Below are 72,089 nucleotides of genomic sequence, written 5' to 3'. Positions count from 1 at the left end.
ATGTCTGAAACAAGGCTATTACTGAATATGGTGGCCTAGTGGGGAGACATGTCATTCAGAGGTTTGTGGACATCACAGCCTGGGACGTTGGAAGGTGACATGGGGCCAGTGTCCCAGGACATATAGAGTGCAGGTTAGTACTGTGTAGGTGTGACCACAGGGACACCACAATGTTCCTGTATGGATTGTGGCCCTGTAGTGATTGAGAGGGTATAATGTTAGCATTGAATCCATCCTCCAGCATGTTGCCAACATCACCTGGGTCTGTAATGTTCCTGAGTGACTGTTGTATGTGACAGCAGATGTGGGTGTTGCCATCAACTACTGACATACCACCATAATGCCTGGTGTTACACCCCGGAATGTGTAGCAGTAATGTTTGCGTAGCTAGTCTTGGAGTATGTGATGAGGGATCCTGTGGCCCTACCAAGGCTGACCAGTGAGCTACCCCACCCATGGGAATGTACACCACTGTGCAACAGCCTACACCTGCTGTTGTACATCATATATCCATGGAACATGACCACCAGAGTGGCGTCTGTTATCTGGTGTGTACCATCATGGCTCTGTGTGGAATAGCATGATCCATGCAGTTGTGTACATGCTAATGAAGTGCACTGGGGTATGTTTCAGCATTTGTATGTGCATCGTCCATCTGCACGGGTGTCATGACGTTAACAACCACTGTCAAAAGACGTCTGTAGTAGGTGTTGTAGTACTCATGTACTGTGTATGCTGTAATGGGTGTAGTGCCGGGATGTGGCTAACAATGTTGATTAGCATATATTCGGAATCCACCAATGAGGGGATAACCCCAGGTGTGTAACACCAGTCACATGGTGGTAGTGTTCATGTCAAGGTTAATTTTGGTCTTGGAGGTGGTGTGTATTGGTTGATCCAGCAGAGCGGAGGTTATGACTCATGGATGTGTCGGTACATGAGTGGCTATCCCAGTTAAGTGGGGAGTAGTGTCAGTCACACATCAGTAGTGGCTGTCTGAGCCCCACTGTCCAATATACCAACAAATGAGGTATGTTAACCGTGGGGTATGATGTTGACTCTGTAGCTTGTTACAATGTGTATAGTGGTCCCGGACACAGTTAGTTGCACATGGAGCACCTCTGATGCATTGTGCTAAGTAACTAGCCAGGATGTGTGCACAACATAGTAGGATATGGGAACCCCTCAGCTGTGGGTGTGCCGGTCCAGGTATGTGCCTGAAAGGTATGGTCTGTCTATAACCTGTCATTGCAGGTGTGCTCTGCAGAGCCTAGAGGCAGGTCCCATTCACTGCAGAGATATTGGAGTGGTGCATTATAAGGTGTGCCTTGCCTGCGTGCGTCACAGAGGAAGATGCAAGCAGTGTGTCACATGACCCCATGTCGTGCTCGCCAGTTCCCGTTCTGCTGGTGACTGTTATTGGAAACTGTGCAAGACAGGCAGTATAGAAGCAGCAAGAGCCTTACATGTGAGCTGTACTCCCAGGGCTGACAGGTGCAAGTCATCTGTGCCACAGCATTGTGTTTGACCAGGTCAGTCAAAGCGGACAGATACCAGATGCCTGTGGAATGACAATAGGAGCATAGGCAACTGTTGAAGTGACACAGTCGGTCATTGTACAGTGGTATCGTGTCCGGATGAATGCATAATGCTCCCCAGGGCTTGGCCCACACCCTCAGGGCTATAAGACTGGTGAGCTATTTCATGTCCTTGCACTCGTAGTCTGTGAAGTGGCATCTCAGGGCAGTCACACTAACATGGAGAATGACAGTCACATCGTACCTGGTGAGGTGTGGCATGGGTGCATAGGTTATGTTGCAGAACCAGTTACCCGACAGCAAGATGTAAGCGACTATCGCCTTGTGTAGCCTGCTGTGTGGAACTGCAATGTGACTCCCTACAGAGTCACCTATGACTGGTGTGTTGTGAATGTTATAACTCCCTATTGGCTGTATGTGATGGGCACACATGAGTCTGTGGGCTATAAGTTGGTGATGTTGTTTTCCATGATGGGGGCTACCTCTGGTGCCTATACAGAGTATGGAGACATACTGCACAAGTTGTCCTCGTAGGTGTGGCCTGTGGTGGAGATCATGTGAGACTATGTGATGGGTGGGGTGTGTTGCGAATGTTACACATCCCCACATGACTGTTAGGTGCAGTCAGGGTTGGTGACAGCATTACCCCCAGCCATAGCTTACAACCTCCTGTCGCCAAAATGAGTAACATTAGCCCTCATAATGTGTGACAAATGGGCAAAACGTGGAACACTTACAACTGGCTTACTAACAGCTTCAACTAGGAAGGGCATATGATGGCTAAAATAGGCTGGTTTTATGTATAAAAAAAGATATTCTAATGAATTAATATGATTCCCATCTATTTAGCCATGGCTAGCAGTTAAACAATTTCCAACAATGAATGTGTGACAGACGCTTTCAATGTGGAACCTTGAGGAACATGCACTTTTTAAGACCCCAAATGAGGTACGTTCCTCGTAATGAGGTACACTTGAGAGCTATGCCCCCAGCACGGCTGCAGAAGTGCATCCCCCACTGGCTGTAGTGTCGTATGTTGGGAGGTGAGCATTGAATGTGTACATGAGACAATTGCTCTATTGCCACATGTACGACATATCCATCATATAGACAGGCAGTAGCATTGGTACGTGACAGTTGGACATGCCTGTATATACAACAATGTCCCACAGGATATGTGCGTTACGTGTGTACAACAGCTGTTGTACCATAAGCAAGCTGGGAAGTGTAGAACAGCCAGTGTACATGTGGGAAATGGTGTGGAATGGGTACTATATTAATCAGTAGCTCATGACATGCTCACAAGTTCTGAACAAGTGCCTAGCATGACCATACAATACAGATAGAGTGTTGGATAATATCAGCCCACAAATGGTGATGACAGTCATTATGGGTGGCACCGCACTATAACTCTGCTGAGTATGGTGTCCATGTCCATGAACCATTATCACTGTAGATGTTAGCAGTACAGATGTACAAGACAGCACGGATGTTTGATTACAAATACCTTTGTATGTCACAGGAGTGTTCCACCAGTGGCCTGTTGACAGACTCACAACTACAAAAGGTGCAAGAGTGACATGGGCACATCACACCAGTGCCAGCTACAGTAGAACAGGGTTAATGTGTTGTACTCCACCCTCACTGTAGCCCATACCACGCAGACAAATGTTAGGCATCTGTGTATGTAAGGCTGTGAATGGCCATGACTAATGAGTACAGCTGGGTCAGTGTTGTGAACAACATACAGAATGGGCTGTGTGGGTGAGGTGTGTGACATATGTGCACAGTCTGATGGATGATACCAGCATTGTCATCGCTAGGTGAACATCCCTGTACCCATTAGCAACTACCTAGGCTGTGGTCAACATTATGGACACTGTGTAAGGGATGATGCTGTGCAGTGCACCCCCTGACTTGGTGACATCTCCAGGCCACTTAGGAAGTCATATGAGGTACCCATGTCATGTCAGGGTGCCATCCATGAGCATGGAGATCACTGGACAGGCATATACAGCACTGTGGTGACCAATATTGGATCACATACCACCTTTAAGGGGTAATGGCCATGCATAGATGGGCGATACCAGCCTTCACAATCCTCACCTCCACTATGCAGCATGCTGTCTACCTTGCAGAAAGACATTTGCTACACCATGATGATGGACACACTACATGTCCATATCCTGATCTGTAAGACATATGTCATGGACAGCCACCATCCTAATACTAGGATCACCACAGGCTGGACAGATCCCTGTGCCATATATGTGACATACTCCCACCATACCATGCAACCCTGTCCATCAAAGCTGCACATGTCATCCCAGTCATACATGGTGTGATGGCCGCATGGTAAATGTACTATCAACTGACTGGATCACTAATGTGGCACTGATGCACCTTGCGGTGGCATAATGGCTGTCTGTTACAGCTTGGAAACCATGCCCACACATGCTATGGTTGATAACTAACTATGGATACTAACTCTTTTTCCCCTCCTACTTGTCCCTTACCTAGCTACCCTATATGAAACCTGGTCTTACATAGGCTTCCACCACCCAGGCTACCAAACCAACCCCTCCCCCATAATTAACAACAGAGGCCATGACTCAACTCCCTACTCACCCATCTTGTTAGAACTTGAACACTATGTAATTATCAAACCTACCAATATTAGGCCAAATGATAAACATTACTACAAACTACTACTCAAAGCCCTCAAATTCATTACCACTCTGAATCACAGACTAGCCACAGATGGTGATTTCCACCCCAACCCTGGCCCTTCCCCTCCACTCAATTCTAATTCCACCCTATCCTCCCATCCACTTCTCAATCTAAACTCTAGACCCTTTAACTCTCTTCTGACCTGTCATCTAAACATCAGAAGTGTAAACAATAAGATTCACAACCTACATGCCCTTTTAGCTACTTGTTCCCCAGACCTACTATGTCTCACAGAAACCTGGCTTAAACCAAGTATGAAAGACACACAGATAATCCCACCAGGGTATGATATACTAAGAGCAGACCGAATAACTCAGAAGGTGGTGTGTAGCCATACTCTACAAAAATACATTACAAATCTCCCTTGCCTCTCCACAACCCCTCCTAACAAACAATGCCGAAATTCTACTTGTAAAACTTCAACCAAACAAACATAAAAGCATAAATATAGCATGTATTTACATCCCCCCAGGCAACAATAATAACAAAACCTTAGAGGACTTTCTCCACTGGTTAACTCAAACTCACCCCCAGGAATCCATAGTGTTAGGTGACTTCAACATCGATTGGAATTCCTTCTCATCTAGCTCCTCATCTAGCAGCACAAATCTACATGGCTTTTCTCAGCTCATATCCACTCCTACCAGACTAGGTAAACCCCAAAACAAAGACAACATCCTGGACTGGAGCCTTACTAATAAAGATCCTGACCAGTACTCAGCAGGTACTCACCCAGAGGACATGAGTGATCACTTACTCACCTATGTTATCAAATTCAAGAAAATCACCCCCTTCTTACAACCATAAAAAATCAGGAACAATAATAAATTCAACTCCATTTTTCAAACTGAACTTAAAGCCCACAACTGGACAATACTCAAGTCTCTTCCTCTTGAAGAGGCAGTTATCTACTTCAACACCACCTTCCTCAAGATTCTAGATTCCCATGCTCCAATACGGTCCATTAGAACTAAAACCAAAACCGCACCATGGCTGTCTAAGGAAACAAAATCCAAAATCCTATCTAGAAACAAGATGTGGGTCACATGGCGTACCTCTAAAGACCCACACTCCCACCAAACCTTCCGGCAACTTAGAAATGAAACTAAAAGAATGATCTTAAATGATAAAAAAAAACTTCTTCCTCCACCTCCAACACAAACACCTTTAATAATCCACAAAAATTCTGGGCAGGCTTAAACAAGCTCCTGCACCCAGGCCAGGCAACCACCCCCACTCCAACAACTTGCAAACAACAGTGCCCTGTAAACATTGCTAACACATTCAATAGTTTCTTCACAGAAACTATACAATCCCTGGCCACACAATTCAAACAAACAACCAGCCCACTCCACTACCCATTCCAGCAGAATACTACAACTACATCAGATCATCTATTTACCTTCGATCCAGTACCCATATCCTCTATAACATCTCTTCTTAAAAAACTAAAACCCACTAAGCTAGCAGCTGACCTTCTCCCAGCTGAGTTTCTGCAAAAGCAGCTGAGGCCATTTCCTATCCGTCTCCATAATCATAAACCGCCTTGTCAGAAGCCTTCATCCCTCCATATGGAAAATGTCCCACATTATTCCTCTCCATAAAGGTGGTAGCTCACTAGAGCTAACCAACTACAGACCTATAGCTATACTCTCACCCCTGGCCAAAATTATGGAAAAGTGTGTCCACAAACAACTGATGGAACACCTCACCAAAAATAAAATTCTAGCCAACTCCCAACATGGCTTCAGGCCAAATCACAGTACCACATCAGCCCTACTATCCTTTTCTAATACCATCAATAACTTCAGAAACAATAATAAACTATCACCTGCTCTTTTCTTAGACCTCTCCAAGGCCTTTGATATGGTGAGCCACATTCAACTCCTCCATACATTAAAAAAACTATCACTCAGCAATTCCACGCTGAAATGGTTCCAATCCTACCTGTCCAATAGGCAACAGGCTGTTCTATGGCAGGACAAATTATCCACATGCCTACCTGTTACACTTGGAGTTCCTCAAGGATCTATTCTTGGCCCTCTTCTCTTCACCATCTTTGTTAATGACCTGCCCACATTCACCCCCCATGCCACATGCATTCAATATGCAGATGATTTGACTATCATCAGCACTGCCTCCAACCTGGCAGACCTCACTGCTTCAACCCAAGACACCTTCAACCTAATAGAAAAATGGTTCTCAAGTCATCAACTAGTTCTCAACCCCAACAAAACAAAACTACTTACTTTCTCACCCACTAACAAGACTCTTCTCCTCACCTTCTCTATTACATCCTCCAATGGAATCACTATATCTCCAGAAGCTCACACAAAGCTATTAGGTGTTACCATTGATAACTCCCTTAAATTTGACACCCATTTCAATCTTACCATCAAAACCGTGAATAAAAAGCTTGTCTCTCTCTATAAAGTAAAACACTTTCTCACTCCTCACGCTAAAATTACAATTGCCAGCACACACCTACTATCAACTCTTTTCTATGCCTCCCCCCTCTTTACAAACCTAAACAAGACAACCCTTAACAAACTTGCTTCTTGTTACAATCACATAGCTAGATTTGCCACAAATTCCACCTTTAGAACGCACCACTGCACTAACTTGAAGCAACTAGGGTGGTTAGAGTTTTCCAGCCAACTCCATTTCAACCAACTCAAAACGGCTCACCGGATACTGTATCACCCAGAGAAAACACCAGCTCTGAAAAACATCATTAACCCCTATATTAACCTGCAATCTTTACGCTCCTCCAATAAGATCTTAGCTCAAACTACCAAAGCCAATAATTCTGCTGGGGATTCTCTATTCTCAAACTTTGTAGGTAAAATGTGGAACTCCCTACCAACCATGCTCACCTCAGAACCTTCACTCCTACAATTCAAAAAAAAAGCTTAAACCCCATCTCAATACTCTCTGGCAATGTCCCTGTTCCAAACCTGATTAACCACTATCATTTGCCCTTCTCTTACCTCACTATCCTTAACCGCTTTTTAACAAAGCGCCTCGTCTTTGTAACTGACCTATGTTTTTTTTTTATATGCTGCTGTTATTTTTTTCCCAAGATGTGATGTATCTTTATATTGTATTTAGAACTCAACTATCTTCCTTTTTTGCATTAACAATGTTCATATGTCTGTTATGTACCTGGAGCTTTTCTCCCCGGGCCTCCGCTGAAAATGGACATGTATCCAGTCGGACTCTCCCGGTTAACAAATGTAAAATAAATAAAATAAATAAATAACCATCCCTGCGAATGACGTCTGACTAGCCATTGTCCCATGTCTATCACATGTGCAACACAGGCGATCCGTGGCAGGATGTTGAACAGTTGTACAGTGCTGTGTAGATGTATATGGCAAAACACATGCATGTACAGGTGTCCATGCGCATGTGTGCATTGTCACTGCTCAAGTCCATTACGGCTGTGTCTGTGTTGATATGTGACATATACACAGCATCAAGGTCAACAGCATTACCGTGGACACATCCAGGCATGTGCAGATAGGTAAGAACACAAGTGAAGGCAAATAGACATGCCCACAGCAAGACAGCATTCCCATGGAGTATGAACACTGTAATGAGGTGACACACATATATGGTGATGATATACAATGCATAATGGGTGTGACATGTGTGTGACACAAACACGTCAGTCATGTCAGTGTCATGATGCTTTGCAAAGATAACTGTGCAGATGTAGTAGATGTCATAGAAATGTATGTGCAGCAGTATCTCTGTACATCTCTAAAACTGTGACCTGTCACCATCATTATATTTTACAGATAATGCCCCATACACGCCTTCCAGCATACAGCCGTCAGGAGGATGATGTCCTCATCCCACAGCTCCATGAGAACTATGACTTGTTGTTCAGCCATGTGCCCAGGGGCGGCCTGTGCTATCGGACTGCCGGACTGCAGCCCCCTCAACTTCAGAGTACTGATAAAATAAAAAATAAAACGAAAAAAAAAATTTAAATTTCGCGGACTTCACGCATGCTCACTGCTGCTGAGACAGTCTAGTGCATGGAGCATGCGCACAGCAGTCCTGATTGAGAATCATGGACAGGAGCGCTCCCACAAGTCTATGCAGTTTTAAACTGCATAGACTGCCTGGGAACTTGCTGGGGAAACGAGTCGGGGTCGGACTGCAACGTCAGCAGTCAGGGGAAGGATCGGATTGGAGTTTGCTGCAGGGGAAGATCTCGCGACGGGCAGTTTAAGGATCTGGATTGGATTTCACGACGGGCAGGGTCGGATTTGCGTGGGATTTACTTACTGGATGTATGGTGGCTGCAGTCTCGTCGGGATTTATGTACTGGATGTATGGTGGTTTTGCAGACAGGGATTTGGATTTACTACAGGACCAGGTAAGTGGAGTGTGTGTGTGTGTGGTTTTGCGGACAGGGATTTGGATTTACTACAGGACCAGGTGTGTGTGTGTGTGTGTGTGTGTGTGTGTGTGTGTGTGTGTGTGTGTGTGTGTGTGTGTGTGTGTCTGAAAATGCCTCAGGTGGGATGTACTACTGATTAGACTCATGGTGGTGTGGTAGGGAATACCTCAGGCTTGAACCCTGTACCTTGTATGCAGGTGTTAAAGACTTGAATTCCCTACCCACCACCATTTGTAAAATAATTGCAGATTTTTGCCTCATATTTGATCTGATCTATTCCTCATAATATCTGTGTTTTTTAAATATTGCAATGCTTGAAATTTGATGGTGCAGTGGTGGCATTGATGCCTCACAGCTGTAGGTTCTTGGGTTTGGTTCTTGACTGGGGTGCCTTCTTTGTGGGGGGGGTCTGTATCTTCTCCCTGTGTTTGTGTGGGTTTGCTTTTGTGTCCTCCCATGTTACAAAGACATGTCAGCATTATTTCTTATTGGGCCTCTGCTAAGAATTTTTTTTTTGTTCCAAGTCAGAATGTCCTGATTAACAAATGTTAAATAAAATTGACAGGCATTTGAATTTCAGACTTCAGGTTTCTGAATGTTTAATTCCTTGCATATTTGATGGTGCAGTGGTAGTATTGTTGCCTCACAGCTATAGGTTTTCTGGTTTGATTCTTGGCTGGGGTGCCTTCTGTGTGGAGTCTGCATCTCCTCCCTGTGTTTGTGTGGATTTGATCTGGTGCCCTGTCATTTTACAAAGACGTGTCTGCAGTATTAATCCCTGGGTCTCTGCTGAAAATTGTTTTTGTTCTGTCAGCAGTAAAATTGACAGGCATTTGAATTTCAGACTTCATGTTCTTCAGAATACATAGTAACGCAACCTTTTTTTCTAGCAATTTTCTAAGTTTATAAGATGAATATTTGAAATTTGTCCCTATTTTTGGGACTGTATTCCCCCATTACTGGCTTAGTCCAGGTTTTTGTGCTAAGGTTGACAGCTATGGCAAGAACTGAATTCACTGAATATGTTTGAGGGCTGTATTCCCTCATTACTGGGTTTGTCCAGGTGTTTTGTACTAAGAGGTTGACAGCTATGGTGAGAACTGAATTCACTAAATGATAGCCATTTAAGTTTCAGTCTTCCTCTCTTTTACAAAGCAGCTGATGTGGCGTAGTGGTATGTTACTCTGACTGTTTTGCTCAGGGACCTTGGCAGTAAAATGTATGGTGGTAACACAGCATTTTATTCTAGCAACTTTCCAAGATTATACAAGCAATGTTTACTGTGTCCCTGGTTTTTGGGCTTTTGACCTCCCCCCCCCCCACCAATACATTTTGGCTTTTTCCAGTTTTCTTGTGCTGTGAAGTTGAGAAGCAGTTGAGTATTGAGTAGATTTTACAAGGAGCTGAGAGCTGCAGGGGAACATAAGTTTAGTGTTTTGCCTTGTTAATAGCACAACAGGTTGTGTACTTGCTTTTGATGCAGAAGGCTGTGGGTTCTACTCCCACAAGGGGTGGAAGCTGCCGTACTGAGAATGTTCTCCTTGGTGAAGATACTAACTATGAGTCTGTTATCAGTTTGTCAGCCATTTCCTCTTGCAATATTATTACTAGCTTATCATTTTTTAATGTAATATAGGCAATTTATTCCTGAGGGGCAACAGACACTTTATTTTTTGATGAAACCATGAAATATAAAGGTGATTGCTAGCAGCAACCTCTTCATTCGTTACAGATTTCTTTAATGTGGAATTATTTAGATGACTTTTACTTCAGAGATTGTGCATATTTACTGATAATGGACTGTAGAATTGTGCATATTTACTGATAAAGGTGGACTGTAGAATTGTGCATATTTACTGATAATGGTGGACTGTAGAATTATACATATTTACTAATAATGGTGGACTGTAGAATTGTGCATATTTACTAATAATGGTGGACTGTGGAAGTCTGAGTAGACGTTTTATGATAAATGTTCTGAACTGGGCAGTTTTGCCATTATGGGTGCATACGTTTTGTTTCATTGCTTACTGAAAAAAATGTTCAAAACAAATTTAAAACACCCTCTAACAACTGTACTGTATTGTACAAGGAATATATTTTTAGTACAATGAGGAAGGTGTATCAAGGAGCACATGTATGTTTCATATGCAAGGGGCCTATGATTTGAAAACAGCCCAAAATTAATCTTTATCTGCCACTGGCAAAATGTATTTTCTTTGAATGTGGGTTTCAATGCTGTTTCAATTAATGTGAGTTTCAAGGGCAGAGAAGTTTTAATGCTAAGTTTTCATTGTGAGACTGCATTGCTTTGTTTAGCAGATGACAGTGTTTGTGCTGTAAAATACAAAATAAAACTTTCAAATGAAGTCCAACTCATCATAGAAGTAAAGCAGTATGCACATTAGTGTTTATGGTAAATGGAGTGAAATAGCCAAGTAATGGTTCATTGGAATGGCTGCAGAGGCTCCATTCAACCATGATTTTGTCAGGGGGGAAGGGCAGCAAACTCAGACAGGCCCAGCTGAACTATACCTCCCAACTGTCCAGATTTTCAAAGAATGAATAGATTTTTGCTTCTTATTTTTGGTTTGTTCTTCATAATATTTGTAGTTTTCTGGCAAATCATTTAGGAATTAAGTCACTAAATAATGATACACTGAGTTTCAGACTTCATAACCTTCAGAAAAATGCATGTTAAAGTAAGAGCTGTTCTATCAACTGTCTCAATTTATACAAGAGCATTTTTTAGTACTGTTTATATGTGCCCCCAATATATTTGGCCTTGTTCAGATTTACTGCATTAACAGGTTGAGAGGTACATGCAAATAAATTGCTTTATAGAATTAGGCATAGCCAACCTCTTAACTGTCCCTGATTTTGGCTAAAAATGTTGCTCTTCCCCCTAATAATCCCTCCGCAAAATAGCAATTTTGGAAGAAAACATGGAGAGTTTACAATTAAGAAATAACTGTAATAATCAAAGTTATAGATTACTTGAAATGCATGTAGATTATTTTATTTTGTTAGCTGCTCAAGGTAGCAGTACTAATATTAAAGTGTCCCTTCTTTGACAGGTTCCCAGCTGTATTGTGTGTCTATTTTTTTTGCATCACATTTTTGGTCCATTTTTCATAAAATTGTGTTTTTTGGCAAATTAGTGACAAATCACTAAAGACTGAAGTTAGAAAATGACAGACATTTGAGTTTCAGATTTTATACCCTTCAGATTTTATACCCTTCAGAAAATTCATACTAATACAATACCTATTCTATTATCTTTCTAAGTTTATTAGAGCAATATTTAAAAAATTGTCCTTATTTTTGGGCCTTTGTCCCACTTCTGTGTATGGCTTTGTCCAGATTTCTTGCTCTTGAGGTTGAGAGGTATGACAAATGTGTCAGGGCCATCGCAATCAGCCAGAGACATTTCAAATTGTGACATACTTGTTGCACCCCACTCCCCCATGTAGTGACTCTGGATGTGTCCAAGCAAGGCAAGGAGTAGTTATGCAGTGTGTCCTCCCCATCCAAGGTAGACACAAGTACTACAGTGGCTTTTCATCTGTCCTTGATTTTGCAGAATGGTCTGGTTTCTGTCATATTTTTGTACTGTTGATTTATGCTTATTACTCAGATTTATGCTTATTACTCAAAGTACCTGTTGCTCTGTGTTTCAGTAGCAATGCATTAATGACCATAAGGTAAGCTTGTCTGAGATCGTAAGATGCAAGTAAGCTTTAATAAGCATACTGTTAAAGAATTGCCAACATTGAAAGCCATGCAGAGAATACTTGACTAGATAATGTATAAGCCTTGGGTATTAAAGGACAGGATTCCATTATTTTAAAAAGCTCATTACACTTGTTGGAGACTTCCAGTCATCTCTATAGACTTACTTTACCCGTAAAGTAAACAGAATGCCAATCATGTGTGGTCCATGACCTGTACAGTAATCCTTTAAGCAATGTATCTTGAGCTTGTTTCTTGTTTGCTTTTCATTTTTTACTTTGATCATGAAACAAGTTGTCAGGCAGCAGGTCTTTTTTGGATAAGAAACATTTTTACAAGTGGGGGCATCACAGAGATTTCTACTTCCAGCATGTTACTTGGTACTTTAATAAAGCTGAATATATTATAATTTGAGCTGCAGTGTAAGGAGAAGTGGTTTGAGTTCAGTGCTTCTGGTTTTTCTTATACTTGGTTTTGACTGGTTTTTCTTATACATGATTTTGACTGGCATTCCAGTAATGTATTTAAAAAGTAATTTATTTTTTCATGCCTTACAACCTTTTGTTTCCATCTAGATATTAAGTAAGCTGTCATGCAGCCACTGCATTGAAATATTTTTATTCTTCTACACTAATTTTTGTCTTGATTGGACTTTCATAATGATGGTTTGCCACCCAGGGCAGCGTATTTAATTAAAGTTAGTTTTTGTAGTTTTGAGCATAGCTCTTCCCCTTTCTAGTTGACCACACCCCTTCCCATTGACCCCACCCATTCAGCTGTCTCCTGCAGCCCCCCTGTGATTTGAAGTCATCAGCCGCCACTGCATGTGCCACAGCATGCCCAGCAGTGGGATGACCTGTGGCAGGATCTACGCAGGAGGGTGAATGATGTGGATGGCCATAACCACACCTACCAGCAGGTGCGCAGACACTGCACAGACTTGATACGACATGCAAAACAGCGTGCCACTGCAATTGTCAGGGAACAAGGTGGAACAGGTGGTGGGCCACCAACCCAGCCCCCACTCACACACACCGAGGAGCTACTGGCCAGTCTGGGGACACCCAGGGAACAGCATCCACAAACACTAGCTGCCATCGTGGAGGTGGGTGTCTCCCAACCAATGAGCTTGGAGTTGCCTGGTAAGTCAGTACTGCACATATGGCTATTATATCCCATTTAGTTGCATGTGTCACTGTACATTATGTAAAGTAACAACATATGCAAGGTATGTGGACACACATGCTGCATACTACAGTATGCTATTCTGTGTATGCACACATGTGAATACTATATGCTATTACACAGGTGAATGTGTTAACATGCACAGTGCAACCTGTGGCTGTCATACAGTCATGGATAATGTTCATACTGCTGTGTCACCCCTATACAGGTACCTCTGGCGTGCCGCACAGACATGAGTCCATTGCAGGTGAGACTGTCATCAGTATCAGGCATGTTACAGTGTAGATCTATTTGCCATGTGGCCAGTTAGCATTTGCACACTTGATGTTTGTTCCAGTCACGATATACAGGTGGCATCACCCATCATTCACACAGGCCACCCATGTGCAATATATACAAACAAAATGATACACTGACTTGAAACCACAGTACTTGTCATTGTGACATGTGTGGTCAGCTGTGCATACAATGGTGGAGGTGTTCTACAATGGAGGCATAAGTAGTATGCATTGGAACAACATGTGTGGTATGCACACAGTACCACACAGTGAGCTGTGATATGGGCAGCCCACAGGTGTCACCATTGTGTCATATGCCCCTGCATTGGGTGCACACATTGTGATGTGCCACTTGACATGTCCCAGACACGTAGTGTTCTGTCTGCAATAATGTCACACTATCGTATGACCTATACCCCACATACCAAACATACAACCCGTTGTCTGCATAACCCTGTGGATTGTGACATATCTGACATCTATGGGTGTATGTCATATGGGACAACACAGACATGTGAGATAGATGGCCATCACACACATTTGGCCAACACATGTGCACACATGGCCATGGGGGATGGCCAGGGACATGTAGCCACACAGTACATGGGATGTGTATACACCCTGTTGCACATTGTCCATGCATGGTCCAATTATAGCCATAGTTGACCGATTATACAGTTGATGTGGTACACTGGACATCCTAAAAGCCTGTGCACAGCTACTGGAGGTGTCACTGAAGTCTACCATATACGATCTGTTGAACATCATGACTGTGTCATAGCATGCAGTTATGGCTATGCAATGTGTACATATTATGCATTCTACAGCAATATAGATGCCTCATGATGCCATGCAATGGCACAGTGTCTGTACTTCACACTTTATAGCAATGTAGACGGCTCACACTACCCTCCCATGCTCATGCACATTTGCTAAACATGCATTCTATCTGTAGGGCATACAGACAACACTGCAATGTGAAGCCCATTATGATGCTGTACATGTGTCAGGACACCATTGTGTCAGACATGTATGCATGTTAATGCACATGTCAGCAGATTACATGTCAAGGTCACGTCAGCCATGTGTACTGTTATCCTGTTCTGGGCCACATGGTGTATCACAGGGATGCATGCATACTACCATGATTGTGTGAACTGCATGGCTACTGATATGACACCTACTTGCTGTAGTGTGCACCCCAGGGAGGTATGCTTACTAACACTATTAATGTCTGAGATGCATGCCCTCTGCTGTAACACAGGCATGCTGCATGCCATCTGTCAAATCACATGCATGGTGTGTCTGTGTGTGTGTGTGTGTGTGTGTGTGTGTGTGTGTGTGTGTGTGTGTGTGTGTGTGTGTGTGTGTGTGTGTGTGTGTGTGTGTGTGTGTGTGTGTGTGTGTGTGTGTGTGTGTCTGTGTGTCTGTGTGTGTGTCTGTGCCTGTGTCTGTGTCTGTGTGTGTCTGTGTGTGTATGTGTGTGTCTGTGTGAGTCTGTGTGTGTGTCTGTGTCAGTGTGTGTCTGTCTGTGTCTGTGTGTGTCTGTGTATGTGTGTGTCTGTGTCTGTGTGTCTGTGTCTACTGTACTTTACAGTATTTCTTTGCATTCACAGGTGATGTAGGTGCGTTACCCTCCTGCGGTCCATCTGATGTTAGTGTCCCCACAGATACTAGCGGTGATGAACATATGCATGAGGTACAGGCAGGGTTGTCAGGGGCTGAATCTGTGCCAATGGTTACCATCCCAGCTATGTCCCCCTCTTCCCCGCACACAGTTCTGCTGCCAACACATACCGCATCACCAGTGGCCATAGAGGAAGGACAGTCAGCGTCTGTTAACGTGGAACAGGAACATGTGGTGGCTACAGAAGGTGTGTCTACACACCATGGTGTCAGTGTAATGACTGCAGATGTGCCACACAGGCATGTGGCCAGTGCTGCTCGTAGGAGGACCTCTGGCAGACATGCATCCGCAGGACAGAGCGCAGCAGCTGGTATCACCAGATGCATGTTCCGGACTGTAATGGCGGCACAGGCACTTGCTGAACGGCAGAACAGAGAAGGGCAGAGGCTGCAGAGGGCTGCTATCTATACCCTAAATGACAACATCCAGGCATTGGCAAATGCTCAACAGCATATTGCTGATGTTCTGGATAGGTGATTGGGTGACATGGTTGGAATCCTTGACCGTGGCATGGCAATCCGCAAGCGTGAGCTGTCTGTGCTGGAACATCTGGTAGGAGTGAGCTGTAGGCCACGTGGACGTAGGCCAGCAACACCACCTAGTGTAGATCAACATGAGCATGCCACCTCACATGCCCGCTCCCATAGTGCTGGTAGCAGTAGCAGTGCAGCTGGTGCTGTGCTGTCCACACCAGGACACAGCAGGCCACGTGGACGTGGCCCTGGATGTTCTCAGCGGGGACACGGTTCCAGCGGACATGTGCCGTCGGACAGTAGCCACTCTGTACCTCCACCTGGTAGTGCCCGTGCAACCCCAGGCAGGCACAAGTCACGTGGCCGTGGATGGACACAGTGAGCTGTACAACCTGGTCTGTACAATCTGGGGCTGTCAATTATACCCCGTGTAGGCCTCACAAATGGAAGAACTGTGTACACACATACACGCACACAGCAAACACAACTGTAGGGCTCCACAACATCCACATGCATTCTGAACAGACATGTCCAATCAAATCACCGGCCCTTACACACACACATGATGTCATCCATTGGTGCAGCCTATGCCCCTGGCAAACATATCACCCTGTGCATATGATGAAGCCTGTGCTGCATCCCTGTCATCCACACCATCGGTGCAGGGATATGCTCAAATATTCTGATGCACAGGGTGAACAGAATAGTGAGAGGTGTATGTAATATTACCTGTGTATGCATATTGAGGGATGTGTATGTTGCAGTGGTTGTGTTTGAATACTGAGAGATGTGTATGTGACTTAGGTTGTGTACTGTCGACATGCACTGGTCATACCATGTAGTTCAGGTGCAGCATGCAGTTTGATGTGTTCACGGTATGTGTCTCAGTTACATCTGTAGCACCATGTTGGTTGTGATACCCTGGTTCCCTCCTATGGTGTACTTGCATGTGCCTACAGGTAGCAGTGTTTGCAGTCCCCCACGTGTAACTGTGGATTACACACAGGCACATCTGGCAGTATCAGCATGCTACATGTACCCTCAACCTGACTGTTGGAAACATCAACATGACACAGATGTCCGCATATATACTGCACCTGATGCATGTGGTCAGTGCCACAGGCTACACTGGACAGATACATGACATACATAGCAGGACACATTATAGGTATGGTGACATGGTGCAGGGGTTGTACACAGCGGTCTGGCCAATGATGATGTGAGGGGTCACTTGGTATCTGGAGGCCAAACTGTGTAGCAGTAGGACCCTGTAACAGTACGGGAACATGGCCACATTCATGGGGTGTACACCACTATAACGCACACCCCATAGTGTTTAGGTGGTGACCCTTGCCTATGTGGTCATCACCCTCACAGTACTATGCACCCACACGACGTGTCACAGAGAAGGAACATGCACAGGTAGCCAGTATGGCTGGGACCTATGGCATCAACAGGGTAGTGCACTGCATCACCATTACGGGTTAGTCACCACGTGGGGTTAGTGATCATTTCTCACTGTATATTAGCATACACCCACACACCAAGCACCAGACATACATACATACACACACACACACTGTGGTGACCACACATGTGTATACGGTCAGCCGACGTGTGTGATGCACCACACCAGCCAACGTCATGCTTCCCACACTGACGTATGTACAGATCTCTACAACGGTGTACAGGGATATGTAACAACTGGGACATAATCCCCGCGATATGTGGCATCTCTGGTCATACATTCGGACACACATGGCAGTGCTGGGAATGATACACCTGCCATATGATGACACGTTTGATAGACATGCAGCGGTATTGATTGCATTATGTGTACACATGCTATGTCTGGCAATTGTGCTGCTATATGCACAGGGGAGGTTGTTGGTGTTACAGGTGCCATGTGACATATAGTTGGTAACACCTGACCGCTGTGTATGCGTTATGTCAGCACCATCACATAACAGTGAGATAGCGTACTGTTTGCACATGGCATGATAGGATGGTGTGTGACACAACTGTGAGCCACCCCCTGCACACATACATCTACACAGGTGGTTCACCACTTTATGTACACACATCCCTCCATACATGCTGTTTGTATGTCACCGCATACAGGTGTCAATGATGGGGCTGCATTGCGACTGCATGTCGTAGTTAGGTGCAATTATGTTACGGACATCGGCCACTGCACATGCATGGTTGCTGCATGCACAGTACAGATGTCACATGTGTCTCCTGTTGCCATGTTTGTATGCATTGCTATTGTTGGACATGTGTGTTGACATACATAACACATGGACTGTGGTATGATATCACGGGTGTCACAGGCGACCAGTACAAGGGTATGTGTCCCGGTCAACATTGCTACCCCTGTAGTGTGAGCATTCAACATACATGGACCCACCTTCCATTTGCGTGCGTAGCATTGCTTAGGCCACTGTTATGCACAAGGTACATCAAAGGCTATGCTATTTATGTATGTGTTGTGTGTGCAGTCCATGCACACATCCACACAATCACATGTATGACATATCCAGACGTGTGTTCATTGGTGTACAGCAACAGTCATGTGTCACAGCTGTGTAAGGGCCGTGGTATGTCTTGAGCTGACCTGTTCATGTATACTGGTATCGTTGCAATGCATAACCCCTGTTGGATCCCTGTCGGCACATGTGTACTCTGCACAGCTGGTGTACACCTCTGTACAGCCCAGTGGTCATGTGTCACATGGTGTTGTGGTACTGTAAGGCTGTGTATTGCTGCACCGATGACATGGTGATGACTTGACAGCTACAGTGTACACTGCAGTGTGTACGTGTGTGACCTGCACCTGTGACAGCTGTGATGGCAGCTGTGTGTGTACAGGTCACTGCATGTGTGTGACTGCCCTGTGCGTGAGGACAGTTATACCTTACTGTGCCCTTCTGTACTGTGCCCTTCTGTGTGTACACTCCATCTGCATGCACGACAGCCCTTTGCAACAGCTAAGTGTGTGAGCATGCCCAGTATGCTGTTGTGTAGATGGACATACAGTACATCCATGTACGCAGTTGTGTAGATAGACACACGGTACAGTCCAAACTGAGACCTTCCATGTTTACACTCCATCTGCATGCAAGACGGCACTTTGCAACAGCTAAGTGTGTGAGCATGCCCAGTATGCCGTTGGGTAGATCGACACACAGCACAGTCCAAACTGACATATATTACCAGGTGTGTGGCCATGGCCAGTGACACCTTGTGTCGGTGATGTCCCTCTGTGCATGGGCATGGCCATTGACATCCTGTATTGCCATGGTGGTCATCCAGGCAACAGATTTCCATCTTCAACGTCAGGATGGATGCCTACCGAGTACACACTGGGTGACTATCTTGATGGGTGTACTGTCTGTGGTGCATACTGTGTCTATGTATTGTTGTTGTAGTGCTCCATACATGTATAGTTGCCCCTAGTACACCACTGCCGTGTGTTTGTGTACATCTACCGTGGGAAATTACTATGTCTGATCGTACACTCTCTATACAATCCCTGCCGGTGTCCTGGCATTTGCGGATGATGACACATGCCTAGAAGAATGCCTGTGGGACTGCTGTGTTTAGTAATCTCAGTAGCGTGTTCTGTAAATTAGTCATGCTGTAGTGTGATAGGGTAGTTAGGTGTAAGTTCGATTCCCAGCCCTGCCAAGTGTGTGTTTGTGTGTGCATGCTCCCATCCGCCTGGGGACTCAGGTTATGCTTTTAGACGCTTCACACCACAGATATATCCTGCTGACGTCTTTGCCTTTGCAGATGTCGGCACGCACCTAGAAGAATGCCTGTGGGACTGCTGTGTTTAGTAATCTCGGTAGCGTGTTCTGTAAATGCATCATGCTGTAGTGTGATAGGGTAGTTAGGTGTATGTTCGACTCCCAGTTCTGCCAAGTGTGTGTGTTTCCAGCTGCTTGACAACAGTACATTGCTTTTACAGTATTCACTCACCATAACATCTGTGCGGTGTCTTTGCCTTTGATGCCGCTGTCTACAGGCTAAACGTATGCCTGTGTGATTTTCGTGATCCACTAATCACGGTTGCATGTTCTGTCACTGCGTAATGCTGTTGTGTGGTACAGTGGTTACGTTCGTGTTCTGCTCACAACCCTGCCATGTGTGTGTGTGTGTCTGTGTGTGTATGTCTGCATCTATATATATATATATATATATATATATATATATATATATATATATATATATATATAATTTCTGCACATAACTCTGCTCTTGCATGGACAGTTGACTGTTTCATGTATCGCATATTTGCATAGCTTTCACATACCAATGGGGTATGTTGCAAATCCCAACATTGTCCGTGCAATGTTCGTGTTACGGGCGGTGTTACACGCCCTTACAGGCATTTGCTGTATAGCTTGGCAGACATCTATCCTTGCTGTACTCTCACTCTACTCATACACGCCAGAGGCTTCATGTATCATGGCCTAGTTTTGCTGTGTGTATGTCTATTTGTGCTGTGTGCATGGCTGTGGGTATGTCCCACTATCATCATTTGTACAGGGGACAGCCCTATAGGTACTTCATGTAGACTGCTGTGTCATTTGACATGTCAGCACATACCTGCGGACAGTACTGAACGTCCTACTGCAGTACTTTTCATACCTTCTGAGTTATCTTGCAGTCGATAATGCTGTTTCCTCACACATGTATTTGTTTCTGATCATACCACTCCACCTCCTAGAGCAAACATTTGGACAAAGCCGTAACTGATAGTGGGACACATAGGGGCAGAATTTAAGTATTGCTCTTACAAACGTAAATAGTTGACACAATAATAGGTTTTGCATTAGTATGACTTTTCTGACAGATTTGGTGTCTTAAACTCACATGTTTGTCATTATTTAATGACTTCATTTCTCAGGAATTTGCCAGAATGGTACTGATTTTAAGAGGAACACACCAAACATATGAGGCAAAACTCTGCACATTCTGTGTAAATCTGTACTGTTGTGGAGTATATGTCTGATACAAGATATCAATTTTGTGACGCCAATACACACACTGTATGGCGGCATCACAGGCCAGATGCCATTACATTTATATTGCAGTACACACCCACCCAGAGGGTTGTATTCCTCACAAAGGCCAACAGCTGCTTATCCACACTAATTATTCTATCATGTACCTTATGTGTACGCCGGTATTTGCGCTTTCCATCAGTGGCAGAGCTCACGTACGAGTATGGGGGACTGGACATTGTAACAGTGACACTGCATGACACCCTGAGGGACACATTTCTTTTGAGTCAATTAACCTTCCACATTGACTTTCACAGGGCATACGTTGTCATTCACATTTGTCGGAGTACATGCTTATGACTTGTACATGTTTTGTCATTTGTCCTGAAGTCTTTCTTCTCACCTGTCCACCTAGTATCACTAGTTCTGTACATGTATTTTGGACAGGTTACCTTCATACCTCTCACCTGTACACATTATGGGTAAACGCCCTGATGTTTGACCTTTGCTCTTGTTACATTTGTCATAATAATGTGCCTTTCTGATAAATTACTGGCAAGGCATTACTAACTGTGTGGTTAGATAATAGTGACTGACATTTCTATGTCATGATTAGTAACACTCATAACATTCGTATTCCTGGCTATGCCAGTATTCTATCAACGTTCTGACTTTGTCTGGCGTATATCTAATATAGTCCCTATTTGTATTTCATGTACTATGCCTTAGTGCAGCTGTCTTATTCTGACAGTTTGCCAGGTATGGTTACCATCTTGGTCATACGCATGTCCATCCATGTTAATCGCCTACATGACACTGATATAGGGCCCCGCATATTCCCACAATGGTTTACGTAATATCCAGTGGATGGTTTGCCCCCATTATTGAGAATATAGGCGTGTGCTATACCCACATCACTCCCACGGGGACGGACCTAATAAATCTCTGCCAAACAACACCTTGGCCCATTTCTGCATACCCATGATTCCCATACCTGACACCCCTCCGCAGTACCCATTACACATGTTTAATGTGAGCGGTACTAAAGTGTGGAGACACTTATAAGCACTCCCAATCTCCGGATATCAGTTCGTACGTCATACATTCTATCAACACATGTGTTATTACCCTTGCACCTGCTACTGTTACATGTACAGCTATATCGTATTTGCTGAGGTCACTTATTTTGCGTCAGTGATGGTTGACACTACATATGGATCAATTTTTGAGGTCCTGCAATGGACACCTATATTCATGTTTAAAGTGTAGAACTTGCCGGACTGTCACTTTCTGGCAAATGGTTTGGAAAGCAGCGGTTTATTCACCTTTCGTGCATGTCTGTTTGTCTACCCATATTAGCTATGCCATGGCCTATTTATGTACATATGTCATATCTACGGGACATATGTTTGTTGTGTATACATATATACATGTACAGTCCTCATTTCATAATTTGCTTTGGTTTGCGTCTGTGGATTATGTGTATACACATATATCTATATCCATACCATACCTTTCCACTGTACAGATTGTCGCAGAATGTACAGCTGGTTGCCTCTTTATCTTCGGTGTGTTTTTCATAACCTTGTGTCTATCTGGCAATTTAGTGGCATTTCATTAAAGACTTACGTTGGGAAATACTGGCAAGCAGTTCAGGTTACGACTGCATACCCTTCAGAGAATCCATGCTACTGACACACCCATTATTCTATCCACTTTCTATGTTTGTTCTGGCACATATCTGGGGATTGTCCCTATTTGTACCAGTAGTCTGCATGGCTTTGTCTGGTTTCATACTTTAAGGGGTTAACAGGTTTGAGCCATGTATATATAATGTGGGGGAAACAGCATTCATTTACTATGCTGTGAGCGGATCACACACGCACAGGCGCACTTGCATTTACATGTTGTGGGTTACATCTGTTTAATAGATATGTGTGCTTGCACGGCCTTTCATACTTCTGACCGTAACACTTACTTATCTGTAGTCCAGTTTATGGACTGGTGTGAGACACACGGTTCACCTTTATGTATTTAACTGTGTGTACAGCACAAACGCATTCATTACACTTTACAGGGATATCTGCAGTGGTTGTAGGTCAACTGGGACTGCATTCATGTTGGACGGATGCCGGAAACAGTATTCTGTTGCTGTTCTGCCTCATTGATATGCATACCCATAGTACTTAGCTACATCAACATACACCTCACCGCTTCACTTACAACACAGTCATCCATTCCCCTGCTGTGGGAAACACGGTACTACATATTACACATTCCCTATTGCCTACTGCTGTGGACCCCAGCTGCATTGTTAATCACTCCGAGGATATGCAGAACACCAGGGCATATAGTCGTATCACATACACGTTTCTGATTGTCAGGGTGTTCATGTAGTGATCTGGGTATAGGCTTGTCCGCCTGGTGAAGGGAACTTCCCTGGCCAAGTTCAAATGTCAGATGAAGCATGTGGACAGGGAGCTTCTCCCTATTATGAACATTTTACCTGTATTTATAGACACATGTGTTTGGGCACCTATCAGGAGCTTATTCTGTTGGCTGTACATATTATGGGTGGGGTTGTTACGGACCATACTCCACGGTGAGGGGGGGGGGCTTCCCATTCACATTCACATTTGACTATTACCTGTATTCATTCATACGGGGATTATTTTCTTGGACATGTTGTGACTACAGGTATGCAGTTGTACATTACACAAATGTCATGGGTTGTTACTGTACATATGTACGGACCATACCTCTCGACCTCTTTGAGCAACAAATCTGCGCAAACCCTACATGATGGGGAGAGTAAGAGGGACACATTTTGACTAGTTTCCTTACAAGCTTATAACGTTAATAGAATACTAGGTTTTGCATTAATCATGGCTCTTCTGCGGGATGTGGAGTGTTATACTTAATCCTCATTATTTCGTGACGTCAATCCACACCTATTTACCAGACAGACGCAGATTGTCAGAGGCACACAACAATATGAGCCAACACTCTGGTCATTCTGCGAATATCTGGACAGTTGAGTGATATGGTACGAACCTCTGTAATATGCTGTTGTGTTCTAGCACAGCAGTAGCTCGGCATTAGGGACAGATGTCGGGACGTGCTGGCAGACATTTGAGTTTCAGACTTCATACTCCGGACATTAATGCCATTGTGCAAACTGTCATTTATCTATGTTTATCCATCCACATGGATCTATTCCTGCTTGCACCTGTTATACATTCTAGGGATCTCACTCCTCTGAGCTCTCCATACTCCTGCTCCTTTCTACCCTCCAGCTTAACCAGACTTAGCTGACACTCACTTGACTCCAAGTATGTCATTGTTGTAAATTTCTGTATTACCACTACAAAACTCTTATTATGCACATTTTGTGCATGTATATTTCCTGACTGTATGCCTTTTACTCTTGTATTTTACCTTTAACATTATGTAGCCTTTATTTCCTTGTACTGCTTGTGGAGCTTTTCTACCCGGGCCTCCGCTGTTACTGGGCACTTCTTCTCCCAGTGGACTTCCTGGGTACTCAGACTGCACATACATGAATAACTTCTAACAGCTATCTTTGGATATTGTACCTGCTGTTGTACCTTTGTCTCACTTGTATTCATGGCTCTGTCCAGATATCTAGTTCACACAGGTTGTCAGGTATGGTTGGTCACACCGGCACACACTAGGTATCCCTCACACTTCATTAGGGTTATCCTGTTAATGTCGGGTGTCTTCCTCACCCTTCTGCCATTTGCCACTATGCGAGTGTGCAATATATTCTCCCGCATATTTATGTGGGGTACTAGGTTATGCATGACCACTCAGGTCTGGACAGTTTCTTGGACCTGTACTTCACATTCTGACTTGTGTCCAGATATGTACAGGATTGGACATTTTGTCGTCATACCCATTCTACTATTTACACAGGTTAATTATCCCGTAAGGGATATTCCAGAAATTGGACCATTCCACACAGAAGTTATATTGAAATGTATTTTGGCTTTATGAAAATGTGCAGGGGGTTTAACATGCAGGGAATACATGGTTTGCTATCCTGACACTGTCTAGGGTGACAATACCTACTACATATGCGTAGGGGTTGGTATGTGTAGCTTTGTCTGCAACGAACCAGTGGGCCACGTACGGGTGGATTTGGTGGATGTTCTGTTACGGGGGTGGGTTGTGTGATGTGGAGGGTATGCTGGGTAGTCCATTATGCAGCCAGGTCTGTTGCATTTGTTATGGCCAGTTCCATCAGGACCAACATGTGGGTATGTGACGGTGACATATCTATACATTTTGATCGCACATTTACATGATACATATGTTTGTGGGATTGTGTTCTACACTATGGCCTGTCTGCTTGTCTTGCAGCTGTTTCTCCATGTGTTTGTGTTTATTTCCACTTCACCCGCTGCCCCTCCTATACCTCTGGTTCACATTTTCTGCATACGACACAGTATCGCCTTTGCGGGTTTTACCATAACCCATCCACCCCTCACATGCAAATTACTCACATCCGATAGCTCACTACTTTTGTTGTTGGGCCATGACACGGCCAGAGTAGCACATTGACTGCCCTACAGGTGTCGGGTACCTTTATGGTTGTGTGGACTACCCTGCCATGTTTGCTTCCCACGTGCTATACCTCACACACATAGGTACACGCCCATACTTCACTTTCATTACTTAGTTGGTATACCCGGGTACTACCCGTTCGGCTCTGTCACATACTAGTTTGGCTTCTACCGATGACTCCTGGGTTTTGCAGACCTGTTTTACTCATTGGGGGGATGGCACCTTTTCCTATGTCCATGCTATTCCTTCCACATATCCAACTGTTGTGGACAATGCCTCCCCACAGTCTATGGTATTGTTTCCACCTTTTCAATTGGCCACAATGTGACATTTGTGGTGGACACAACACATTTTACATGCTGACACATACCCACGGTCAGTTCGGCAGATAGAACTTACAACTCTTGCCTATATCTAAGCTTTAGTCTTGTAGCATTTCAGTGGCTTATTCTTTTTCTTATGACATTTATGTAATATGCGTGTGGAGAACAACTGTTTAATGCCACTATTACATGACGTCTGAGGGATAATTATGTCCTATAATCTCTGCACATTTGCCATGTTTACAAGCTTGTGTCAGGACACATCTGGCCGCAGCGGTACTATTGCTCGCAAAGTGGGACAGGTTGTATTCTTAATCGATGGTACGGGTCACACTGTTCCTTTCAGCCTACATGTGTCCTTATTGTTGTAGCAGTTTCTATGCTCCTGATTCATTTACATGTGTATTCTATTCCCTATCACATTTGTTATGTGGGATACAGACATACCTTTTGTATGTGACTATTACATCCCTTGTGGGATATGATTCGGACATACAGTCACTACATATATCTACATTTCTCCTTGTGTATTTTGTTATGGACACATCTGCACAGCTATATACCCTCCCTCACATTATGGGTCAGCTAGTGACCCTCTCCATTGGGCTGGACGTACCTCCTGGTGGCACCCTAGCATATGATATGTTTCACTTCCACATGGTATAGCTTTCAACACTACGTTGGACTACGGGCACACGGTTTTTCTGTCATTTGTTCAAGGGTAGGGACCTGTTATTCCCTATCGTGCATTTGTGTCTGCTTCTTTATTTTCTGTTTGCAGGGACTATCTTGCATGCTTTGTATACGTTTCAGTCTCCACGGACACTGATAGGTGCGAGTATTACTGCAGGCGGACTATAATATTCAGCAGTTTAGGTTGCTCATCGACAGCCGATATTGACATGCCTCCCTCCGCAACTTCGTTACGCCCCATGCACTCGTGCATGTTTCATATGCACGTGGCTGTGGCAGCTGCATGCCTTCATTAATATGCATATGGCGCTACTACTCCATATATACGCCGCACGGCCGGCGCAAGCCTTACACCGGCCTTGCGCCAAGCTTCATGAATCCGGGGGCTGGTCTTTGAACATTGCTAGTACTATTTGTAGGTATGACTTATGTCAAGATATAAGGTTAAGGCAGGCCGGTAGGAACAAATGATTAAACACCGGGGGAGAAGTGATATATGTTTTGGGTATACTGTGATGTATCAGAGCACTCATGAGGGGTTTGTACAAGAACATAGCCACTTATTTTTTAGATAAGCTTTAAGTGACGGTTTAAAGTGTTTAGTGGATGAGATTGAGAGAATGGAGTTAGGAAGGGAGTTCCATATATGAGATATATAGTTGGAAAATAAAGATTCTCCTGCAGTGTTGTTGGCCTTGGAGACTGTGAGTAAGTTTTTGTTGTTAGAGTGAAGTGGTCTGCTGGGACTGTAAGGAAGGATGAGATTTTGTAGTGCAGGGTTCTAGTTGGTTGTGTTACAATTTTGTGAGTTAGAGAGAGTTGGTTGTAAAGAATAATGTTGGCAAGCTCAAGCCAGTCTAGTATCCTTAAAGCTGTACAATGTTGTGTTCTATATGGTCAGTCAAATGTAAACTTAGCAGTTATAACATGCTTCTAGCTTAGATAAGTCTGTTTTCCTTAGATTAGTTAAAACTGGAGAGGCATATAGTTGAGTGGAGAGCAGATAGGTTTGTGCTAATGTCATTTTGGCCATTGTGGTCAGGAACATTTTGTGCCTATATAGACTTCCAAGTTTCTTATGGACTTTTTTATAGTTAGGGAGACATGCAAGTCAAATTTTAGGCTATTGTTTATTTCCACTCTAAGAAGCTTTGTATGGGTTGTCAGGGAGCTCACGGTATTGTCTTTGGCTATTATGTTAAATATTGGACATGAGATAGATGTCTTGTTAGGTTGGAAAAGTAATAATTTAGTTTTGTTTGGGTTTAGGATTAGATGGGCATTGGCTAACCATGTTTCAACAGAAGTGAAAGATTCCTGTGTTTGAGAATGAAGACTTGACAGGGAAAGTGTTGAATCATCTGCATACTGTAGTATAGAACCATGTGTAGTAGCTGTGTGTAGATTATTAATAAAGAGGAAGACGAGGAGAGGGCCCAATATAGATCCTTGGGGAACACCAATGGATAAAGGAAGGCATGGAGATAGGTCACCCTGCCATTGAACAGATAGTTGACAGCCAGATAAATAGTTATGAAACCATGCTGTGGCAGATGATGAGAAGGATAGTTCCATTAGTACATCTATTAGTTTGGAATCGGACCCATATCAAAAGCTTTTGATAGGTCTAGAAAGGAGGAAGATAAAAAGTTGTTGTTATTCCTGTGATGGTTTATGGTATTAGTGAAGGATAAGAGAGCTGTAGTGGTACTATGTGATGGGCCAAACCCATGCTGAGTGTTTGTGAGAAGGTTTTTTGTTAGTAAGAATTTTATGACCTGGAGATGAATACACCTTTCGAGTAGTTTAGAAAACGGTGAAAGAATAGCAATTGGCCGATAGTTTGTCAGTTCTGTGGAAGGTCCCCCTTTATGAAGTGAGATTACATGGGAAAACATCCACAGTTGAGTGACCTTGTTTTCGAGACTGGATTTATTTACAAGGATTGATACAGGGAAGGCTATAGATTCAGCTACACACACACACACACACACACACACACACACACACACACACACACACACACACACACACACACACACACACACATTCCCAGCTATTTATATATATCAACACAAAGATTGGTCTACAGTGAAAAAAAGGACCAAATCCCTGATTCCCACCATACTACGATTTCTGCACAAGAAAGCTGGAACAGTTTGATAAGCTATTTTTTGATCAGCTGTACCTGCTGTCCCACTATCGATGAAAACACATATTCAACGAGGTAGGCTACTCCCATTTATAAACAGATAAATATATATGGGTTCCATATACTAGATCGAATTTTCACTAATTCGAAATAGTGCATGGAATGCTCACTGCAGCGAAAGTGCACTTACGCAAAGTTCAGTACAATGAACGGGTATTGTACTGAACTTCCATGCAGTACTCATGGACCTTAAGGGTAGGGCACGGGTCATAGTAAGGGGACATCCCATAGGGCTATCCCCTTACCATGACCCGTGCCCTAATCCTAAGGTTCGTGATGACTGCAGCACAGTGAAGAACTTAGCAATGTCCTCCACTATGGTGCGATAGTCATGAACCTTAGGGTTAGGGCATGGGTTAGGGTAAGGGGATAGCTTTACTAACTATCCCCTTACCCTAACCCGTGCACTAACCCTAAGGTCTGTGACTATCGCACCATAGTGGAGGACATAGTTTGTTTTTTATGTCCTCCACTGTGCTGCAGTGATTTCAGTGAAGTGCACTTACGCAAAAGTAAGAAGTTTGCAGAAGTGAGGCTTCCTATTACAAGTTCGAAGTACTGAACTTTTGTTCTTGTAATAGGAATCCATATATGTATATATATATATATATATATATATATATATATATATATATATATATATATATATACACACACACACACACACACACACACACACACACACACACACACACACACACACACATATATATATATATATATCTGTGTATGTGTGTGTGTATGTGTACGTACATATATATATATATATATATATATATATATATATATATATATTTTTTTTTTTTTTTATATAGTTATATATACACACATTATGTATATGTATATATAAGGGGAGAGAGAGATACTTACAATAATCAAACATATTGGGGATCTTTCTCATGTCTGATGTCACAAAATTAGTACTTTTGTATGATTTTGATGGCATCACGTCAATGTTTTCTAAAAGTTTAACACTGACATGACATGACATGACATGACATGATGCATCATTAGCAATATAGCATAACATGAGATGTCAAATATGATCAGATATATAAATAATACTCAGAAAAAAGTAGCCCCACAAGGATCTCACCTTCTTTAAATGCTGCTCATAGGTCATCCTCAAACCAAATAGCTGCCTTATGCACACCACCCAAACGTGTTGTCAACGGATTAATAATGTAGACATTCCATTAAAATAAAGCTCTGCACCATCTTCAGAAGGAAGTTTGATTGAAATCTTGGTGGAGTCAGTTGTAGCAAGGACAGGAGGGAAATTGATTATGGAACTAAATTATTCCATGGCATCCTGATGCTCCCTTAGTGTTGCTGGGAAGTCATATGAACTCATCTGCAAGTGGTGTCAATCATGTGCTGCTGGAATGTCCTAGAGGCTGGTATACCAAGGCTCAGACACACCTTTGTTTCTAGTGGGACAGGGTTACTCACAGAATGTGTGAAGACATGCGGGGTCCACATATTCCACACACAGCCTGCAACAACTTTCGGTGTAACCTGTATCTATATAATATTTCTTAACCGCAGAGATGGCTTAACTGCAGTCTAGTTCATTGCTGTACTGGCTTTCTGTGGACATGATAAATTTTCAGATTATCTTCAGTATTTCCTGCAAAATCATGGCTTGCTGGACTGTATTGCCAGTTTATGTAAGCTGGATTTTCTAATGTTGCTTGTAATTTGTGGAATACAGATCAAACACACGTGGCCTCCAATGAATACTTGTCATAAAGTATCAGTGTTCTAGTTTGTTGCATTTTATTTTCATTGTGCGTACCTGTTGTGTTTTTGAATCAGGAACAAATGTGTGGGGGTCCATAATTATCCTTCATCATGCTCATTAGCAGATGCTCTTGATTTTGAGTTGTTCTTAGCATTGCATCCACCCATAGTTCGTCAAAGTCTTTCTTTGGCACACTACACTGTGACCAGCATTCTTTTGGAATCTGGCCCACAGACATGTAAAAAGTACTCACAGACACACAGAACTAGAAACACAGATACATGCACACTAGAGTTGCTCACACAGACACACCTACGTGCATCCAGTACCTCCATTACACAATCTTTTATACCAGAAAGAGATAATATGATCTGCTAATAATAATCAAAAGCCTGCTGTCATGATATTAGGGGCTCAGAAGACACATGACTAAGCTTAGCCTACAAACATTAATATCCAAAACCTGAACTGAACTATGAATGTATCTGTGGATTATGTTAGATAACAAGTTATGCTTAAGCAGAAGTGAATAACAAGAGGCTGGCAAAGCTCTAGAGCAACTGAATGTGTCCCGTAGACTGTCCCACCTACCTCCTATTGAGACTAAAGCCACAGTAGTGGAAAATGTCCTCACTCCATGTCTTGAGTGGTGTTTAGCATTAAATTGTCGAAATTCCTAACAAATATTGACTCCCTTCAAACAACTGAGAGAAAAGTATTAATAATCAGTTGGCACATAAAGAGAAAAGTGCTGTGATACTATACACAAAACTAAATGTTTAGCAGCTGAAGAAAGAGCACATTTTTGAGTATATAACCTAGCCTACAAGCTACTAAATGGAATCAAGTGCCCTCTTTTAAAAGACACACACGGACACATACACTTCTATTCAGAAGTCCCCAGTATGACCTAAGATGCTGAAACACCCTCAAGCTATAGCATGACAATAACAGAAAGATCCTTTATGAAACTCTCAATGTAACATTAAACACTCTACCAGACATAATGAAAAAGCAAGTAAGCTAAATCTCTTCTGAGTACTTTACAAAGTTGTTAACTAAACCACTGTACAAAAAATTATTTTATTCTCAATAATGTGCAATCATAATTATGCAAAGAAACAAACATACATTTAACGTAAGCATGCAAAGTAATAGTGTTATCATCCTTGTATATATTGCACGGTTCATGCAAAACCACAACTATTGAAGTTACTGAACTGCAAAATGGTTGTACTGTAACACATATGTGCTTGAAATGTAATTCAGAAGGCAATCTGTTTTGTAAAAGTTGCTTTAACACATGTTACTGGCCCTTGGACCAGTTTTGTCACTAAAATGCTGTTTGGATAAATTAAAAATAAATAAATAAAATAAATAAGCTTATTTAAGGCCAAACTGCAGTTAGAAGCAAGTCTTAAACATGGCAATCTTTTTCTTGGAGGAGTGATTTCATTATGTCAGTTCCCAGGAGATATATATATTTCTCATAGACTTAAAGTATTCCCACCTCAACAACTATGTTTTAGAATACAAATGCTAGCATTCAGTATATCATTTCAGTTAGTAATCATGTGCTAACTGTTCTCATTAAAGAAAAGGCTGGTATATGATTTTGTTCAGCTTAATCAGCTTAAAATAGCAGTAGAAAAATAATGAGTTGGATTTTGTCTGTGGTGCATTGCCATGTATATCTTTATATAAACTGTAAGTACAAGCTAATCTTTTTGACTGTCATCCTGAAGGTATGCGAGTATGCATTTTTATAACTTAAATGTAAATGTATGTCTGGTGGGGCAAACAGAAAGCGATGAGCAGAGGTACAAGCAGAAAATACAGCAAGTCAGTTTGCAGCACATACATGAATAGCTCTAAAATGCTATCATTACATTTCTCATGAATAACTTCCTGACGCTGTAGAGAAAGCAGACAATTAAAACATAGCCTAAGCAGAAATTAATTTATAAGTTTATTTCACACCAGCATGTCCTTTGCAGCTACAAGAATAATTGCTCATGCTTGATTAACCTTTTTCATTCTCATTTGCTAGCATCTCCTGCCATGTTAATTGAGGTGGGTGTTTTCATAAATGATTCAAGCTAAATCTTGTAAAGTAACATTTTCTACTGTGCAGCTGGCTATATTTGATGTTTTGCATTATTACACCTTTTGTCTTCAGCTCTGATTCAGGCATCATTTATACTGGCATACAGTAGTCATTTACATCACTCAGATGCAACTCTCTCACTTTCCCTCTCCCTCTCAAATAGTGAGCGCTGGAATGAAAAGTATAAAGCCATAGGGTATGCTACATTAGCAAGTGTCTTTTTATTGTAGAATAGGACAGTTTGCTTGTTTCATACACCTAGGTTATAATAAAAACTTAATTTTACGTGATTACACACATGCACGAGCGCAAATGCATGCACACACATGCACACACTCAAACACACACTCTTTCTCACTGTCCCTTTTATGTCTGTGTCTTTCGTTTTATAATGTGAGTATGGATACATATGTTTGTGCACTCAAGTATGTCAACATAAATTTGTGGATGGTCTATTATTTTTTATTAGTGCCCCTCTTTGTCAAAACATTTAAGTTCTTGCTAAGACCAGAAAGGAGTTTTGTTGAAACTCAGTACAAGACTTCTGCAAATGCTATCATAGAAGAAACCCATTAGTCTAGTCTAACCGGTTAGCTGAGCAAGACAACTTAAGAAAAGAAGAGCTTAGTCGTGGAATGCAGGTAGGTAAATGTCAGCTAGACATGATAAGAAGGCTGGGTTGAGTCAAAAGGAAATGATACAAGAAGTGATGGGACTGGAAAATGGTAGAAGAGAAAGGAGTTAAGCTACGGATATTCCTTCGGTAAATCATCTTTCACCTTAAAACAGATTTACTCTAGCAGATGAAGAGTAAATAAGACTCGGTAACAGATTTAAATGTTAGTATTTGCTTATTTACAGTCACTTTTGCCTGTTATTCTTTGAAATGAAATACAATTGAGTCAATTGGAAACACCGGCTATTACAATTCAAACATAAGGCCACAGATACAGGAATTAAATGCTTTGCTGCAAAGAAGTACCTTTCTTAGAAAGCTTTACTCTCGTTAGATACTACAAGATACCAATTTATTTATGGCTTTGATTTTTTTTTTTTTTTAATTTAATTTAAGCTGAAGGAACAGAAACATAGTTTAGCTGTAGAATGTAGTCTTTAATGCAAAAATCTTGTTATGTAGTATAGAAAACGAGTTTCTTTTTCTTCAAACAATACACTTTAAACAGAGTGTCAGAGTATGGATGCCACATTTTCAAATGCATAAAAGTGAGATATTTTTATGGAAATTTATAATTTTATGGGATAAGTCAGACATCACAACCAGTGCAAAGGACAGGATTTCACTTTCTTGCCAAAATAAAAGATTATTTTTACAAAATGTTGGGCTGTTTACGTTCCTTCATATCATATTAAGGTGATTCAAATGGAAAATAATTATTTTACTCAACTTCTAGAAGAAATACAGGAAATATTGTTTACCCAAAAGTTTCAGGACATTTTTCATTTTCATGGTTTTGAAGGGCACAACTGCCCAAATAGGAGCAGTCCTGCATAACTGGGAAAATTTGTTTACCCTAGCTCAGAGATAAATAGCTCTTTTTTTTTCTTCTTTTTATAATGTGCAGCCAGATATATGTTAAAGTAAATAATTGAAAGTATAGTGGAGGAATTTAATCTTTATGCAAATAATGAGTCTGAATATAGTGAGTGAATATATTCTTGTTTGCTTACCAAGTGTCATTTGTAGAAACTCAGAGCTTTGCAACTTGTGAAATAGGTGGGTTCTCTTATAAATTTAATTTTTTTATAGGTAAAGGAAAGCCATTGAAAGTAGAACTGTGCAATATAAGCTAATAATTTTACAACCTTTCAATACATAGTTGATATTTTGCTGTTATTCACTATATATTCTGAAGAGAATCACTAATTAATACAAAATAATGAGTAGTACTTCACTTTAAGCTGAAAGAGAGGCCTTACACTGATCAGTATAGTGTATGTGTGTTTACTACTGTTTGATCAGGTGCTTTTGCTGGTTCTGGAATGAAGCGCCAACTTCCTGAAAATCACTGTTCCAAAAGAATGAAGAAAAAATGCCCCAAAAAATGTATCATTTTTTTTTTCTTTTTTTTTATGATAGGGGAACCACCCTGCACCCCCATGTCGGGGGCAAGACTTCCCACACTGCCAAAACTTATCAACTCCATAGTCGCACCAACTTAAGGAAGGGAGAAACTTCCCTAAAGAATTCAGTCATTTGCCAGCACACAATTAGAAACTGCACTGGCAATGATTTTCTATGGGAAAAAAAATGTTTGGCTTTATGTCATTCATATAATTTTTTTCTGCAGGCTACCAGTGTTGGAGAAATTTCACCTATAAGCATGTGTAGGGAAGACAGTTATGTCAGAAGATAGAAGTGAAATTATTCATTACACAACATTTTTGATTGAATTATGGTTAAAAAAAAGAACAGCTTGGGAACCTCTGGTCTGAAAATAAAACATTTACCTGGGGTTCAGTAAAATCTGTGTAGGCTTTGCTCAAAGCCTACATGGAGTTTATGAGTTAGCACAATGAGCAGCAGAACTAATGGCAAATTCATGCTGCTCATCACGCTTATATGAATATGAGCATGGTTTCGTGGGCAGCAGCAGTTTTGACAGCCAGGAAACCCTGCAGAACAGTATGAGCACAGAAGAAGGATGCACTGAAGTATGTTTACTCCCATACTTGATCGGATAATTTGCATGGCCAGTCACAATGACTACCTGGGTAAAAATACTGCAATACCATCAGTAGTAACACAGCAAAGAAAAGTGCAATCAATGCAATGTACAATAAAAAAATATTTGAATAATGAAATAATGGTGAAGGGGTGGATTAAACTGGAAAGGCAAATACAAGGAAATATAAACTGGTCAGGGAAAGTGTGCTGATGAAAAAGAGCACAGACATTGGGAGGTTGGCCTAATGGATAAGGTGTTTGCCTTTCAAACACAAGGTGCAGGGTTTGAGCCTCACAAGGGATAATTGGCTAAGCTTATAATGGCTTGCAAGGGCAGTTAGCTTAGCACTAACCTATGATAATAAAGAATAAGAAGGCATGGCAAATATGTCGGCGTACCCAAAATAGGATATGTAAATTTATGTACTTATGTACACTTCCAGCTCAAGTCAGTAGCATAACATTAAGCGCATATGTAGATAGCACAGCACACACTGATATTTACACCTATGATGGCCACACGAGGTTACATGTCAGTGGAGGTAAATATCTGTGATATAAACATCACTGATATGCCCACTGGAGAAGACATTTAGCAAAGATGGTATATAAATTAGGGGTATGTGCATACTCTGAAGATCTGAAAAATGACTTGCTTGAATATGACTGACATGTCACCTTAACTCTCAAACAATCTGGGACATATAACATCAGACTCCTGGATAAATGGCAACAAAAACTGGCATACTCCTAGACACTTTCACAATATTATGACCATTAATTAGTGGCATTGACATAATATATGAATATAACTTATTATACATGTTCTTTTGGAACAGAGATCTACAACAGTACTGACTGTCAGTATCCTATAAGTGGAATTCACCATACCTTCCCCAAAAATTACCAATTTTTGGATGGTTTAAGGTGGATAGTATTAAGAGGGGATTTGAAACCAGTACCAATCATGGCCAGTTGATAGGTTTTCATGACACATTAGCCACAATCACCACCTGCAAGAGTCAAACCATGCCTTCAATGTCTTCAATAGGCTATGCATTTACTGGATGCAATACAGAAAGATCTATCACATAGGCATCTAGTAAAACACCTTGAAAGGAGGTCTGCACTGTCAAATCCTAATGGGTGTCCATCTCAAATAAAAGTTTCATATGACCTACCAGATGTGTGGGAGCTCATTGTACCAAATATCATACACTTGACTAAACCATCATTGGCTGATGTAGGCATCATCCATATGGATAACAACACATACAAACACCACACTATTATGAGTGATTTCCCTACATAAAGCTGGGTATGGCATGCATCAGACAAATGTAATAGCAATGGATGTTGTCTGAAACATCTACAATTGATGTGTGAGTTAAGAAGTGATCCATTATAATGAATGGCATAGCAGTATTTGAGAATGATGACAATGCATTCACTATGCCCACGTGCACAGAAAGTACTGCAGTGTAAAGTCAAGTGTCAATGATCAAGTCAGCTCTCACTGTTATATTGTACACATAGCAAACAACACATGAAGCACACTCTATAAGTACATGTCAAACCTCAGCACATGTGCCACATGATCACTATCCCATTGACATTTCCAGTAAAAATGTAATACTGCCATGAAATCCTGATATACATCCATATGTGTTCATGCAAACTATCAAGTGTTAATACTGATGTGATGTAGTGGCACATCTGTGATGCAGTACAGTCATACTATACCTGTACATAGGCCAATATCTTACTTCATCGGTTCTTATGCTCATAGGACAGTACAAGGTGAATGACCAAAGAGCCCATAGATGCCTAGCCAGATTTAACCTGAGTTGAAACATTTTCAATAGCTAGGTGAAGTTCACAGAGGTATGAGTCTGTGCTATGGTAAGTAATACCAACTGCCTGTGTTCATGAAGTTCATGGGCACCACCCCATGAGTAAATGTACAGATATATCCATTGGAATATGTTGCACTTGAAAAGAGACTGTGAAGAGCTTTGCTTTATGTGAATGAGAAGTTTATTCTGGAGAAGATGTAGCCTCTGAGAGTTGTATCTATCTCTCCAACATGTCTTGTTTATGTCAGAGGCTAGGATAAGATCCTTGGAATAAGGGACTCTCGTGTAGTTTCATTTTCAAATGTGCAACATTTCCTTTAGGGGTGGATTGGACACTGCCATGTATGCTAAACACAGATAGCCCCTTATTAGTCTGTAGGAGACACAATACAGTGAGAAGCCTTTCAGTCTTTCCCTACAGGACCTGTTTTTTATAACCAGTATCTTCCTGGTAAGAAAACTCTATGCTCACTCCAGCTGTTGCAGATGTCTGGTGAGGTACATGCCAAAGGGTGCATTGTACTCAATTATTTGTGTGATGAGGGCCAAGAACAATGGGATTATAACATCCTTTGATCTGGATGCCATGCTCTTACTTATGAGTTGCTCCACATAAAAGGACATTCTCACCACTGTGGACACAGTGTGGTTGAAGTTCATATTAGTATTGACCTGAGTACACATATAACGTTCTACTGGGTCTACTCTTAGGGTGTGCTATCTATACTGTAATTAGTTGGGGTATTTGCTTTACAAAAGGGAATAATTATGATTGTTTTGCATTTATTTTCTCTCTATGCCTATGGCAACAATCATTTTTGTGCTTTAATACTTTCTGCAGTATATCTGTATTGTTCCTGTATTCATTGATTGTCCCCAGTTTGCAGTCAGTCATAAACTTGGTCAGACAAAGAAGGTTTACGTTTGCATTGACTTCTAAAAAAGAATTACTGAGCAGGAAATGGCTTGGTACAGAACACTGTTGTACATCCCTGGTGATTGGACACTTGCTAGAGGAGAATTCATTCACTTTGACAGTATGTCCTGTTGATGAGTCATTTGGCTATCCACCTGATGACACAGGGGTTATGTCCAGTTGAGAGAGCTTCTCTATAATACCTGACTGGGGAATTGTATCAAATGTAAATGCCTTGTCCAGGTCAAGTTAGGTGGGATGCACAGTCTTTTCCTCATCTGTGGTCTTGGTGACCTTCTTGAAGAAGTTAAAAAACTTAACAGACATAAACTACCCTTAACAAATCCAAACTGGGTTTGTTCCAGAGTTGGGAGATTATCTATGTCTTGTTGGTAAGGTCCATGTTGAATATTTCCATGGCTGTACTGATGAGAATATTCAGGCTTATGTGTCTATAATTTCCTGTGTAGGTTGGTGGTCCCCCTTTTGCAGAGGGATGATTGTTGTTGTCCACCATTCTGCTAGAACATAGTCTTTCTGGATATGGCAGTTAAATAGGGATCCAAGTGGATCTGCAAGGTCAGGTTTCAATTTGTTTCAAAGGCAACCTGGGATGCTGTCAGAGCCCATTATGCAGTGTTTCTAGCCTTAGAGGGGGCAAAGATGACCTGCTGTTTTGAGATAATAGCCTCAAGAATGGTGTCAAGTATGCTTTGGTGATGACTGGTGGGAACAGGGGGTTGACGTTTGATCCAAGCCTATCAGCTAGCAGGATGTCTATTTTCTGTGGTTGAACATGGGTGGTGGCCTCCACAATCAGCAATGCAGATACCTGGGTATTGCCCTTAAGCTTTCAGATGTAGTTACAAAATGTGTTGTGACATCGCCTCCAAATACAATGCTGGGAACGAATTACATGCAACACAGTGGAACACTACAACTCAACCTATTTCATGCCATTACATCACTTGTACATCATACGCCTATATGTTTATCTGTGGAAATGTGCAAGTGAGGGCCCTGACACAATATATGGACACATTGCAACTGAAGTGGATGAGGTTCCTGCAAAACATTTAAGGAAACAAATGCTGGCAGTCCCACAATGCTGCTGTGGAACACTTGAATAATCCTTGTGAATAGCAACACAATTCTGCATATAATGAACTCCCCATGGTTGCAGTGAATCTGCACGTCATATGTTTGTATATATAACAGCATTACAACATGTGGTTGAACCCAGGAGTATGTGCTTGTATGATCAGTATGACGTGATATTGTTATATGTCAGATAACACTTCCAGATGCTAGATATATACATGAACACCTGTGCCTACCTCTCAACCTCTTAGAGCAAAAAATCTGAACAAAAGCCTAAAATGATGAGGGGACAAATAGGGACAGATTTCAAATATTGCTCTTACAAACTTAGAAAGTTGATAGAATAATAAGTTTTGCATTAGCATGAAATTTCTGAAGGATGTGGAGTCTTAAACTCAAATGTTTGTCATTATTTAATTATTTCAATCATCAGCTATTTGCCAGAAAAGTTCAGATTTTAGGAGGAACACACCAAAAGTATGAGGCAAAAATGTGGGCATTCTGTGAAAATCTGTGCAGTTGAGAGGTATGCACCTGTGCTATATTTCAGCTGTTACTTTGATGTTTGAATGTGAACTGAGTAGACTGTTGATATACTCTACTATAAGAGTACATGCCTTAGTAAAACAATAATATACATAGCATCATCCCATGACAACAGTCCTCAGCAGGCATATTACTACAGCTGTCATGGAAGCAACATGTAGCCAAATGGCAGCAGTGGCCATCAATACAGTAGTTCATATCACAGATTGGAATACACTGTTTGTTGTAGGGCTACAGTACATCCACAACACAACACAGCATATATGAATGACAACATTTATATGTGCAAGCTTCAAAGATCAAATCTTAGCCATTATTATACCATTTAAACAAAAATTGCTACATCTATGCATTGGAAGAAATTAGGTGTATGTCTATATGTGTGTATGCATTTGATTTCATTACAGGCTGCCTCTGTCCAGACATGGAGTGCACCTCCCTATTACAGAATTAGCAGTCACACATCCAGTGGTCTGGAGTTGGCTTGCACAAGGTAATATAAGGTCTCTGTTCATGATTTGTGTATGCATCTTTGAGATGATGACACCCTGCAGCAAGAGAGGGAACAGGAGATGTTGCATCATGGGGCTATGCAGAATGTTCTCGTCAGTGGAAGTCAAATGAAAAGAGATTCAAAACATCATACAACCATAATATACCACTAACCACACACAAGTTGATTGAGGTCAGATTCAAAAGCAACACCTGTGTAGGTATACAAGCTAGATTCCATGTAAGACTACCACAACCACAGATATCTGACTTTATCAGTGTCAGAGTGCACTTTAAAGAAGATGATATGATTATTGTTTTCTGAGAAGATGTTTTGGAGGAGTGTCTGGTATAGATCTGAGCACACATCCCAGTGAAAAATGTTCTCCTTATTGATAGTTGAATAAATACAAATGCAAATTGACTGCTGTGAGAATAGAACCCCCTACTTAACTAGTTACACAAGCTAAAGCACACATTTTTTTATTACTAGTGCCAACACTGATGCCTGAGTTTAATACAGTCAGACTGCACTTTATCAGGATGACATCATCAGTGTATGCTGAGAACAAGATGTTGGAAGTATTGTGTAACACAGATGCGGACTAACATCCCAGTATAAAGTTGTCCCTATAGTGATAGTTGAATGATCATACACAGACACACATATTCAAATTGATTGCTGTGAGATTAGAATCCCTACATAACTAGTTAAACAAGCTAAAGAACACAGTACTTAATGCTAGTACCATGCAACAAGTCTCACTTGAATATTAATTGATGCACTTTATAGGGATGAAATCATCATTGTATGCTGAAAAGGAAATGTTAGGAGGATTGATAATAGATGTGGATTCACATCCTGGTGTAAAATTGTATCCAGACTGAGAGCTGAATGATCACATGCATTCAGGGTGACTGCTGTGAGGTTAGAACCCCTACCTGTCTAGTTATGCAAGCTAAAAAATGCACTACGTAGCACTAGTGCCACAAGACAAATCTGACATTAGCACTGTCAGAGTGCACTTTATATAGGATGGCATCATAAGTGTACGATCAGAAGATGATGGTGTGAGGGCTGTAGGACACTGCTGTGAAGCCACGTGTCAGTGTGAAAGTATTTTCTGAATGATATTTGAATGAGGGCAACAGGAAATGGATTGAAGTTCTTCTGACTCGACACATTGCAACACTCAGAATACAGACACACAAGTTGACTGTTGTGTGATATGATCCCCTACCTATCTAGTTACTCAAGCTGGAGAACACAGTATTTAAGACTCATACCATTGCAGACATCTGATTTTATCACTGTTACAGTGCTATTCATAGAGGATGACATAATTATAGTCTTGCCGGTAACATATATTGTCATGAAACTTGTGTGCAAAGGCAGGACTTGGACTATGAATCTGTGATTGCAATTTGGATAAATACAAACTAAATACATCCTGGTAACCTATATGAAAGAAGCTGTCATGAATGCATCTAGCAGAACTGAGCTGTACATGTACATGTTTCTCATGTTGTTGTTTTGGTAACACAAACACCCATGCAGGCGTGCATGCGCACACACGCGCGCGCGCACACACTCTCACACAAACACACACACACACACACACACACACACACACACACACACACACACACACACACACACACATGCACACACACACACAGACACACACACACTTTGGAAACCCTAATACTGCAAGGGTGGAGGTATGTGTTTTCATATTCAGATGAAGTCATGTCCTCAATAATAGAATTTACTGACAATATGCATGTGATATGATCATAGATGACCAGTGTCCAGTGTCAACATAAATCCATAGCAAATGTAATAATGCAGTTAGTGTTTGTATTTCTGTAGTTGCTTGACAAAGGCCCAGGTACTGATATATCATTTCAAGTGCACTGCTGCAGTATACATATGAATATCAGAAAGAATGTGTTGAGTCAAGCACATGTGTCCCTGCCCTTCGCTTGTGTTTATGAATGCTTTTCTATGCAATGGAAAATAACAGCCCAGTAACAACAGTGAGCCATGCCATACTAAACACTTCTTTACACAGTGCATTGCTGAGAAACTGATTTGCATGGATGATGCCAAAGTGTTAGTCCATGCATGATTCACATTTCATGAAATTAACTTGTAAATTAGTTTGCAAGAGTTGATATGGGATAAATTGCTGACAGATATTGTGATATTCATGATGTAGTATAGATTTGAAGTGTTGTGGCCAGAGTTTTATTACATGAATAACTATCACCATTGCCTTCATTGTTTACAAGATGTTAAGCACTGAGCAAATGTGGCTCTATGCTTAAGGTAAAACCGGTAAGATGTAATTTGTGTTGCCTTCTTTCATGAAAACAGGTTCGGTGGCAAGGCGCAGTCATCATCACTCTAAATAGTACTAAGTGTGGAAAATAAACCTCCTGCCTAGCTTTCTCTGTGGTATAGTGTGTAAGTGCAGTGAGCTTCTACTCAGACCACAACTGACTCTGTTAAAATCCAAATTATTATCTTTTTTTTCCAAATTGTGTCAGTATGGCATTAATTAAATAAATGTGACCAGGACTGCAGACCAGACTAGTGCAGCTGATGGCAAAACTCACACCAGGTTTTGACATTGGATTATAGCACCATTTACCACTGCCCAGCACTGGTGCACAATGCCAACCTCTGTACAAATGTAAAGGACAGAAAATGAAGGCTATTTCTGGTGATGTGTGTGGTGTGTGATTCTATTTTTTGACCAAATTATAAGTATGAAAATAGGGTTGATAGGAAAATGGTGAAATGGGCAGGAGGTCAAGCAGTGGGAAGAACAAAGAGGAAGCAATAAAGGACTTTGTAGGAGGTAATTAAGAAAAAAAACACAGATAACCACTTCTTCAGCACCATAATGTGAACATTTCTAGAAAATTGGATACATTTGGACTGTATCCACAGCACAGATAGGTGACAACACAATTATGTTGTGCAGACATTTGGACCAAATCAAGTGTGTTCGGAACACATATATGCAATGTGGAAAATTATGCATGGAACATTTTTTTTGTGGGACAGGTACCCATGTTTTTATTGGTGGTTGGGTTCAAGAAGAGTGGAATATGGGGGAGGGACATAGGAATGTAAGGGTCAGCTAGATAGGGTATGTGAAGAAGCAGGTGCAGACAAACAGGGCAAAAAAGACAGACACGGGGATGGTGATGGACACAAAAGGTTGGAGGACACCTTGATTGGGGATAGGTAGCGGAGATTGGGGGCACATGCCCATCAAGTGTGCGAACATTAGAATCAAGTCCTCACCCTCAGAACTGTCAGCACTGTCCTTTATCTTGGTTCCCCTGTGAGACTACTTAGTGGAGTCTCTCTTCTATTCTAATGAGCAACATCTGCAAGCGACTGATGTGGGCACCAATGCCAGTTTAAATGACATCATACACCATCCTTGGCAGCTCCAGACTGGTGAGGTAATCACCAACACATGTCCAAAAATGATGACCAAATGCAGCAAACTAAAAGAACTTCCTTTATTCCAATAAATAACACAAGTACTGAGCACTTTCACAGAACTTATCTGCTTCTTCAGGTGATAGCATCTGTACTTTTCATCTGGCTGTTTTTATACTTACTAATTAATACATTAAGTGAATAATCATCTAGCTAAAATCATTAACTTTTAAAGGTGTATTTCTTTATAAGCTTCAAATATGCATACTCATATAAACATAGACATAAAAACAAAAAAAAAACATTAAAATACTAATAAAATGTTTAGTATATTCACTTAATACAATTATTTAAGTGATTTATTTCAGGTTTAAGAGAAATATTTCATTGAGACCTGGGGAGTACATGCATTAAAGTACAGTACCCACTTATTTTTCTTTCTTTTAGTATAGTTCTTGATGTCCCCACCTCTCCTTGTTAGAGAAACATTTTCTAAGATTAAAAATTTAAATACATGCTGCTCATTTGTATTCAATATATGTTTAAACAGAGAGTTAGTAATAACCTGTCTCCTTATTTCAGACATATGACTGCTTATATGCTGTTTAAACTTTTGATTTGTTTTTCCTTATATAAAACGCTTTACATAGCACACATCTTGCCATATAAATAATGTTACTAGTGTTAGTTTCCACAGGCTTTAATAAAAAAATTCTATCTGTCTCGAGGAATCTATAATTCTCTTACTAGTGTATATATGTTTATAGCATCACACTTCCCACATCTATATGTTCCTACATATTTATTCTTGAGTGAAGCACTGCTTTGTTGTTCTTTATAACATAATTTTTTTTTTTATACTGTTGCATTTCCTATATATAAAAGTGGGATTTGCACCTACGCTGTTCATTTCTGGTATCAGAGACAACATGGGCTAATGTATGTATATAATGGGCCTTATATTTCTAGTATTTTGGTCATAGTTCATGATGTATTTACATTCCTTATGTATATTTGATTTCTCTTTCATTTTACTGACTGCACTTTTAAGAGAGAAGATTGGTGCGTAAATATTATTTCGCGTAGACATGACTTCATCCTTTATTTCTAATGCTTGTTGTTTATTTTACCCCAGCTGTTCAAATTCATTGGCTAGTATGTCTTAATGTCTATTGCAAGTGATGTCTATAGTATTGAGCCTACTGACTCTAGCCATTTGGTTTCTTATGATGTTTCTAAAAATGCGTGGGGGATGCAAACTATCTGCTGCTAAATATGTGTTCTTTTTCACTTGCTTCTTATTTAGGGAGGGAGGTTTCTAATCTACCTCCATTGTTCTTTTCTATATGGATGTCAAGGAAATCTATGGCTTTATAGTCAACTTGTTCTTTAAATGCTAGAAATGCGGTGCTGCTCTGTATTTCTTTTATAAATTAATTTAATCAACACAATGGACCATCCCAAATGAGAAAAATGTCATCCGCAAAATGCTTGTAGAATGACAGATTCTTATTGATGTATTTATTGGTTGTATCCATAATGTTGCCCTTTTTCCACATACCCATGACTATATTTGCATACATATTAGCTAATGATGTTCCCATAGCTACTCCTGACACTTGTTTATAGTATCTATTTCCAAACATGAACATATTATGTTCTAATATTAGTTGTAATAAGTCACATATTAAATCTAGTTTTAGATATTTCAGTTCAATATGAACGTCTATATATTTATTAATCATCTCTATTCCTAAGTCATTGGGAATGCAAGTAAATAAGGAATTAACATTGTGTAACCAGGTAGCAAGTAGCTGCCAAATTATTTTCATTCCATTCAAATAATTCCTTTAGAAACTCTGTGCTATCCTTGATAATGGTAACAGATGCATGTAATACACATTTCAGTTCTGATTCTATATATTTAGATATAGTTTCTGTTGCCCAGCCCCTTGCTGAAACTGTTGGGTGCAATGGTGGTCTTAACATATCTTTGTGAATTTTTGGGACTCCATAAATAATTGGAATCACTGGTTTCTCTATAAATAGATATCTATACTGTTGTTCTGTAAGCAAGTTATTTTCATATAGTTCCTCTAATTTATTAGCGACTATATGTTGGATATGTATGACATCAGTTCTTCTTATAAATGCAGAGTCATTAGTGCTTAACATAGCTAGCATTGTATTTTCATAATAATCTTTATCAAGTACAATTATCCCCCCTCCCTTGTCAGCTGGCTTTATAATAATTTGGTCATTCTGTTGTAAAGATTCTATAGCTCGATATTTCATTTCATTCAGGTTATAGAAGCATTTTTTATGTTTCTCATTGAAAAGTGTCCTTTCCAACCATTTTTTCAAACATATTGATAACTGGGTTTTGTGGGGGGTACAAAGGTACTACTTCTATATTGCTTGCTACTTATAACATTAGATTCTTTCATTTGCATAGAGGAAAAAAACACATTTAAATGCAATTTACATGTAAACAGTTTAAAATCTGTAAGCGTTTTTGAAATATCCATACTGGTTGCAGGTACAAACGTTAAGCCTTGGTTTAACATCGCTATTTCACTTTCAGTTAGCTGACATTGTGATATATTAAAAACAATGTTTTCATCATTAATACCTATTTGAAAATGTTCTAACTGATCTGGTTGCTTCTCTTCCATTCTCATTGACTCTATGAACATTTGTGCTTCGGTGGTAGAGGAAACAGCTCTTCTCTGTGTAACAAAAAATTAGAAGCATTCAAATTGAATGGCATGGTTGTATCTACAGGATCCAAAGCAGATACTCGATAAGCATTAACTGATGTGCGCTCACCAGATTCTGTTACCATATTCATTGCAGTCTCCATTGTGATACAAGCATGCACAGTTCCTTTCTCTCCTTCCTGCACTCTAGTTGTGACGTCTCTTGCTTCACTCAATGGATTTTGAGTGGCTGATTTCTCTGTGTTCTTCTCGCAATCATTTTGGGTCTACTTTCTCAGCCAAAAGAGCACATTGCCTGCTTTAAAATCATTAAAATCACATTTTAATTTACGTTTCTTTTGTTGCACAAGCATGTCTTCAAATTTAACTGATTTATCTAGTGTTTCAGTTAACAAAGATGAAAATATGGTGTTTTCATTTAGTTCAGAAAGTTCAGTATATAAAGTAATGATATCTTCCTTTAGCTGCTGCTCTTTTGGCTCAAAAAACTCATTCATAAGTTTCATATACTGTATGGAAAGATTCAAGTTAAATTTTTGCCATTGATGTAGTAGGTCTGCATATAAATTGCCATATGCTGACATTTTCAATATATGAAGACCCCTTGGGGCAATATTGACCTTAAGGTAGGCAATAAATAACAGTCTCTGCCACTGTAACTTTTTAAAATTTTGAAATAATTTTTCAAAGTTAAGAAGCTTACTTTTATATTCCTTGATGTCAAGTAATGGTGTCACTTCTTCTTCGATGTCCTCCACTGTAGTTTCCAGGTATTTTAGCAGAGGGTTATGTAACACCTCCATCAGTTGTTGTATTTGTAAAGATGTATGAGCCATATTGCTCAATGCTGTTACAGCTTATGCCCATTGCATACCAACTTATAAACCACACAGTATATGAAAAAAGTAAAAACAAGTATGAAGTTGGTTGGTCAATCCAATGCAGTAAAATGTCCAAAAATGATGACCAAGTGCAGCAAGCTAAAAGAACTTCCTTTATTCCAACAAATAACACAAGTACTGAATACTTTCACAGAACATATCTGCTTCTTCTGGTGATAACATCTGTACTTTTCATCTGGCTGTTTTTATACTTACTAACTAATACATTAATTGAATAATCATCTAGTTAAAATTATTAACTTTTAAAAGTGTATTTCTTTATAAGCTTCAAATATGCATAGTTGTATAAACATAGACATAAAAACAGAAACAAAACAGATTAAAAATACTAATAAAATGTTTAGTATATTCACTTAATACAATTATGTAAGAGATTTAATTCAGGTTTAAGAGAAAATATTTCATTCAGATCTGGGGGGGGGTACATGCATTAAAGTGCAGTATCCACTTATTTTACTTTCTTTCAGTTTAGTTCTTACTGTCCCCACCCCACAAAACCCAGTTATTAATGGGCAGGATTCATGATGGCTTGCACGGAGTCTAAGAGTCGTGTAAGACTCCATGCAGCCATCGCGATCCAGGAACAGCCCAAAATCCCGTGCAAGAGATAGCTAAAATGACTCTTACACGGGCAGGTCGTGGATATGCTAATCACCCCACTTGCAGCCGAAAGGCATGCATATGAGGTAGATTAGCGATCCACAAAGCTGAAACCAGCCTGTGTAAGAGTCGTGTTAGGTGCAGAAATGTACTCAGTTGACAACTGAGTACTTTACGGAAAATAACACAATGGAGCCATGACAGCTCCAAATAAAGTGTGCAAATGTTGCAGTCAGCATGCCAATGGCCAAATATGTGGCCATTGGCATGTTAACCCGATGCATACATGAAATATATATATTTTTTTTCGGAGATCGGCGATGCTTAAACACAGCGCAGCCCTGCGCAAACAGGCTGCACTATATAAAACAGAGAAATAAAGGTTTGAAACCCACAAATGTGGGTTTTATGTAATGCATGGATTAGCAATGCAGGGACTAGCAGACCAAAAACAACATGGCCACCGTCTAGTGGTTGCTAAGGGGGGAAGCTGAGTGTAAGACATGTAACTAAGCATTAGTAGGCAATCCTATGTAAATGAGTGGTAGGATAGTGAATCACACTGTCACATAGCAAATGAGCACATTCCATGTAGTGTAAGAGTTAGATAAGGGGGAGTAACAGAGTAGGAGATAGGTGACATCACAGGGGGGAATGTCAGAAAGAAACCAAGCTCATTGGAGCAAAGTGGTATGTGAAAGATGTCAATCACACAGCATAAAAAGAGGAGTGTCAACAGATAAGCATCAGAAAGTCAAGAAATGGAAGGTGTACACTGTGGCCAACACCAAAGTTTCTTGCTGTGCGTGCATGCGCGCTGGGAGCCACGAGTAAGACAGAGTGCACGCGTGTAAGGCAGAGTAAGCATGTAGGAGCCTGTTTAAAGTCCTGTAAACCTGTTTGCTCTGGTGTGCGCACATTTTAACCTGAATAAGCAGATTCTAGTATGTGTAAGCATGTGTGCACGCGTGGTAGCCACTGTGAGCGTGTTTTTGCTGGTATGCGTGCTGCTCCCCCCTAAGGAAACAAAGAGGAAAAAAGAAGCAGAAGAAATAGTAGGAAACTAGCAGGGAATACTTGTAGAGGTAGCAGGTGAAAACAATTAGAAGCAGGCAATTACACACGCAGAATACAAGCCCAGCCCAGCACTTAAAACACTGCAAACAGCATTGCAGTATGTTTCTCTCAAGAGACACTGCAAGACAGGAATAAGCTAGTAGAAGTGAAAACTGAAAAAGCTGCACTCAGACCAAACATGCTAGGGGCTGCCATAGCTGCCATAAAGAGACATAGGAGACTTGCTGAGGGTGGTGACAATGGAAATACTGCCAGACAACCCACAGTGAGGAGACGGAGAAGAGTGTACAGGCCCAGGGTCACCTACCAGGGGTTACATGAGCTGGAGATAGTGGAGCGCTATAGAGTGGACAGAGAACTCCTGCAGCAAATTGTTGAGCTGTGCAGGCCATGCCTCACACACAGAACCAACAAAGGGGAACCCATCCTAGTGGAAACCAAGGTATGTGTTGACCTAAGAATACTAGCAACAGGTACCTTCCAGAGACCAACTGGTGATATGATTGGTATATCACAGGCATCATCATCCAGGGTACTGCACCAGTTCCTGGATGCCATGTCAGCACATATCGGTGAGCATGTATATTTCCCCAATGCACGTGAGGTATTGGCCAGCAATATGCGTCTCTTCCAGCAAATAGCGGAATACCCTGAGGTAGTGGGTGCAATATACTGCATGCACATATGCATCAAAGCACCAGCCGGTGAGCGGGGTAGGGCCTACATTAACTGCAAGGGCTTCCCCTCCATCAACTGCCAGGTCGTGTGTGATGCCCAGGGCATAATAATGAATGTGTGTGCTGGCTGCCCTGGGAGCTACCATGATTCCCATATCTGGCATTTGACACAGCTGTACCAGACATTTGCCAATGGGGACATCCCACATGGTCACCTAGTGGGTGATGCAGGTTATGCACTGGAGCCGTGGCTGATGACACCCATCAGAAATGCACACACACCTGAACAGGAAAGCCATAATGAGGCACACGCACAAACACATAATGTAATAGAGTTTGTGTTTGGGCTGTTCAAGTCACGGTTCCGGTGCCTGGACACATCTGTTGGAGCCTTGCAGTACTCACCAACTACATGTACCCAAATTGTCATGGTATGTGCTATGCTACATAATATGATCCTGCGAAAACAGCTGCAGCAGGACCAGCATAAGGCCAGGACAAACAGCCCCCCACCATTGCCAAGGCCATCACAGGCAGAGCATGACTTGGAGGAGGAACAACTTGAGCCTGCCCCAGTAGGCAGAAGGAGGCGTGCCCAGTATGCCCTGGCCTTGGCAAAGAGGTAATGCATAGCACATACACTGGCTTAGTAGGAACCCTGGGAATGATACCCCTCTCTGACTCACTCATATAGTAACAGGGATGCCTAACATGACACAACCTGCTCTCAAACATGTACAGGGAGTGTAGTATGTGCATCTGACAGAGGCAGCCCTGCAGCACCACCTGAGGCATAATTGCCATGTGTTAAGCAATGTAACACCAGCTAGTATATGCAAACATGAAGACCCAACCTAACATCTCACCCTCATGAAGCAAGATGCAACGCTATGAAGACAACAAGATCAAGTACAATAATTGGCTGAGGTATTGCTGTTAGCAAGGGGGGACACATGGCTGACAGCCTGGGCTGACATGCCGAGCAAGACATGATGCCCCACCTGCTAGGGATGGCACGCACCCAGCACACCTGGCTGTGTAGATACTGGCAAAGGCTTTTGTCACCCCCACTGTGCCTGGAATAGGTAAGTCTGGAAACACAAACCCACCACCATAGGTAGCACAAGGGATAATAACCTGGACGTAATGCTACCCAATGCCAGAAGTCTAACCTGCAAGGTGCATGCAGACCAAACACACCACAGCATGGAGAATGGTAATATGTGTTCTGTAACAGAAACCTGGGCAAGGCCCAGAAGAGCACCCTAATACTACCAGGTTATGCCTCATACCATGCTCTACAGCTCCAAAACATGAAACACACGACAATAGGAGTGTGGCTACCAGTAATTATCAAGAATAACCACACCCCCAGGTTGGTACCACAGCAAGAAGCAGCATGGACTATCCACGGGCAAGTAACACTGTCTCAAACTGTGTACCTATTTGAAGCCTGCTACAGACCACACACACAAACCCAGGTACCCCAGCCAGCCTTCCTGAAGACACTTTAGAGTATGAATGTCTCAACAATTACCAAACAAGGCACACACAAAGTATGACATAGGTGGCAATCCATTATGTATGGAAGAAGTAATCATGGACCTAGGGACACAAGTGGATGGTAACCTGTCATGTGACACTCACATTGCCAAGATGGCCAGGAAGACCTGCTATATTGCCCACCTTAATATGAAAGGATGCACATGTAGAGCTACAGAGGTCACTGTGCCCCCATACTCTTCCCTTATCAGGCCCATACGTGACAACAATGCCCCAGTTCAGATGTACCTTACCTTACACATGCAGCAGTCAGAAAGACCCCAAATATACCCCACCAACAGGATAAAGGGTCCAAACATTGGACATCTGCAGCCTGGCTGAAGAAACCACAGCCCAATTCAGAAGCATACTGCACAGTCAGAGGTGATGTATGCCTGATGTACAAGGCCATGTCCAATCCAGAATGAATGGACATGCTCCACTGCAGAAACCCCAAATCCAGCAGACACACCACAGTGAGATATCTGAACCTTCACACATAGATTAATAGGATGTGCTGGAGGGACAGATCCATAACCCAGAGGCTACTGACACTCTGGAACAGAATCCAAGTCCATGATAGGCTGAGCTCCAGACACAAACTCAACAAGAGAAATCCGGTGAAGTGCATGGGAGATAGTAGGTGTACACTGGGGGCCATTCCTGTGTCACATCTAGGAAAGTAAACCCTATGTGGGCATAATATGCACATAGCAAGGGGTGTTGAGACTCACACACAGTCTGTCTGTGCTCAAACAAGGCCAGGGCAGATAGCCTAGTATGAACCTATGAACCTATGATGATACAAATTGTGCAGGACACAAAGGATTATCACACAGCTGTCCTACCTGATGGTAGGAACCATGGTGATAATCCACAGATATGCTCTGCAGCACTCTAATATCACAAGCAATACACCAAACCCACACACATTGCCAACAGCCTACCGAGCAGATTCCTTCCAACCTTCCCACCAGCACCTAACTGCCAAATATCTATCCCAGGAGAGTGCAGGCCCCCTGATATTGCAGATGCTGAGGTAACAGCCAGCATCCACAAAGCACAGCACACAGCATCAATGGTACCAGATGGTGTCCTGGGTTGTGTCCAACAAGTACTGTCAGAAGAATGGTACAGCAAATAGCATTACTGCGCACTATCAGTCCTACCACAGGATATGTACCCAAAGAGCAGTGTACAGCAACAGTGGTCCCACACCACAAAGGGGGTGCCTGAATGGATACTGCAAACTATCACCCCTCAACCCCGACTATCTAGGTTGGCAAAGTAATGGAGAGGATGATCATGGATCCCATGAATAACGAGATTGGGTACCTACAGACATTGGACCCTACCCAGTGTGGCTGTCATAGGGCAGATCCTGCCCCTTACACATGTCTGACTTACGTGAAATGTGCACCAAGCCCATTGATGTGGGGAATGTTGATAACACAGCCTATCTGGACCTTGCTAAACCCTTCCATACAATACCCTAGTTGGCGGTACAGATAGGCTCACCAGCCTAACTATAAACCCCTATGCAAGTAGATGGGTTGCAAACCAGCTCAAGGACAGAACTGACCTGGCAGACAGGCTGTAGCCATGGCAGACTGCAAACCAGATACAACTGGCATCCCACAAGGCATGGTCCTGGGACCTCTCTTGTATGCTATATATGTCACATAGGTACAGGCCAACATGGGCGGAGTCTGTCTGAACAGGTTTGCAGAGGACTACAAACAGGTCACCATATCAGACCCTCCAGCTGACACAAGCAACCTACAAAAGGCACACATAGAAACACACAAGTGGTGCCACAGCCATGTCAACAAACTAAATGCAGAATAGTGTATAGTCATCCCCTGTGGAAACACAGTACATGGCCAGAACTTACCACATAGGTGTTAACCCAGTAAGTACATCAGGAGCAATAAGAGACCTGGGGAAACAAGGTGATAGATATCTTGCATGCGACAAGAATTTGTCTGTAGTGGTTACAGAAACATACCATATACCCACCTAATCATGAAGGTAAGCACAGCTTGGTTAGGGTAGGTCAATGTGCCTCTCCAGTCATCCATCAGCAGCCTCACAATTGTGTACAATGGCCCTTCAGGGATGTACCGTAGCAGACACCTGCAGCAACTGGAAAGACCACACAAATACCCCACCAGGAGGATCGTAGAGCTGTAACAGATGCCATGTGTCACCTGAGTAAAGAAACTGCAGCTCCACACACTGCCATACTGCCTGGCTGGATGTGAACTGTGCCTGATGTATAGAGCCATGACCAACCTGGTATCAATGGACATTTGGCACCATGTAAACACTGAATGCTGGTGACCTATGCAGCTGACAGGCCTGAACCCCAGCACAGACATAAACAGGACATGCTGTACCGATTGGGCCATAACCCAGAAGCTCAGTCCACCCACGACTAAAGTCCCACTACAGGATATCCAGGGAGTCCCTCAGTGACTGTCATCCAGAGGAATCATGATGACTGGATGGGAGATGGTAGGTGTACCCTGGATAACACCTGTATGTCACGTGTAGACAGAGGCACAGCACACTAACCGTGACATATGTCATGGCAAACACCAGTAAATGTGTGTTGAAGGGCAAACACTCTCTGACTAGCATTTCAAATGGACTAGGGCACATGGCCATTGTTTGTCACTGTCCACACAAGTTGTGGAATACATTAACAATGTCGGACAATCATGTACTATGCTCTCCATATCTGAACAAAATGCAACATGGTCATATCTGCACAACTGGCCCTCAACCAGTCTGGTGTGCTCACTATAAATATTACAAGTAGTGATAGGACTGAAACCAATTATACTGACCACCACAGTGAAAGTTCTGCACCTGTACACGATATGACGATACAACTGTTTGGTCAACAGGAAAGGATGATGACAACTGTATGCAAACTATCCCATGGCGACCCTGCAGGCACAGTATAATGCCTGTTAGGTTCAGACACAAAGCAGTTGGGCAGTAAGAACACAACCTGATGTCCAACACTCAACTGTACATGTGATATATAGATGGCGTCCACACACAAACAGAAATATGGTGGTCCACAGATCCCAACATAAGGAAAGGTCACACTGGGCATGCTCGCACACTTAGATAAATGAGACGTGGCAGTCAAGAAGCCATACAAACTGCGAACTGAGCATGCCCACACACTTAGGCCATGTCACAGTTCAGCAGTTGCACACACATATCTGGCATGTCTATGTGTTAGCACAGGAACCTCCCACAATACAGACATCTGCCCAGTGCACACAGTGAAGTTACAACAGAGACATAACTAAAGTATTGGATCCCACTCATATGCAAACATCTCCCACAGTACACATGTTGTTTATAGAGATAGGGAACGCTATGGCAATAAAGACCCACAAACAGTATATGGGCAACAGATACTTGCATCTGACAGATAAACATATGGCCGCAGAGTGCAATACATGACTGTTGTCCCTCGGGAATACAGAAAGCTATCCACAGTGTAGTTGGTGTCTGCCTCCACAGTACAGTAGGCCACTGTGCCTGTGCAAAGTTAATGCATAGATATGCTCTCCCCTGTACTGATGGATAGTCACAGATGTACATGCCTCTTTATCCATAATGATGTCAGCAAACTATACATATGTCAGGAGCAAATATTATACCCAGTAATGCAAATAGCGCGCTCTGCTAATGCGTCTCTCACAAGTGTCATAACATAGTTAGATAGGGGTTTGAATCCTGCAAGTGCTCTTGTGTGTGTGAATGTGTGTGGGGGAATAGTGTGTGTAATTTCATGTGTATGAGAAATGTCCCTTTCGGCAACTATTACTACACAACACATGCTGCATATTCCATTGTCTAAACACTGATGATGTCAGCACCCTATAAGTACAGCAGGAGAAAGTAATCCCCCCAGTAATGCAAATAGCGCACACTGCTAATGCATCTCTCACAAGTACAATAACATAGTTAGGTAGGGGTTTGAATCCTGCAAGTGCCCAGTGTTTGTGAATGTGTGTGGGGGAGTTGTGTGCGTAATTCCATGTGTATAAGAAATGTCCCTTTTGGCAACTATTACTACACAACACATGCTGCATATTCCACTGTCTAAACCCTGATGATGTCAGCACCCTATAAGTACAGCAGGAGAAAGCAATCCCCCCAGTAATGCAAATACCGCGCACTGCTAATGCGTCTCTCACAAGTGTCATAACATAGTTCGATAGGGGTTTGAATCCTGTAAGGCCCCAGTATGTGTGTGGGGGAGTAGTGTGTGCAATTCCATGTGTATGCGAAATGTCCTTTTTGGCAACTATTTCTACACAACACATGCTGCATATCCCACTGTCTAAACACTGATGATGTCAGCACCCTATAAGTACAGCAGTAGAAAGCAATCCTCCCAGTAATGCAAATAGCACACTCTGCTACTGCGATCCTCATAAGTAATCTAACATAGTTAGGTAGGGGTTTATATCCTATAAATGCCATGTGTATTTTTGTCACACAGTTTGTCCATGTGTGTGGGGTGTTGTTCCCAATATTGCATGACATACATTATATCAGTAATGTCAATGCACACATGATGTATGTGTGTGCCACCTACACATATGTACCTGTGAACTGCAAGAGATCCCATGTCCAAAGCCTGCCTCATGTGAATACATGGAATATGCATCAGACAACTGTATGACTGTGGTGTTCTGTGCAGGGGCTGCATGTGGTATGTGACTATACAGTGTGGGTTGTAGATGGTGTAATCCCACCAGCGAGGGATACATGATAGTTCTGGAGCATATAGTCCACATGTTGCTGATGAATAGGTGCAGCATGTTGTCACCACTTGTGGGAGTGGTAACAAGTTGTTCCATAGCAATGCAGGGAATGAATGATAAGAACCCTTCAGATAGGGTCTTGCAGCTAGAATAATGCTTACACTGTACGTTTTGGTAGTCGCAGTACAACCATATAATGGTGTGTGTAGAGACCGTCATATTCCCAGTGCTGTCAAGAAAGCCAAGTGGGTTTCCTGGGTATGGGAGTGTGGTGTGTGCCAGGCTATGAACCTGAAGGCAGTCTAACCCACTGTGTGTTGCACATGGAGAGGCTCTGATGCTTTGTGCAGTGCCACCAACCTGGGGGTGGGTGTATCTCAGGTGCCTTTGGATACATCCCCCTTGTTCTGGTTTGGTGCATGTGTATGGGATGACAAGCATGGTATCAGGAATGACCTGGCACTGATGGTGTGCACCTGGGAGCCTTGTACCAGGAGTCTGTTACTGCATGGATATTGCTGTACCCCATGCTAAGGACAGTTTCCACTGCATGCATCTTGAGGTTTACACTGCTGCTGTTGAGTAACATTGCTATTAGTGTCCTATCCCATGTGATACCTGTGTAGGTGGCTATGTAATGTCAGCCATGCATGCAAAGGCACTATGTGTATAGCAACAGCCTCTGCCAATATACAACGGCCCATGGGTGACAGGTGCAAGCTGTCCCAAGCAAAGCAATGTGGCTTGTCCAGCATGTAATCCCACACTGACAGGCATTGGATCCCCTTTGAATGTCACTGAAAGATACGTTAATTGCAGAAATGGATGATCCTGTATACATATTGTGGCAGCATTCTTGGTGAGGGTGAGATGCTACTCAAGGCCAGGGTCATACCAGCCTGTGCCACAAGCTTAGAGAGCCCATCTATGTCCCCTAACATGTAGTCCAGGGAGGTGCATCAGAGGTCATACACACTGGCACAGACAATGACTGAGTCATACTTCTACATGCCTTGCAGTGACTGGTATGCTTGTGTTATGTGGTGGATCATAGTGCCTGATGGACAGCTCAGCGTGACCATCACCTTGTTCAGCCTGTGAGCAGGACCTCAGTGTACATGACGATAGAGGTACCTCATACAACTGTAGCAGGTGTGTTGTCAAGCCGTTTGGCCTGTGACTGTTTGGCACACAGGCTTTGTGAGCTATGTGTTGCATGTGCTCCGCTCTGGCTTAACGTGTGCTTGTGTGTCTGCTTTGCAGGTGTCAGCTGCTCAGGCAGGATGCTATTCTGAGAGCCCAATAATGTACCTGTGTGTGTCTGTGTTTGGATTGTGGTCATGGCAGGTCTATGGGAGGCTGGTACTGTATTCACTGTAGTATCCCACTCCACCTGACAGGGAATGCCAGTGCTGTGTTAACAGAGCTCAGCCCCCAGTTTGGCTATGTGGTTGCATCTCTCACATGTGTTGTACGTGTATGGGAAGGGGAGAGGGTTGTCTGTGTACATGAGGCTGCTGTAACATTGCCACATGACTCACAGATTCACCAACTGGACCTGAGAGTACATCGACAGGTGACCTTTGCACATGCTACCATAGCATTGTGACTCCCATACTAAGTAACAACACATAGGGCCAATGGGGAACAAGGTACTCAAGGTGACTATGTGAGGGTGTAGTGCTCCTGATTTGTTAGTGCTGGCATATATGAATGCTGTCTTGAGCAAATGTGAGGTAAGTCATATGCAATGTGTTACAGGCAAGCTACATACAAACAGGACAAACAGTGACATTCTGTCAAGTGACACAAGGACATCAGTACAGTAAGCAATACAGATGTCACTAGGGATCCACAGAGGCACTGTATATCTGCACTGCAGGTGGAATCAGTGTTTCAGGAACATAACAGGCAAACATGCATACAAACAAAGGTACAGTCAGCAGGCCTGTATGTAGACTATGCTACAGCATACAAGGTATACGACTTCCAGTAGGTAACAGTGCATATATGCAGGCACTATAAGCCAGTACCCAGACATTCACAGGTCAGATGGGCTGGGTCCAGCTGCACCCCACACAAGTGTATAGACCACGTACCTTCATAATGTTGAATAACTGGCCTGATACCCAAGTGCTCATACCTGTAATAATACACATGTCAAATAACAGACACTGAGCCCACACTCAGCAGTTTCAGACCTACTATGATATATGCTACCTGTCCTGGCACCACAGTATCCTTGACATGTATGGACACTCTCCCTCCTGTCATAGTTAGTTCTGTGTTTTGGTGCTGTCATGCATGGTATGAGGTGTGACCTTGTAGTGCTAGTGTGCTCTTGTGAGCCTTGAACCTGTTGTGTAGTACTGCACAGATATCAACATCCTGAAACATCTGCATTGCAGAGTCATGTGTGGACAGCATGCAACTCGCAGTTGACATGACCATCATTGAGTATCAAGATGTGCAGTGTTGTATCCCCTGTGCTACCTATGTAGGTGGCCATCCTTCACAGCCTCACCACCAGTATGCAAAGATGTGCAGACAGAACACTGTGGTAATTACTATGGGTGTACAAAACAATACATTGACATTCATACTGTAACTGCATCACGCATGCTGGTATATACCCACAATACTATCATTACACTGTACTGTTGTCAACATCATACTATTACAATGCATCTATGTACTCACCCTGTGCATCAGCACCATGTTAACCTGTTCCTGCACCGATTTTACAGATTGCAGGTGGTGGCACAGTTTCATCATATGCACTGGGTGTGTACCTGGTATGCCTGAGTCTGCCACTGATACAACCAATTGACATGTCTGTGTGTGTGTATTGGTGAGGGACAGCAGTACAAGATGGGGCAATGTTGATGCAGTGTGTGCATGTATGTGGTAGCCCTAGGTGTTATCACTTTGCATGTGTGTATGAATGCACACAGTCCCACCTCATGGCTGCCATATACAGGTGTTTGTGGACAGCCACAGACTGTACCTGCCAGGTCATACAGATCACTGTCTGTGGCCACGGACATGGTACCTGTGCCTGGCAGGGGTGCTACGGACCATATCAGGTACTAAGCCAGACTGGGTACTGTCAACAGAAGCAGGTGGTTGGTGACTGGAGACAGGTTCCTGTTGGGACTGTCCAGCACCATGCGCACGTGGTCTCCTGGGGCGGTCTGATGACAGCACAGACCCAGCATTGCTGGGGCTGCTGCTGGCACTATGTGAGCGACCGCGGGCCTGTTGTCATCCACGATGGCTGCCAGCTGCTGCTGTTGCTGGCATATGGCCACTTCAACGCCTCAACCATCCACCATTGCCCTGGCTCATGGACATGTAGTTGTGGAACAGATCTAATGTGTCCCCCCAACATCTGTCAATGACCTCGGTGAAGTTGTGGATGACAGCCGCAACATCACACATACTGTCACTCATGGCTGTGCGACATGCTCTCAGCTCCCTCAGACCCTGTCTAGTGTACCGTTCCATACGTGACTGTGCCTCTATTACAGCCCGAAACATAGCTGAGGTTGAAAGACCTCTGTGGGCACATCTGACAGGGGTGGTACACCCACGGATGCTCCCACGAGAACCCATGGACGTCTGCCTGTGTGGTACTGTGTCAGGACCCTGGCCATGGCGGCTGTGTGGGGATGCATGTGCCACCGGTACCACATTACCCTGGTCAATACCCACTGTATCCTGTCCATCACTTAGGGACATTGGTGACAAAGGATGTATTGGCAGGATGACTGTGCACATTGATGGGTTCGACAGCTGTGTAGTGTCAATTGGCTGACCAATGACAGACCCTGGCACACCTACCTGTGCCATTACACAGGTATCATCATTATCACTATCCACAGCAGCTGATTCAGGTTCCCTGCAGCACGACACCAGAGTAGCACCAGAACCTGTGGGAGTAAGACAGGAAACGCAGTTTACAATGTGTACACAATGTTACCACTGATGCACACATGCACACATGCACACATGGGCACATGCACACATGCACACATGTACACATGCACACATGGGCACATGCACACATGCACACATGCACACATGTACACATGGGCACATGCACACATGCACACATGGGCACATGCACACACGCACACATGTGCACATGCACACATGCACACATGCACACACCTCAGTATATGAGATATCAACCCACAGACACAAACACACCTGCAATCAAACACATCACACTACTGCTTCAGCCTATTATTACTAGTAGTATACAGAGTATTGAAGGTAATGGTATTACACACTCACCAGCATGGATAGGCTGCCTTGCTGTTACACCAGAGGGACCTGCAGAAAAGAGACATTTATCGTCAGTGGGCACAACTGTGCCATTGATACTGTGGGCATGATACAGTTCAGTAGTGCAACAGTTAGCTTCCACAGGTGTACTGCAGATATTGAGGATATCACTAATGCACAATAATTACAAAGATTACAGCTACAAAACGAGGACACACCTCACACATGCATAACTAACAGTGTACAGAATGGTCAACTATACACATGGCATGTTACCTGCACGCTCTGTGTCCTGCTGCTGTGTGGCTCCAGCCTCCATCATTACACATGTATGCCGCTGCTGTTGCTGCTGTGCTGAAGCCACAACACTTAGAAGTAGTCCCTCCAGTCTGGTGCGGGGGGGGGGTGTCTAGCCACCCCACCACCTGTGGCAAGCTGCTGCCTGTGGGTATCCGACGCACGTTGACGGACATTTCTAATTAAATCACTGCAGTGATGGCGTACCTGCTCATATGTCCGGTTATGTGTGCCTATGTCATTTACCCGACGGACCAGGTCTTGCCACAGTGCAGCACTCTCCTGCTGGTTCTGGCTGGTGCGGGAAAAGATTACAGCGAAATCCCACACCAGGCTCTGGTGTATCTCCTCTTCTCTGCAGTGGAGTAGACAGGGTTCCGCTGGTGAACCATGGCCCTGAAAAGGAGAAGGAAAATATGTCAGCAATATCTGTCAGCAAACTATAGCACACATAATACACATAATACTCGACTGAAGTGATATAACTTAAGCACCATATATAGCATCTGTCTGTCTATTGGGAGATACACATGTTAATGACCAGATATCAGTACTCATCCGACAACTATGCAACAGTACCTGGCACACTCCATATGACAGACGAGTATACTGCAGCAGTCAACACACTGTTTCAGGTACAATACACAACCTCACACTGGGGGTTTGTATCAAGGTACTGTTTGGGGAACATTATCAGCCCATGCACTGCACACAATGCACGTTACATATTTCACTGGTAATGCACACTACTCTAACTTACCATAACCCTACCTACACCACAGTGACATACAGGGTAACACAGCACAACATATGGCAATGTAGTATGTGTTGATCGCAATATCTCGCACACCTGTCTCTGGCCTCACACCAAGGACACACACTACCATGACAGACAGACAGTCATGGTGAGCAATCACACCAGTACACAACATGCACCCAGTCACTAGCACACTCATTCCACCTCACATATTGGGTGTGCATTGTGTCTTAGGTAGGTAGTGTGCTTTTGGCCCTGGGCCTACAGCAGCATACTGTTATGCTACCCTGCCCCTTGTGACACATGTGTTATGATCGTACCTGCTCCTTACAAACAGTTACACAGGGTGACTCATATGGCATATTACCTATCTGCGTAACATTCAGCAGGGGTATGTCTGACATCTACTCATGGGGAGCCTTGCTTCTTAATTCTGTGTGATCTACTACAGGGTATGTCATATCTGTGGGTAGGGTCCTGTACCTCCACCATGTGCTCTATACTGCAGTGACAAGGACGACAGACATAGGTACTTTGTGTTGTGGATGTTGGAGGTTTTACCATGGTTGTTAGACAACTGTCATGGGTGTGACTGAACTATGTATATCCAGCAGTGGTAACCTCTATGTAGGTAGTCTGTGTGCGGTCTGTGGTGTTTTTGTGCATTGACACAGTTACTTGCATATGTCTGTGTCCTTCTCCATATCTGTAGCTGTCATGGGAGGTACATACCGTGTAGGACATTGTGGGGTGTGGAGGGGTACAGTGACCTACATGTCCATAGCTGACACACCATGTCCACTGACACATTCCATGTACAGGTATTACAGGACTAGTGTGCCACTGTGTATATCAATGTGGAGCCTATTGTACACATGTTGCCCCTGTTCCCCCCTGACACATGCAGTGGTGGGCAGGCATGTAGATATGTGGTGGTAACTGGTGTCAGTGTTTTTGAATGGGGTATGGTACTCCAGTATCCACACTGGTGTTCACTCCATGCCTTTGACACCAGGCACCTGTTGCTAGACATCTGCACACATGTGCCTCACACAGTCTATATATGTATGTATATATATATATATATATATATATACATATTTATATCTGTATATGGATATATATATATATATATATATGTTTGCATATATGTATATAAAATATGTATATATAGATGTAGATACATGCATATAGATGTGGGGAGAGAGTCGGAGAGAGTGAGAGATAGACACAGGGAGAGTGAGAGTGTGAGGGGGTGGGACAGAGAGAGAGATAGTCATATACAGACATATCTGTTGTCAGTCAGATCTATCTGTATATGTATATGTCTCTACAGATATCTATATATGTATGTGTGTATTACATATATCTGTACGTACATATTCTACCAATCTCGATGTCTGTGCAGTAAGTGAGAACCTGGTTCAAGGCTCCTGAGAGCACAACAGCGGTACCAGGCTATACCCCATATCATGCTTTTTGGCCCCAGGACTCAGGACAAAACAAAAAGTGAGGGGGTGTGTCCATATTCATGGAGGACACACACACCTCCATTGTAATGGCAACACATGAAACATCACAGACCATCCAGGTGCAGATAACCGTAGGCAAACCTGCTATACAACTGGTAGCATGTTACAGACCACACTCCCAATCTCAGGGACCACAGTCAGCCTTCCTGTAGACATTGGAGGATATGAATGTCCCACCACACACCATCATATTGGGATATGGTGACTATCCTAACATTCACTGGGTGCATGATTCTACCCCAAACACCCTAGCCCAAAGGTTCCCGGAATTCACTGTGTCAAATGCAATGGAACAGCTAGTCACCTCTCCCACAACAGGAGATAATATACTAGACATGATCATCACAAACATGGGGACAATGTGCTACACACTGGAAGTATACCCCTCACTAGTCACATCTGACCACAGACTAATCCCCCTGGATATACATATCCCACCTTCCCCACAACACAAAAGACTACAGTGGGAAACCTCTCACATGCTGACTTTACACCTCTTATAACTGAGTTGGTATCCTTAATGCCCACTGGGCCAGTGTAAACCACCTCCCACAATGCAGACACCTTCACATATGCTTTCTACAGACATCTCCAAGAATGCATGGATCATGCAATCACAAATGAAACCATGACCCTCTCCACCAAGGGCAGGCATCCTGTCTGGTGGACCCCAGCATTGAACAAATTGTATAACAACAGAAGGTAGCTACTGCACAGCAGAGCATACTTCCATAGAGCTACAGCATCTATGATCAGCAGTAGTAGAAAGATACATTTTGTCGTACAAACATGCAAGGCCATCAATGAGAGGGACATCACTATGGTCATTACAGATAACCACAAGGCCTTCTTCTGCTATGTTACACACCTGGGTGGGAACCCTCAGTTGTGTTCACAGTTAGTTCACAGTGACAAACGCTACACTGAACACACAGATAATGCCAACATTCTGGCAGACTGGTTCAGTGCAGGTTTCTCCCCTCCCTCACCCACACATGTGGAATTACTTATCCCAGCTGATTGTAACCTCCCTGTCATCTCAGATGTCCAGCTGGGAACCACCCTCAGCAGAGCTGTAAACACAGCATCAATGGGACCCAACTGTATTGCAGGTTGCATGCTACGTGAACTGCAAGGGGAGCTACACATGCACATTAAATGCTATTCAATCATAGCCTTACTACAGCATATGTACCTGGACACTGGCATACAGCAACAGTTGTCCCACTCCACACAGGAGGCACCTCTACAGACCCTGGTAACTACTGCCCCATAAGCTTAACCAACGCTATGGAAAGGATCATTATGGTACCCATACACAGAGACATTGGGGACTTAGACACTTGATCCCACCCGGTTTGGCTTTGTAGAGGGCAGATCATGCCTTATGAACCTGGTTGACATTTTCAAATCAGTCACTAGAGCCATTGACGAGGGCACAGTGGTCCATACAGCCTACCTGGACTTGCCTACGGCTTTCGACACAATACCGCACTCTGGCATCATAGACATGATCAACAGCTGAAATGTAAATCCATATGTCACATGATGGGTTGCAAACTGGCTAACGGATAGAAACCCTACAATCAAACTCACTGGTGCCATGTCAAACTCAGAGCCAGTCACATGTGGTGTCCCACAGGGCTCTGTCCTGGGACCGCTCATGTTCGGCATATAATTCTCAGATGTTGAAGCAGACATGGGAGGGTAGTGGCTGACAATGTTCAAAGATGACTGCATAGTAGGTGCCATTGGCGATGCACCAGTGGACACATACATCCTACTGACAGGCCTCACGGACACCAACAACTGGTGCCGGAGTCATGGCCTTACACTGCATGCCATGTAATGTATACTCATACCCTTTTGGACGGACAAGGTACCTACATATTATCACATAGAAAATAACCCACTGAGTACAGACAAAGTAATCAGAGACCTGGTGACACTGTTCAGTGCTGACCTCTCATTTGACACCCACGTTGCCAAAGTGGTTGGATAGACTTTCTACCTTGCCCACCTTATCATGAAGGGATTCACATCCAGATCAAAAGGGGTCATTGTACCCCTATACTCCTCCCTTATCAGGACCATGACTGTGTACTATGCCCCATTTGGTATGTACCTCACCTGGCACTTGCAACAGCTAGGGGGACCCCATAAGTACATCACCAGGAGGATCAAGGGTCTGCAACAACTGTCATATGCTGCCAGACTTACGTAACTCATGCTCTATTCCATAGCATACTGCCTACGTAGGGGTGATCTGTGCCTGATGTAGTAGGCCATGTCCAATCAGGTACTGATGGACATGTTCAACCTCATACAATCCAAATCCATCAGAACCATGACAGCTATGGATTTAAACCTCAGCGCACATATGAATAGGACATACTGTAGGGACAGATCCATCACTAAGAGGCTTTCCATACTGTGGAACAGGAACCCAATTCATGTTAGGCAGAGACCCTCACTGACACTCTTCATGTGCATTCTTGACAAGTGGATGGGAGATCATAGGTTTACAGCAGGGGTCATCTCTGTGTCACTACTAGACAGAGGCACAGTAAACTAATGCTATTATGTAGGGGGGGTCTTCACTGTGTCACTGCTATACAGAGGTGCAAGTTTCTAAAACTATTCTATACACTGTCTGCAGATAGCCTAGTACTAAACTATGACACTGTGAAACTATATATGTCTATGTATTTCTACATCCCTCTCTATCTATGTATACACATATGCATATTATATATATATATATAGGTTTACTATCAAATTGTCGATCCCGTTTTGTGCGGCATCCGAGCAGCGGAACTGCGAGCGTCCACTACACCGGCGCCCGTTAACGCCGGAACCGCGAACGCCACTACACCGACGCCCAGATGTGCGAGCGGCAAAATCTCGCCCCATCCGACCCATGGTAGCATGGGTGTGGAGGTGTTGGCGCCGGCGGTAATGTCGATCGTCGGTTTAGCGGTTTCGGTTCGCTATCAAAATGGTTTGTGTGTTCGGTTCAAGAAAACGCCGTCGGGTCGCCGTTCGCACGGAGTGCATTCGAACATTTGATAGTAAACCATATATATATATATATATATATATATATATATATATATACACATACATATCTCGATATACATACGTATACACATGTTATATATATATATATATATATATATGTACTCCTTTTTAGTTCCACATATGTATGCACACAACCTACTTGTACATTGCACTACAACCTACATTGCTATGTGCACATAGCTACCGTCACATAGATATGTATGCGGAGCCTTCAGTGACAATTTCAGTATGTCCCCGGCCCCATGCACATCTTCATATACATAGATACAGACCAATAACACATCTGGAGGGTTCACAGTATGTAGACTATTATAGTAGTACTTTACATTACCTGTATTTGTTGCAGCTGTTTGTGTAGGCTTGCAGTTACTTGGCCTGCTGTCAGCCTCTTTGTTTTGTTGTTAGAGGTTTTTTTTCTTTCTCTCTCTTTCTTTCTTTGTTTCTTTCTTTCTTTCTTTTTTTCTTTCTTTCTTTCTTTCTTTCTTCTCTCTCTCTCTACCTCCAGCAGGTGCAATGACAGTATTGCATGTGTGGACTGGGAGTACAGGATGCTTTTGTAGGTATCTGCACATGTCCATGTGATGGCCTCTGCACCAATTGTTAGCCAGCATTTACTAATTGCATGCAGCCTGTTGTGTAGTGATTGCAGTTCTCACTGTGATTACAGGACTGTGCTATAAGAAGGTCTGTTAGGTAGGCGTAGCCCTTTCAGATTATCAGGGTGGGGACCATGCTGGTTTGCTGTGGACACTGTTCTGTGAGTGTAAGGGTTGGTATGTCTCTCATATTTCAGGCTGTGTTGTTCTGTAAGCTGAGTATTCCTTCCTCCAGTGTCCTCTTCTCCGTGTGTATGTAAACTGACACCTACGACTAGTAATACTGTGTATATTGGTGTGTGTGCTTTCCTGTGGGGATTGTGGTGTAACTGGTATATAGCAGTTACTCTTGCAATCTGTTGCTATGACTTCAATATTTGGCCTTTACATTCACTCCTTGTAATCCTGCTAGGTGTCTTTCCTGTAATGTGTTGCTATGGCTTTCCTATTTTCCATTTACATTCACAGCTTGTAATGCTTGCTAAATCTGTTTGGACAGCAATTCCCTATGTGTTTGTTGTGGTAGGGTGTTACTGCATGCAGTGTGGTCTGGCCATGGTGTGGGCCTTGACACTTACAGGGGTATTTGATCATGCTGTTGAGCAGGCCTCAGATACTCTCCGGTGCATCTTTTATCAGCCTCATGGAATGGTACATAACAGTGGGTTACTCCAATGACATATTCTGATACTCTGCAGTTGTGACTGTGGGTTATTTCAAGCATATGTATTAGTACACCATTTGTGACATGCAGGTGGTGCATACCTTCAGTCAGTAATAGTTACCATTGCATGTGTAGTTACACCTTTCTGCCTACTGTTAGTACATTTGACAGGGTGTCAGTGGGGCACAGTTGACATTTGTTTTCACATGAGGGACATCCCTGTAACTCGTTCACAGTTGCTATGTCTGATCTCTTAACTATTCAACTATGGCAGTGTTTATCCTGCTCTGAGTATGTGTGTGCTTTGCCAAATGCTACTGTGACATTATTACCTAGTAGCTACCAACTAGCACGACTGTTTCTAAGCACACAGTACTATTTTACAAATCCACTAGATTTGACAGTAAATATACATAACATGCTTTGTGTACTAGACTTGCTATATTCCCTTTACATTAATTCCTACTATTTTATGATATATTTCTTTCAGCACAGTGTTCTTGTATAGCAGTCATGGCTTAGTGGTAAGTCATGCAGACTAGAGTTTCTAAGGTCCTGGGCTCGAGACTGAGGGAGGTATTTTATTTTGCTGCTGAGAAAACTACAGGCCTTGTCATTCAGAATGACTAAGGCACTTTTAAGCAGTTGTAAGCGGGTTAGCGCTGGTTTGCATGGAGCTCATGCATGCGCACTGCCACTTAGCTTCATGCACACAAGCTTAGCTAAGCGCACAGAAGAGCACTCCCGCTTACTACTGATTAAAAGTGCTTACTCTCACGCACACCCGCGCTATTTTCTTTTAAAGAAAAGAAAATGGGGAGATAGGAAAGTGGTGAAAAAGGGGGCACAAAGAGGGCAGGACAGTAGGAAAACAAGCTCGGGTTTTGCAGGAGGGATGTAGGGAAGGCCCATAGCTGCCCATTTCTTCGTCAGCAACAGCTGTGCATATGTTTATAATTTGGTGTGAAATTTGAAACCTTCCACCCCTGAGAGAGGTGTGAGGACAACAATAATATTTGTTGTACAGCCAATTGTAATTGCCAGTTTACATGTCCAGCAGACATGTGTGCAAAATGGGCAGCTATGTATGGGGCATAATTTTTTTGTGGGTACAGAGTGCCCTTTTTTTTCAGGTGAGAGTGGTATGTCAGGTACAGGAAGTCGGTATAGCTGGGGAGGTAGGTAGGGGAGGTTAACAGACAAGACAAACAAGACGCATACAGGGGTGGTGTATGACACATGTGGGGGGGAAACACAATTGACGGGGACGGACGTTTGGATATCTCGAGCCCATGAGCCCACAGATGGCAACAGTGGAACTGAGATCCCCACCCATGGGCAGTTGCCACTCTGCCTTCACTGCCCAGGACGGGGCTGTGCTGGGGGCTGTGTAGGACGGGCAGCAGGCACGCCCGTGAGTTGTGCCACACGTGCCTCAAGCTGGCGTAGGGGCTCAAGCACAGAGTGACTGATCTCCCTATGCACCAAAGTCCGGACACTACGGAGAGTGAGTGGACGGTCTCCTCCGGCCACGCTTGCAGAGGGGAGATGAGCCCCATCCCCTGCAGCCCTTCCACCCGAAGGTGGCACAGGGCCACCGGAGGAGGGTCCGGCCTGGGCACTAGTGCCAGGTGCACTCACCAGCTGAGGTGGGAGAGGTGGGTCCGCTGGATCCCGTCTTCCCTGTCATCCTATGTTTTGCAATATTTTATGACAGTTTGGGTTAGTAACAAACAATACCATTCACAATTAGTTGTAACAGCATGCATTAGTATTCCCATTAACCAAACACCCATAAATTCAAGACATTGAACAGCAAGCATAACACATGCATAATTTGAACAACAGTACACAATCCAACAGCATGCAGGGTTGATTGATGGCAAAAGGCCATCAGGTTTGGATGTAGGAACAGGGCATATGCATCAACATACATGCAAATATGTATGAACCAACAGGACAAATGTCCAGGGGAATTAATTGTGAATGCACATACATATTTCATGTGGAATGGATTATTTGTGGTTATAGGGTAGGGTGAAGAAATATTTCATTAACAACTTCAAATACCTATACATATGCTGTACATTTCTACTAGCTGCAGATATATGCACCCTACAGGTCTGACTACAGTTTCCTATGTGTAAACTTAGGCATGTTGGTGATGGGAATGTTACTGCTACATTAATATACATTGCATTTTTATTCATATACGTTCATATCTGGCTCTGTTCAGCTACAGCATCCTGCTACATTTGATTTATATGGCTCTAGACAACTGTGGATGTTTGGTATTTCATACAACCATACTATCTGCATATTGCAAAGGTACAGCAACATATCCAAATTGTGGGACAGACATTCCAGCTTCAGTACTTTATTGCACACATTTCACTCTTTGGTTGTGCCTGTCACATTCATTTCATTATGTACTGACTGCAGCATACTTTATTCAGGAGTTATTATAACTTTCTTGGTGGATTCATACCTCTTTCTCACACTCTCACTTGTTTTATTTTTACAATTCAGGATGGTACTTAATTCTAGGTTTTATTGACATGTTTTACTTGGTTACAACAATCCTTTCCAACAGTCTCACTTGTGTCATGTTTCAGATTTTAAACGGGGGATATATTTCACACATGTGTTGTACTCAGCTTGTGTAGCTGTAATTTACAGCCTGCTGCAGGTTATGTACTATTACATTACAGGTGGAACATCTTTATTTCAGACTTGTTTCATTTTTATTTTTGGATTACAGGCTGCTTCACACTTATGTAATCACACAGTACTAGCAGAATCTCTCTTACACTGTTACTTGAACTTTTTATTAATAAGTGACTACACTGCACTCTTTTGCAAGCTGTCATACTTATATTTTTTAACAGTTACAGGGAGAGAATTTCTAACCTGCCTGGTGGCGCAACTGCACAAGCCTATCGGCATAGGCTCACGATTCGCAGAACAGACACCTGCAGCTGTAATATAAATGAAGTAATATTGGAATACACATCTCCATACTATCAGCTAGGTTAATTTCTTACATAAATAATTACATGTAACTTACTCAGTAGTGGGGCGTTGGGCATTTGCCGGGCCTCCTGGATCCAACAGTTCAGTTGGTCTTGCTTCTGTCTCTTCAGGTCCGCATGGTGGTGATGGACCTGTTCACCAGTCCTTGGTATACCTGTGGCACTGGTGAGATCATGTGCTAACCGGTCCCACGCCTCAGCCTTGTATGGTCCCCACAGGACCTGGCCCCGCATGAGTTGGGCCTCATGATTGTGGATGAGGAGCCAAACCATATATTTGGACTCCTCAACGCCCCACCTCTGTGCTCGGAAGCAACTACCCTCTCCTACACCTGCCATCCTGACTGCAAATGGGTTCCACAATCAGTTATGCTGTGTATTCCCGCCTATGGGGCTTATATATGCCATTTTTCCCGCACTTATCTGTGATTGACCATTTTGGAAATGTATCAGCTTCACAAAACCTGCTTTGTCATGCTTCTCTTTCCATTGATTCCTATATATATATATGCTAATACTGCATTCCTAAGAGCAACTGTCATGGCTTAGTGGTTCAGTACTTTAACTATGGTGCATGGTATCCTGAGTTCGAGCCTGGCCATTGCTTTTTTTTATTTTATAACTGTCTACACAGGCTAGGAGGTGTGTCTGTGTAAAGGCAGTTTTGATACAGCTTGCTCAACGTTGCTTGCCGGTTAGCTTGTTGTCGCTGTGCGCAGCTCCACGCAAACGGGTTACGGTGGCTTACACGTCGTTTGGATGTCAGCACGCATATTACGCTCAGCTCAGCTATGGGCACACAGTTTCAGCGTGTTAAAATGCTGCTCAACCCGGGGCACTCATTTTATACCTGTTAAACCACTGCTCACCTACTGGCAGATATACTCAGCTTGTTAGAGCGTAGCACAGCTATAGGCACTTCTGACATATTTTTTTTATTATCTCACATTTCTTCAAAATACATGGCCCATATCATTACATTTTACATAAAATATAATTATATATATGTACATATATGTCAGGGAATTGTTTCGTGCTTATTTCACTAGAAATAAAAATTGATGTTGGTGGGGCTCGAACCGTGACTGCCTCCTTTTCAGGCGACGTTTCTACTGCTACGCTATTGCTTCTTGGCTTACTTTGCATATTTAGATCTTATATGCTTTTCCACTGACTGCTAACTGTGGCTAAGCGACGGGCACGCCCGCGCAAATGAATGCAATTACGGGCAAACATCTTTAAAACTTATAAAAAAATATATAACATGTTAATTTTTACATTTTATGTTTATAGTCTATGGGGGCATGTGTTGTGTTGTGTTTGTTGACATTTACGCGGACTCTCTCGTGTGGGTTTACTTTCAGGACTGTTACTCTTCTGGGGGTATGTCCGTTTGCAGGACTTGCCCTGCGGACACGCCCCCTACTTTCTTACACGGACCGTGTTAGCCTTGGGTGTGAGTCAGCATGCCCTCATGAATATGCATGGCATGCTGACGTCACACCGTTTAACTGCAGCCTCCGTGTAAGACTTGTAACTCTTACACGGAGGCTTCGTGAATCCTGCCCTGATTTTTCTCATTTCAACTACTTGTCCTTTTTTCTTTTCTCTTTCTTCTTTTTTTCATTTTTTTATTTTATGTGCCAGTGTTTGAGCAAGGAAATGAATGTCAGGTATGGTTGTGCTAATCTCGTTTACGTGAAGCATGGCAGTGCACAAACTGAGCAACTAGATCACCATGAAACAGA

This window comes from Protopterus annectens, chromosome 3.part0 (genome assembly GCF_019279795.1).
Source record: "Protopterus annectens isolate FY-2018-M chromosome 3.part0, PAN1.0, whole genome shotgun sequence".
In the NCBI taxonomy this organism is placed as follows: domain Eukaryota; kingdom Metazoa; phylum Chordata; order Ceratodontiformes; family Protopteridae; genus Protopterus; species Protopterus annectens.
This window is presented reverse-complemented; position numbering follows the sequence as displayed.